Genomic DNA, 54,793 nt, shown 5'->3' on the forward strand with positions numbered 1-54,793 from the left:
ATTTGAAACTCTAGTAACACAGGACTGCAAGGAGCCTGGCTATTGAATCCAGTCCCCTGAATTCACAAACAACCAATTTTTCCAAAATGGTCCACAAGAATATCCTCTCCCACAACTGTCAGATACCACCACCACAACACCCTATTAAAAAACCTCTACTATGTCCCACAGGGGAAGAGTAGGGGAGACGAGGGCACCATGAATGTCTCATCACTGCTGCAAAATCAGTTAGGTTAGAATATGCTCAGATTACCTCAAGGAAAGGACTGTGTCTCACATTAGAGAAGGCAAAACCCCCGTGATCCACACCAGTTCTGACCTAGGTAAAAATTCCTTCCTGACTCCAAATTTAGGAATTGGTTTGAGCGCAAGTGTGCAAGCCTGGCTCACCAGGTAGGTAACTAGGAGGATTTTCGTACCCTTTGGAAAACCACCAAATCCCACCCAATGTCCAAAGGTTTAAGGAAGGCAGTCACTTCCAAAACCAAAGCATCCATGGAGTAGTTGTAAGGGAGCAGAATTATCTCTTACCTCTGTAGGCAATTGACAGAAGCTCTAAATTTGGGATTGCCAAGCACCCGCTACAAAGAGATTAAGTTTGTTTTCAGTAGCTCCACAGGGATACCAAATCACTATTAAAATTCGATTACTGTGTCAATGCTTATTTTATCGCTTTGTTTAGTGCTTGTTTTATTAAAGGGAGATGTTTCTTTAAGAGACACAATTTTGGTTTATCATAAGGGGTGTTTGGGGGAGACGGAGCAGTTTATGGGAGATTTTGCCCACATGCCCAAAGGAAAGGGGAGAGGAGGGACTTGCCTGTATACATTCCAGAAAAGTCAGAATTTCATTCAATAAACTTATTTCCAGAAAGCCAACCTCCATTCCCAATGGTGCAGCATCAGCACTTTTGCAGGATTAGATGTTTCAGGACATGGCTAACAACCCACACCAACAGATGACTTTGAATCCAGCCCAGCTCAATAAAATTAAGAGCTCTTTCCAATTAACGAATGCCTGATGGCTCCTTTATGAGATAAGTTTGGTTGGTACTAATTCCAGATCTCAAGTCTTAAACTCACCACCATGCTTTTCACTAAAATGTAGATACTTTGGTGTGAGGCTGTCTCTTGCTATAATCTTGCACAATGTGTAGCATAATGGCTCCAATTTCAGTTGGATTTTTTAGTGAGAGCCCTAGAAACAGCTGTCTCAGTCATGAGAGACTTGTTATTGATGCGACTGTCACACACCAGTGCCTATATGGTAAAAATCAGAGAACAGATCAAATAACACTATTTCTTCTTTTCTAAATAATCTCTCTGTTTTTAAAAGGCAGTCTCATGGTGCTTCAGAGCCAAACCATGATTTTGGAATTCCTGAGGCTGGTGATGCTGCTGGTGCAGAGAACCAAAGACCCAAAAGACACAGTACATTTTGATATTTCAGAATCCAGTTTTTTATGACTGGTTGAAGAGCCTGTTCTTTGCCAAGGGACAGTATCACAAACTTACTGCCATATATGAGTCCCCTCCCCAACCTAAGCCTATATAACAAAGAATCACTGGGAGAAACATAGCTCCATGAGTTCATCCTTTCCTCTATCCCTCGCTCTCTCCTTTCATCCCTGATTTCTGTATATCCTTGGGAGGCCTTTGGCAGTTATCTACTTCCCCTGTGACAGCTCCACAGCTGCATCCCAGGCACTTGCTCATGCTTCCCTTCAAGCCCAGGCCCAAATGAATCATCTAGATTAGCCAGCAAACCACAGATGGTTCATTGGCTAGGGCTGCTGCCAAAGAGCTTCTCACACTCACCCAGAAGTTAGTTCCCCTCACTTGCCCCTCCCCTCAAACACCCTGGAGGAGAGAAAGTAGTGGGCAAAGGGCAAAGAAGGGCTATGAAGAGTCCAGTTCCCAGCTGCAGTTCTCTGACAACAGCTCCAGCTGGCCAGTTATGTTCACTTTGTTTGCTCAGAAGCTCAGTCTGATGAACCACAGATGGCATCTCAGACCCAGACTTGTGGCAGAAATTAGAGGAACCCATGAACAGGATCTGTGAACAATACTGAGTGTTAAGACTTGTTGCTGTCTACAGTATCTTCAAATTTAAAATTAGAGTAATACTTTCAAACAAAAATGTAATGTTCAGGCATACAAACAGAGTTTCCGGCTTTGATCTCACTGCTGGCCCATCCCTCCAGGCTAATTTTTCCTCTTTTTTTTTTTTATGCAGCAGTTACTCCTCATGAAGGCAAATTGACTAATTCCCCTTCGAGGTCTCCAGTTTCTTTAGATGCTCAGTCTGTTCTTTCTGATGAGGAGCCTGGATGTCTATGGAAGCAGCCTGAATGAGGAAGAAGCACCACTCCATCTGACCAACCATAGTTTGGTAGTGATTGATTCCCTTAGTCCATTTGGGACAGGAACCTGAAATAGATTGAGTGTTGGTCCACTGGAGAGCAGGGAGCACTGGTCCAGTAGGTCTGCCTGGCCACTGAGGGCAGACTTCAGTTTTTAAATGACCATCAAGCTTGAACAAAAGCAAGGTATAATCTGAAATTCTCAGCACTTTCAGTATGTGTATATTAAAAAAATCCAGGCCACAGGCTCCTGACATTTCTGACCACTGCTCCTAACCTGAATCTAGGAAGAACCCTTCCCTGAGATGGCTCACAATATCTATTCACTTCTTTGAATGTTTTCCTCAGTTCGCCAGCATCTTCTCCAGTTTGCCTAGGATCTTGAGTCCCTGTTTCATTCAGGTACTGGGATGGAAAGGATTATTGTCAGATTAGTAACAATATCAGTGTTTGGCCCTTGCTGAGAAGGGGCTGGGCATCACCAGTATGCTTTGGCACTATAGCCTCTGACATCTCACAGTCAACCATGGCTGTCTGACACTATCAGAGGAGTAGCCAGGAAAAGTTTTGCAGGACTTGGCAGCCAGTGGGAGCTTAGTAAGAGATGCAACTGCCCATCAGTCTTAATGTGACCCCCACAATCCTCTGCTCAGCCCTACAAGCAGGTTGCTTAGCTTGGTAGCTTTGGCAGCCAGGTTTGCTTTCTAAAGATTTCCTCAGCCACTCCTTCAAATGAAAACAGTCTTTAAGCTGCAAATAAACAAAGAAGCAAACAAAACCTTATGCCCTGTCCCAGGCACTAGGAGAGGAACCCCTTTGGCTCTGGGGCCCAGTATAGCAACTTAGCCCCTCACTGTGACAAACTGTTCTGCTCACAGCTGGCTTCCTTCCCTACAAACTGTTCCTCACAGTTTCCCCTTTCTGCTCTCTCCTCTGGGTTTTAAGATCCCAGTGGGACACTCCCTTATTAGCAGAATTCCCCAGAGCTGCGGATCTTGAGAAGGGCTGGCAGTCCCTTCTTAAGGGGACAGACTACCCTGTTACAGGCTTAAAGCTGCAGCTGGATCCAGCACTTCCCCAACAGGACATGTTTTTATCAGCATCTCAAACACTGGGTATTATTGAATCATAGGAAAAAAGGGCTGGAAGAGACCTCAGGAAGCCATCTAGTCCAACCCCCTACTTAAGGCAGGATGATTCCTGTCTAAACCATTCCAGTTGTGGGAGTACAACAAAAGCCAGGTTAATTAGAGTAGGGACCAGCCAGTGAAATCTAAAGGTATTCTCATGCTTAATGCCCTGTTTTAAGGTACTTTGAAAGGTTTTGCTTTGGCAGGAGAAGACCTAGGTTTTCACTGGCCCCATGAACATTAAGAAGAGGTATTTCTTCCTTACCACTTTCAGAATCTGTGATGGTGAGTGGCATGAACAAGGGGGGGGGAGGGGAGCACTGTACTTCCATAGAGATTAATAGGCTGGCCCAGAAAGGCACATACAGGAACAAAAGTGGGTTGCCTGGAGTGATTAGATTTGTTAGAACCTTAACTTTGAAATATATGAGTAGCTGGCACTATAGATGGTTCAAATTTGAATTTCTGCACTGACTTCCAGCCTTCTGAACCAAAGCAAGTTGTGGGGATGAAAGCACAACATCATGCCAGTGTTAAAAATGTTCATAGTCGATTTGTTGAGAAGTCCCTGCTCCAAAGTATGAGGTGGCAGAATCTGCAATTTGTCAGGAAGGTTGCCTTGGTGTCAAGAATGCATCTTTGACTGCTCTTGTGAAAACCCACCCGCATTGGGCCAGACTACATGCCTTTGAAAATCTAAGCTCATGCCCCGCAAAGACTTTTAAAAATCTGGCAGCTCAGTTCTTTGAAATATCTGTCTGTACTGAGCATGCTGGGATCCAGGGATCTGGGGGTGAGCACAGCTTTCTGTTGGCAGGCACCTAGATGTGGGGGCAAATGGCAGTGCTATTCAAGCAGCACCCACAAGACAATGAGTTCAGAGAGCTCACTGCACATGTGCCGCACAGCTGAAGGGTGTACGACTGCCTTTTTTCCTGGATCTGCTCGTATCAGCCAGGATTTTGAGGACTTCTGGCTGCAAGTTATTCAGGTCTGATTTTTTTTTTAAATCAACATTCCTAGCTTGTGCTGTTTAACATCTCTTTTAGTCACTAATGGATTGAAAAATACTTTATCCTTTTTACATGACACAACATCTTGTTTCTTTCCAAATACAGACTAGAACTATTTAAATATTTCTCTCTTTTCTGCATTGCTTACCAAAAAAATTTATCATTCTCATCAATATCATTGCTAGGGTTCCTAGTATATTTTTTAAAAATCTCACTGTCAGCTCTAACCAGAAAAAAATCTCACTGTCAGCTCTAACCTTTTGTTTTTCATTTACCAATTTTCTGCTCTTCACAACTTCTAGTTTCTTCTGTCCGCTCTCTCACCCCTTTTCTGTTTTCACAGATTACTCTTTAATTTCTAATTACTGCCTTCATTTTGCCACTAAATTAGGATGAGTCTTCACCCAAACTTTGCTCCTTCTGAGTTGTAGTATCATGGCTTTTTGACCATTTAATAGGCTTTTCTTAAAGAGCTTCTAGTATTCATTCCTAGTCTCATTTTTTCCATCTAAGCTTTTCTTTTCATTCAGTTTTACTTGTAAATTTTCACTACCTTTGGGAAAGTAATCCTTTTGAAGCACTAGATGTGTGTGTGTGTGTTCTGTTTGTTGGGATTTCCCTCTTTTTGCCTGTATAATCAGGTTATGCTCACTGGTCTCTAAATAACTACCAATTTTCAGTCCAGTGATTAATTTGTCTTCATCCAGCCTGATAACATTCAAAATAGAGCTATTATCATGTCTGGTGCGATAATTTTTGTGTTGGAAAATTCTCATTTAATTTTTAGAAAGTCTACCAATACTTTACTACTGATTACGTGAGGACTCTAGCAGTCCCCACATATCAACGATTCCCCCACCCCCATATCTTCCAGACAGGTGTTTCATGAGTAACTTGTGCTATTTTCTGCTCTGGGTCAGTGGTCTGTGACAGAACTACACTGATGCCCCTTCTTTGTCAGCTGGCATATCGATCCATTGGCATTCAAGATCCTTCTGAGTTACTGATCTCTAAAATGCGTGTCAGTGCCTGTAATCGCCATCACTCCTGAGCGGGGTGTAACTGGTTGATTCTAACATTCCAATCAGGCAAATCATCCCAGGACATTTCAGTAATGTTAATTATTTCAAATTTATTCTCATCAATGAGAATTGCTGATTTCTCTTCTTTGCTACTCAGCCTAATATTGACATTCAAGCAACTGAAACACCTCGTCTCTTTATGTTCTCTGTCACCTTGGTTCAACTTTTTTGCAACACTGAGGCTATGCCTCTACTTACCCTGCTGTGCCATCAGTTCTGCCAAAACACAGCAGTCCTCACTGCCAAGTCCTTGGGATGCCTGCACACTCACGCACTTCTGGCAGGTCCTTGCAGCTCCCCTTAGCAGCTGTGCCACCAGAGCATGAAGTGCATTCTGGGAAAGCTCCTGCTGCTGAAGGAAAGGCAACAGCCAGCAGAAGTCACAACAGTGTCAGCACTCAGCAGAGATGAAGTATTGTTGCTAGCAGAAAAGAGAGCCTGCCACCAGAGGAGTGCTCAGTGTAAACTCCCTCAGTTTTGATGGTAGAACTGGAATTCTAAGCCTGAGTCTGAACCATGCTCACCGCCTTAAGTTCCTGTCTAAACTGATCTCTGCCACAGGGTCAGCGTGTGATGATGCGTAAATCATTTAAACCAGGTTATCCACTAATGCGATTCTCACTGTCTGGGTTCTAACTGACACCCTGGGGGTCACATTTGCAAAAGTGCTGAGCACCCACAGTTGCAAATGAAGGTAGTCAAACCTGTGCTATCTATATGTTAAACATTCTAAAGATCAGGTCCTAAGCAGCAAAAATTGGGCAGCCAAAATTCACAGTCACCTTGATCAACTTCTTTATATTAGTTTCCCATCTGTAAAATAGGGATGACACCACTTCACATGGACACTGTAGAGCGTAAGTGCATTAATGTTTGTGATGTGGTCAGATTCTGTAGTGATGAGCACTACAGAAGAACCTGTGAAAATATCAACAATTCTGTGCAGAACAGGGTTTGAGAAATATACAGCAAATAATGCAGGAAGCCGCACATAGAATGAGGAAGAAAGGGGAAAAAAAAGAGAAAAGAGCTGCTTTTTTTCAGACCAGTGTCCATCCTAGTCACTGACCTAGGAAATAGGCTTTTGAAGAAAAAACAATCTGTGAACACAAACTAAAAACTGCATCATATAATGCCTACTGAAAGGGGAGCCATATCAAGATTGTTCAAGAAAACCTTGTTCTGGCGTGTCTTAATTTTTGAATGCTTGGCTTTGTAATCTTCTGTGTGTCATTCTTATCATCACTTATTTCAGTTTATCTTAAGGGTTCCAAACTCTGGGTTTTCCAGTCTTAAAAGTAGACTATGTCCTAAGGACAATGGCTGGAATGAGATATGAGTAAGGTTACTGGGATCTTGCCTGCAGTTCTTTATTCTAGTTTATTTGCTTTGTTCTTCTCTTCTAACCTAAGTGCTTCTGGAGTCCCAAGTTAAGTTTGGTACTCAACTCTTGCCTTCTCAAAACCCTATTTTCTTTCTAAGAGATAGGCACTCTGCTTATTCTTCTACAGCTTCTCTCTTTCAGTCCTCAAGATCCCCACCTTCCCCCCAACCAACATTTTCCCTTTTGCAAGGACTGAGTAGTTTTATGGGAAGCAGGAAAGCTAGATGGGAAGAAAAACCAGTGTCATAGCTAGAATAGTGCAGGACAATAAGCCCTAGTGTGGGAGTGTCAAAGACGTGGCCCATGGGCCAAATCTGGCCCATGAAGCCAAGTCATCCAGCCTGTGAGGCTCCTACAGGGGCTAGGCCCCACCACTGAATTTCCAGCTACAAAATCTGTTGGGAATGGCTTTCAGCAGCATGTGTATATGTATATGGGTGGGGGAAGATATAACTTTCTTAACTCCTACATTACTGCTTGTCCCATGGTCATGGCTGCTTGCCCTGCCACCAGGTCCAGATCTGGCCCACATGGCTCCTCACATTGCAGATCTAGCCCACAAGGAGCCTCCTGGTCTGGATCCAATCCAAAGGCCTGGGTGAGTTTTACACCCAAACCCTAGCGGATCTGAGCCCCTGCAGAAGGATTTGGGGCAGCACCTGAGGGGACTGGATAGTCCACTGGACTCTGTGAATATGGCTCCCCTTTGGAGACTATCAGAGGGTGTCTTCACTGTAGAGTTAGCACAGGTAATCAGTACCTGGCACTTAGCACAACCATTAACTTAGCCCAGGTTTATGGTTACAAAATGTTGAGGGCAATTAAAGATGCTGCAGAAGTGGGACAGGTAATAATAATGAGAGATTCCAACTAACTTCACACTGGCTGCATCTACACGAGCAGTGGACTGCACAGTTGTTACTGGGCAGTCATTTAGTACTTGCATAACCAAGTACTAAATGACTAGCATTACTGCACAGTTTTTTTGACGCTACTGCACAGTAGCAATTAGCTAGTGGCTCTCACCGCTACTGCGCAGTAGCATCTCATATGGATGTGGCCACTGACTAAGTAAATACCTTATTGGGGCAAGATATGGAGACAAAATTTCTGGATGACATATAGGACTGACATGTCTTTTAAAACAGTTTACCTTGGAACCCACAAAAAAAAAAGCTATTCTAGACCTAATCCTGAGCAACATGTAGGACCTTGTTCAAGAGGTAGCTGTAGGTGAGCCACTCTAATAGTGTAATCTATCATAATATAGTAATCAAATTCAACATCTTAGTGGGAGGAAGTATACCAAAAAATCCATCATGCCAATACAAACTTCAGTGTTTAGGAAGGGAAAATATACAAAAAATGAGGACGTTAGTATGAAGTTAAAAGGAGCAGTCAAAATATAAGAGACTTGCAGGCAGGCTGGAAACTGTCTAAAAACACTATATCAGAAGGTCAGAAAAAAGCCTCTTTGTATGACACAAATAAAAAAAAAAGAGTACTAGTAGTCTAATAAACCACCTGCATGGTTTATCACCAGAGCTTAGGAGGCTACCCAAGGCAAAAGCATTGTACAAAAAAAGGAAGACATGCCCAGATGAGGAAATTGGAAAGTGCACAGACTTAGGCAGGACAGATGTACGAGCAAGATACAGCAGGCCAAAAAGGAATTTGAGGGTTGTCTTGCAAAAGATGCTGAAGTTAATAAAAAAACTTATTTAAATACATCAGAAGTAGGAAGTCATCCAGGGAATCAGTGGGACCATTAAGTGATCAAGGTGTGAAAGGTGTACTTCGGGATGATTAGGATGTAGCAAAGAAACTAAATTAAATATTTTCTTCAGTCTTTACTGCAGACAATATTGGAGAAATTTCACACTGGATCAGTTCTTTTTAACTGATAGCTCTGAAGAACTACATCACATTGAAATGACAATAGAAGAGATTTTATCAATCAATAAATATATTAATAAACTCTAAACACTAGTAAGTCACTGGGACCAAATGACATTCACCTGAGAGTTCCACAAGACCTCAGATGCAAAATTGCAGAACTGCTGGTAATAGCATATAATCTAGTGTTACAAATGGCCTTTGTGCCAGAGGACTGGCACGTTGCAAACACCACATCCATCTTCAAAAAGAGCTTCAGAGATGATCCTGGGGACTACAGACCAGTGATCCTCACTTCTATCCCTAAAAAATTAGTAGAATCTAGAATAAAATATAAAATAATCGGTTACATGAATACATATAATATGCTGTGGAAGTGTCAGCATGCTTTTTTTTAAAGGATATCCTGTCTCTCCAATCTGCTGGAGTTCATTGATGGTGTTAACAAGCAGATGGACAAGGGGGATCCAATGAGCATAATATACTTGGATTTTCAAAAACCTTCTGACAAGTTTCCTCACCAGAGGCTCTTAAAGAAACTGAGTTCTCCAGGATTTGAGGGAAGGTTCTTTTGTGGACTGAAAGCTTGTTAAAAGATAGGAAACAAAGAGTAGGGCTAAACAGTCACTTTTCAGGATAGAAGAAAGTCAGTAGTGGAGTCTCCCACAGATCTGTGCTGGGCTTCGTTTGTATGCATATCACCCCTCCCTCGAACCTGTATGGAAAATTCTCAAACGATTGCAACCCATACCAGAAGGAGACCCTACTCTTAAAAAGATCTTCCCAGAGCCACCCATCCTAGCCTTCAAACAAGCACCAAACCTCACTAACATCACCAGAAGCAAACTTCCTCAAGCCCAGAACACACCAAATGGATCCAGACCATGCCATGAGAAGAAATGCAAAACCTGCCAACACATCTCTACCACCCCCACAATTACTACACCCCACAATAGAGCCATCAGCATTCCTGGATCTTACAGCTCCACCTCCAGAAATGTAATATATCTCATCCAATGCACCAAATGCCCTGATGGAAAATACACAAGTGAGACCAAACACCAACTGCGCACCAGAATGAACGCACACCGGAAATCTATCAAAGACAGGAATACCGAATTACCTGTGGGGGCACTTTTCTCACAAGAAAACCACTTTCTCTCCAATCTCTCAGTCCTGATCCTCAAAGGGAACTTACAAAACACTTCCCAGAGACGAGCTTATGACCTCCATTTCATCAACCTCCTGGACACTAAAAATCATGGACCAAATATAGACATTGGATTTATGACACATTATAACCTGCCTGACATCTGACTCCCCAGGTATCTCTCCACTATTCATCCCTCTTCTCTCTTCCCCCCTCCCCAGCCTGTCTCTCACCCTTTGACTCCTCAATCTACATTTTCACCGACTATCTGTCTTGTATGCAGACCAGCTCAGCCTCTGGCTTCTTTACTATTCATTCCATCCAGGAAGAGCACACACCAACTGCAGAAACTTCCATAGCCTGACGAAGGGTTTTTGAACCCAAAAGCTTGCTTGATAATTGTGTTCCAACTATTTAACTTGGTCTAATAAAAGATACCAGATTCACGCAAAGAAACTTGTCTGCATGTGATAAGGTATTCTGCGTGTGTGTGGGATCAGGCATTATGGGTGAGTTGAATACGGCACTGTGTGTCCATGTGTATATGTGTGTGCATGTGTAATCAGGCACTCTGTGTGGTTTGGGGGATCAGGCACTGTGTGTGTGCATGTGAGATTAGGCACTATCTGTGTCTGTGTTTTAGGATGTGGGAACAGGTACTCTGCACATGGTGGGGTCAGGCAGTGTACATGTATCAGATCAGGTACTCTGTGTGTGTGTGGGATCAGGCATTCAGTGAGTGTTTGTGTGGGATCAGGCATTGTGTGTGTGTTAGCGGAATATGGTGCTACATGTGTGGGAGGGATTAGGAACTCTTGGTGTGTTTGTGTGTTCAGGATCAGGCAGTCTGTGTGTGTTTTTGTGGGATCAGGCACTATCTATGCTTGTGTGTCTGTATGGGAACAGGCACGGTGTGTACATGGGATCAGGCACTATGTGTGAGTGTGTGTGTGCATGTCCATGTGCATGTGTGCTGGGGTGATGGTCAGGTCCTCTGTGCATGTATTTATGTTTGTGTGGGATCAGGCACTCTGTGTATCTGCGTGTTAAGTCTGTGAGATCAGGCAGTCTGTGTGTTTGCATGATATCAAGCACTCTGTGTAAGAGAGATCAGCCACTATGTGTGAGATCAAGCAGTGTGTGTGTGTGTGCATGCGTGCGAGAGAGAGAGAGAGAGAGAGAGAGGGATCAGCAGGGATCTGCTTTTTTCATTTGCCATGGAAAAATGTGGATTTTCCCCCTTAAAGGAGAAAAATGTGGGAAACTGCAGGTTTCCCCTTGCAGGCTGGCAGAGTTCCAGCCTGCAAGGGGCTGCTTAGGCACTCTGTGTGTGTGGGATCATGCACCCTGTGTATGTATGTGCGATCATGCACTTGAGTATGTGTGTGTGTCAGAGAGGGAATTGAAATCAGGTGCTTCTTGTGTGTGTAGGGGGAGTGGGGGAATTGGGCATTATATGTGTGAGTAAGTGGCATCCAGAAAATCTGTCCCTAGGGGTGTGCACAGCCCAGGGCATATCAGCCTTTGGGCATATCCCAGGGCTGGAGTTGGGGGGGCGAGCGGGTGGACTGTGGAGCAGGGGTGGGGAGAGCAGCAAGTGTCCAGACTGTGGAGCAGGGGGCGGGGGTGGTGAGTGGCTGGACTGCAGACCCGGCAGCACACAGCGGCTGCGGTGGGGCCTATCTGTGGGGCCACCTAAACCGTGGGTCCCAGGGCAGCCGCCCCACTTGCCCACCCCTAGGGACAGCTCTGGCATCCAGCTCTGTTTGTGTGTGTGAGGAATCAGGCACTCCTTGAGCATTTGTTTGATCAGCAGGGATCTGGGTTTTCCGTTTGCCATGGAAAAACATGGTAAAACACAGATTTTCTCATTTTAAGGAGAAAAATCTGGATTTGCTCCTTTAAAGGAGGAAAACATAGGGAAACAGTGGGTTTCCCCTTGAAGGATGGCAGTTCCAGTCTGCAATGGGCTAGGGGGAGCAGGGAGCAGGCAGTCAGGCAGGGGGCGCCATGTGCATACATACACATGCATGTAGCAGCCTGGAGAGCAGCTCCTGCAGCTTAATCTGTTGGGAGGACCAGATTAACGCATAGGTAAACTAGACACATGCCTAGGGGTCCTGAGCTGTGGAAAGGCCTAGTCTTTCTCTCTGCAGCGGCACGCATGGCCCTGTCTGCCTCCCTTCCCTTCCCAGTGGGGCTGCTGCCACCCCATGGACCTGTGTGCTTTCCCCAGCCTCTAGCTTGCTCCAGGCACCAGGTAGGGATAGGGTGGGTGCTGGGGGGAGGCTGCAGCTGAGCAGGTGCGCAGAGTGCCTTGCCATGGCAGTGTGGGGCACCCTGTGGGAGCATAGGGCTCCCTGTCTGACCCTGCTCTGCCCTGCCACGCCGGGTTCCACCTGCTGGACCCCAGAGGCCCCAGAGAAGGGCAGGAGGACAGGGTACCCAAGCCCACAGTGGGCAGCCTGCATCCCTGCCCCGTGCACCATGGGTTCCACTCTGGCTATGCTGCCTGTGGGGGAGGAGGAGGCATGCTCCACAATCTGCTCTGTTGCAGCAGCTGCTGCCTCCCAGAGGGGGCAGCCAGGGTTCAGGGCACTGATACCCAGGGGCAGGGGCTGCAGACTCTGGCCCCTGGCCCTGTAGCCCTGGCTGAGGGGTGCAGGGGACTGCGAGGCAGGGATGAGGGGCATTTTATTTATCGTTTATTTTGTTATAGTGACTGAAGCACTGGTAGGTTTCTAAATTGCTTTAAACTTGTAAATATAGCAATAAAACATTGTGTTCAGCTGATACCTATATATATAATGGTGTTGCATTTTAATCACAGATTTTGAGGTTTTTAATCAGAGAAGTTGCAATTTATTTTTATCAGTGCACTTGTGATTTTTAAACACAGAAAACCAGGATCCCTGTTGATCAGGTACACTGTGTGTGTGTTTGGGTTAAGCGTCTGTGTGTGTCTGTGAAATCAGACACTAGGTATGCAATGAATGCACTGTGTGAGAACAGGCACTGCGTGTGTGAAATTACACACTGTGTATATGTGTGTTTCAGAGAGGGAGAGAAATCAGGCACGCTGTGTGTGTGGTTTGTGTGTGTGTGTGGCATCAAGCACTCTGCATGTGTGCTTGTAGGATCAGGTATTCTTTGTTTGTTTAAGTGCTTGTGTTTGTACATGGGTGCGCGCATGCACCTGTGTGAGAGATCAGGCCTTCTGTGTGTTTGTATGTGTTGGGCATTGTGTGTGTGTGTGTGTAGGATCAGGTATTGTGTCTGAGTTGACTTCAGTACTGGTTGTGTGTGTGTGATCAGGCCTCTGCAAGTGTGTTTGGGGGAATCAGGTACTCTGTGTGTATGTGGGACAGGCACTTTTCTTGTGTTTGTTCGATGAGGCAGTGTGTGTGTGTTTAAAATCAAACACTATTTGTGCGTATGTGAGATCATGCAATGTGCGTGTTTGTGTGTTTTGCAAGAGTGATTGGGCACTCTGTGTGTGTATAGGATCAGGCATGTGTGTGTGTGTGGGATCTGACACTTTGTCTTTGGGCATTTTTACATGTGCTCTGGGATACCACGCTGGGTACTTTAATTAGTGAGCTGCACTAATTAAAAGCACCCACGTATCATGTGTATCAGTGTTCCTGAGCTGAAAAACGGTGGCAGGGCGCTTTGAACTAAAGCTCATTGAATGTATTTTAGTTCAAAGTGCCCCACTGCCATTTTTCCAGTGCAGGGACACTGATACATGTGAGGCAGGAGGCTGCTGGAGCATGTCTATTTCCATGCTCCAGAGTCTGCTTCGAGGTGCCAAGTTGGCAGTGTGGCAGAGCAGCTCCCCACACTTCTACAGAAGCCCTTTATGTTTACACACTCTGTGTTTGGGTGTCCAATCAGACACTCTGCTTGTGTGTGTTTGTGTGCCCACGCATACCAGGATGCCAGGTGATCACACAGGGAGAGAGAGAGCGCATGTACATGGGTGTGTGTGATGATCACCAGGGAACCTGGGTTAATTTGTTTGAAAATCCCAAATTCTCTGATATAACACCCCCATTCCCCAATCTGTGTTTTTCTGTGATTAAAATGAAATGCCACTATATATCAGGTGAATACAATGTTTTATTGATACATCTACAATTTTAAAGCAATCTGGGAGCCTACCAGCGCCTCAGTCATAATAAAATCACTTTGAAATTCCTATTTTGGCATTTGATCTTGGGGGGGAGGGTTATCATGGAAAATCACCGCTCCCCCTTCACTCACCAGGACACTCACCCGCGCATTCTGGTGCCCTGCCCGTGCCACTGCCTCGTGCCATTGCCTCTCACACCCCAGAAGCGCTCCGGAGGCTGGGACCGGCCTCCAGCAGGAGGCGCAGGGAGCTGGTTTCTAATAAAATATTTAAAAAAAAAAAAGCAAAAAAAAAAAAAAGCACCTCACGCGGAAACGCGGGCGCGGGCCCAGCCCGGCTGCGCCCTCTCCGCTGGAGGCGCGGCTCTGCGAGCACAGCGCGGCTGGCTCCTCCCCTGCCCTGCCTCTCGCCGCCGACCTCCCAGCGCCGCGCGGCGCCTTGCAGGCGGGAAAGCGGCCTGCGTCCCAGCGAAACGCGCCGGGCTCCCGGGTTTTCTCCTTTAAAAGGGAAAATCCGCGGCTTTTTCTCAGTGAACGGAAAACCCGGGTCCCTGGGGATCAGGTTGGGCGGGGTGAGTGTGAGATCAGGCACCCTGCGTGTGTGGTTGGGGGAAGCAGGTGCTGTGTGCACCTGTTTTTCTGTATGTCTGTTGGATCAAGTACTTTGAGTGGCGGGGTGTGTTTGGGATCAGGCATTATGTGTGTGTTTGGGATACAGCAGTGTGTGTGTGTGTGTGTGTGTAAAATTGTGTGCATGGGATCAAGCAGTGTGTATGTGTGTATTTGTGTGTGATCGGGCACTCGTGTGTATTTATGTTTGCAACTGTGTGGAATCAGGCATTCTGTGTTGGTGTGTGTGCAGGGGTGACACATAGGGAGTGCACGTGGGTGTACATGAACCCCGTCTGCGCCTGCAGGCAGTCGCCACTTGCTATCCCACTGCTGACACTGCTGGTGGTGTCTGTGGGTGGTCACAGACCCCTGGTTGCCTGCCCCCCCAGTACCAGCAGCACCTGCAGGTGCTCCCCTGCTTACCACCACTGCACTCCCGCTGCCACCATGCCCTCCCATCCTCCAGGGACACGCTTCATTCATGTCTGTGTTTGATTTGGCAGTCTGTGTATTTGTGTGTGTGTGGGATCTGACACTGTGTGTGGCATTAGGCACTATGTGTTTGGGATCAGGTACTCTGTCAGATCAGGCCTATGTGTGTCTGTGTGTCTGGGATCAGGCAGTCTGTGTTTGTGTTTCAGAGACTCATAGATTGTTATGGGCTGGAAGGGACCTTGCAGATCATCAGGTCCAGCCCCCCCACTGTAGGTAGGAAGGTAACTGGGGTCAAGTGAGATCAGGCACTGTGTGTGTGAGATCAGGCACTGTGTGATCATGTATTCTGTGTGTGCACGTGATTGGGATCTGAGTGTGTGTGAGTGGAAGTAGGCATTGCATGTGTGTGTTTAGAGTAAGGCACTTGGTGTGTATGTACGTTCTGTGGGTTCAGGCTGTGTGTGTGGGGGAGATATCAGGCATTTTGTATTTGGGGTGGAATTACACATATATAGTGCCTATGTGTTTGTATATGGGATCAGGCACTGCACATGGGGAAATCCAGCACTGTGCGCGCATGTGGGGGAAGCGATTAGGCATGGGGTATGTGTGTTTGTGTGTGATCAGGCACTCTGTGCATGTGAGATCAGTCATTGTTTGTGTATGTGTGTGTCTGTAGGATCAGGCAGTTTGTGTGTGTGTGTGTGTGTGTGTGTGTGTTTGTGTGTGTAGGATCATGCACTCTCTACATGTGTATATGCATGTCTGTGTGTGGGTTCAGGCACTCTGTATGTGTGTATGGAATTGGGCACTGTGTGTTTGTGTGTAATCAGATACTCGGCATGTGATATCAGGTCTTTTATGGGGGGTGTTTGTGTGGAATTGGGCAGTGTGTGTGTGTGTGTGTGAATGAGAGAGAGAGACACACACACACACATACGATAGGTCTCTTCATAGGGCATTTTAACGTGTTTGGCTTGCTATGTTCCCTGGTTTCTTCCAGCTTTTTTAGGAAAAGAAACCCCAGCCCACATTCACATCCTAATGAACATTTTTCTTCAAAGGGCTCTCCTGAAGCCTCAGAAGGAAGATTTCAGTGGAAACCTCCACTGGATTTAAGTATGTAGGAGGTAGGGCAGGGCTGGCATCCTAGACACTTACTGGTTCAGAGACTAGGTAGTTTCTAAGGTGCCCCCTCCCCACTACTGCCTTACCTCCCACCTGGCTTCAGGCTAACCTGGTTGATCAGCTCTCTACCCATTTAAGTCCATTTTAGTGGCATGACAATCTACAGAAGTGCTGACATCCTAAAATATCTCCATCTCCCCCACGCCAAGTGCCCATCAAAGGTTGGTACAGTGTGTTCTAGGTTTCACCTGGTGTCAGGGGTTGATCCTCTGTGTTCCTCTGTCACTGGTGTCCATTTTTGAGGCAGTGGCAGGTTGCTGTGCAACATCATGCTGTCTCTCCTGTTCCTGTTTTCCCAGGGTCAGGCAGAGGTTTTCCCCCTTGTGCTATGCTGAGGAGTCTTGATTATATCTGAGAATCTGAGGAAGTAACTTTCTTGCCTCCTTAGTTTAGAGACAGCAGTGCCACAAGTTTTATCTTCCCTAGTGCTGCAGTTTGAAGCATGATTGCAATATGAATAGGCAAACCTGTGCTGCCTTTAATCCTGATAAATCAGGTAACAACAGCAGATGTGGTAGAACGGACTTTAGAATAGGGTAGCTGCCTAAATAAATACTCACTATACCCAAGGGTTTTGTAACCAAGGAACCTGTTAGAACAGGAGAAAGGGAGTGATTTGGAGAATGACACCAGGAAGGCTCCATGTGCTTGGTACAATACATCTCATGGCTGCAAGCAGCAGCACTGAATACCATGCACTTAAAGATCCAAGTTGCTACAGTCCAAATGGAGTCCCATTATCATTGCGCTGAGCTCCTTGCAGGAAAGATTTGTACAACTTTCACTAAAGCCCACCCCCACCACCATATATTAACTGGTGTTGTTATCTAACCGGGGTGGCTCCAGAATTTGACAGAGTGGAGTGTGGAAACAGACACCCATGCTGCAGGCATAGCTGCACCCCACTCCTCATCTCTTCTCCCCACCCACTGATGTGGGCAGACTGTGCCACTGGAACCTCTGGCAACTTTATTTTAAAGTCCTAAAGGCACATAGAGTCCCCCTACTCTCCCTTTGTGCTTAGAGGCACGTTCCCCTTCTCCCCCTTCCCTGTTTGCTGCTACTGCTTCCCTAATTATCCCTGGGCAGGGGAAGCTTCAAAGCCCCTTTTGCCCACTCCAGCAGGGCTACAATGGCTGGGGTTAGCTGGGACAGCAAGAGCAATAGCAGTGAGATAGGCCAGGTGGTGGTTTCCCCCACCCTGTCCAGCCCCTGGGAGCAGATGCAGGAAGGAAGGTTGCCCCCCGTCCATCACTTCCACTGCAGTCACTGTTCCCAACTGAGTGCATCCCTGCACAGCCCAACTGAAATGGGCAGAAATTACTTTGAAGGTTCCCCGGCTCCAGGACAGCAGGAAAAGCAGTGGCAGCAGGTGGGTGAGAGGGGAAGAAGAGGGATTCTTCCTGCTTTGGGGACTTTAAAAAAGTCCCCAGAGGTTCCCATGGTACTGTCCAATTAAAAAGGGAGGTGCAGCTGTCCCACTGCACCCCCTCTGGATCTGCCCCCGTTATCCAAAACAGCTGGATTAAAGCTACTCTGTGCCTGCATACCCATGTTGTAATCACACATCCCAATTTGCAGTGTAGCTTTATGCTCACTTCTCTCTTCTGTCACTTGTTGATGCCACAGCTTCTCCTAATTTGAACTATGTTTTGCATTTGTCTATTTTCATTCCTAGTTTATGGTCATTGTTCCTGTGTAGTTGGTGACAACCTGCCTTACCTTTACACTTCATTGTTCTCCTTCAGATCCTTCCTTCGAACTCTTCTTTGCTTAATTGACTACAGTTTGACTACTCAAACCACTGCCTGTCAGACTGACCACTGTTATCTCATTTTTTCTTTTGTGTGCCTGTCTATCTGTATCCATCAGTTGTTTCTTATCTTTGCTCTGGGACAGGGGTTGTCAACTGGGGATATGCATAGGACTATCCTGGGAAAATCCTAGAAAAAATAATCAAGGAACACATCTGTGGGAGCCCGCTGGCTAATGTGATGCAGAGGGGTAACCAACATGGGTTTATAGCAGGCAGGTCCTGCCTGACTAACCTAGTTTCTTTTTATGACAAGGTCACCAAATGTTTAGAAGCAGGAGTCGAGGTGGATGTTATCTACCTGGACTTCAAGAAGGCCTTTGACATGGTATCCCATACCATCCTTATTAATAAACTGAGGAGATTTGCCTTGGATGATTATATGGTAGACTGAGTAGCAAACTGGCTCAAGGGTCGCACTCAGAGAGTGGTGGTGGATGAGTCAGTGTCAACCTGGAAAGGTGTGTGCAGCGGAGTCCCTCAGGGCTCAGTTCTGGGGCCGATGCTGTTGAACATCTTCATTAGTGATCTGGACGAGGGGGTGGGAAGCACCCTGTCCAAATTCATGGATGACACAAAAATATGGGGTGAAGCTAACACCCTGGAGAGGAGGAACAAGATCCAGGCTGACCATGACAGGTTGGGGAAGTGGGCAGAGAACAAGAGGATGCAATTCAATAAGGACAAGTGCAAGGTGCTACATCTAGGGAGAAAGAACTGCTGTCATACCTATAGGCTGGGGGGCGACCTTCTCAGCACCACTGAGGCAGAAAGAGATCTTGGAGTCACTGTTGACTCCAGGATGAACATGAGTCATCAATGTGATGAAGTAGTCCACAGAACCAGTCACACCTTGTCATGCACCTGTAGGTGCTTCACAAACAGGTCCAGGGAGGTGATTCTCCCTCTCTACATGGCACTGGTCAGGCTGCAGCTGGAATACTGTGTCCAGTTCTGGACACTGCAGTTCAAGTGGTATGCAGACAACCTGGAGAGGGTCCAAAGAAGAGCCACTTGTCTGATTAGAGGCCAGCAGGGAAGGCCCTGTGAGGAAAGGCTAAGTGACCTTAACCTCTTCAGGCTCTCAAAGAGAAGCTGAGAGGGGACCTTGTGGCGGTGTACAAATTCATAAGGGGAGAGCAACATGAAGTATGCGATGATGTGTTTACCAGGGCACCCCCTGGAACAACAAGGAACAATGGCCATAAGCTACTGGAGAGTAGGTTTAGACTGGACATTAGAAAAAGTTCTTCACTGTCAGGGTTGCCAGGATCTGAAATGGGCTCCCATGGGAGGTGGTGCTCACCCCATCCTTGGGGTCTTCAAGAGGAGACTGGACAGGCACCTGGCTGGGTTCACATGACCCCAGGTTTGCTGACCCTTTTCTTGCCTGCCAGGGACAGGGGGTCAGACTAGATGGCCCACTGAGGTCCCTTCCAGCCCTGGAATCTATTAATCTATACCCCCAGGGGTACTTGGAAAAGCCCTAAGGGGTATGCATGGGTGGGCAGGGGACAGAGTGCTGCCACCCACCACCCTGTGCCACCACCTTCCAGGAGCAGGCCAGGGGTGGGGGGGTGAGAGCAGCAGCACCCCTCTGCAGGCCACACAGGTGCTGTCTGGCCAGCTGGACACTGAGGGGGAGGGGGGAACCTTGCACCCTACCCACCACCCCGTGCTGCCGCCGCTCCACATCCAGCGATGTGCCCCCCTCCCCCATGTCCAGCTGTGAGCCACCTGTCCCCCACCCCCCTCCACTCAGTGTCCAGCCACCAGGGGTACACTTATTTAAAAAGGTTGAAAACCCCTGCTCTAGGGGTTCTTTTTGTCTTTACAGCACATAGCAGTGTGGGATCCTGCTCTGTGACTAGGCCTTCTAAGTGCTATGGTAAGACAGTAGTAGTAATTATAATAATAATAATAAACTATTCAATGTCCCAAGGAATTTGTTTTCATGATAGTACTGTGCAGGAATCCACATCCATCAAAGTTGTTCTATTTTTTTTATAGACTTCATTCCTCCCAGTGACTTCTACTTGTGTTTTTGGTCCAGTCTGCAGCCTTGCTCATTTCTCTGTTTTACACTATATTGTTTGCTTTTGAAGATGAGAAAAGTTGAGCCTGGGAAATGAAGGCATGTAGAAGAACATCCTGCTTTTATTTGAATTTTCTAACCGTTTGCAACAGAGGAGGTGTTAGCTGCTTTTGCACAGCTGACACCAGAAGATAAGTGGTCTATATTAATTAGAAGGGGGAACTATCCCCTGCTGAGGTTCTTGAACAACAGTATTTGAAAAACTACAGATGTAGAAGATCTGTAATGGATTTGTGCAGATCAGTATAATTGACTCTTAAAGAGAGGCTCTGCTTTTCACATCTGCAAAATATGCTGAAGCAGTAGGGACCAACCTTTTAGTCAGGTGTGTCACAAATTAAACCCTAGGTCCTCAAAAAGTGCTATTCAACTCCTCTTTGCCTGCTTAATCTTCTGCTCTGCTTTCTGCTTCCTGCCATGTGCCCTTTTCTTGCTCTGCTGCCCTTTCTGCTCCATGTACTTTCTGCTGCCATGGTGCCTGTCCCCTCCCTGATCTACTGCATGCCATACACAGAGGTTACTTGTGGCACTTGTGCCACAGATTGGCAACCTCTTGGCTGAAGAACTGAAATACCTAGTTTGTATGGGAGGTTTTGTTTTTGAAATACTGTGATTTTAGTTTTTTCCAGATTGGCATAGGGTCCATATTGGAGTAGGTGTCATCACCATTGGTGACAGAGGGTAATATTTTCAAAAGTATCTGAGTGAATTAGGAAAAAAAAATCCCATTTTTTAAAGTGATGTAGGGACTTAGGAACATAAAGAGGGCTTTGCTCCTGAAACACTTAAATGCTTTTAATATTTTTTAATCACTATGACTGGAGTGTTATCAGACTAGAGATCATAGCTTCATAGTAGGATAGGAAGGGACCTGAGCAGATCATCAAGTCTGACCCCCTGCCATGGCGGGAAAGAGTACTGGGGTCAAACGACCCCAGCAAGGTGTACATCTAGCCTTGTCTTAAAGATCCCCAGGGTAGGAGCCTGCACCACTTCTCTTGGAAGTGGTTTCAGATCCTAGCCGCCCTGACAGTGAAGTAGCGCCTCCTGGTGTCTAGTCTGAATCTACACTCTGCCAGCTTGTGACCGTAATTTCTAGTCACTCCTGGTAGTGCTCAGGGGAACAGGGACTCCCCCAGTGCCTGCTGGTCCCCCGTGACTAGTTTGTAACAGGCCACGAGATCCCCTCTCAGCCTTCTCTTGTGGAGGCTGAACAGGTTCAGGTCCCGTAGCCTGTCCTCGTAGGGCCTGCCCTGCTGCTCCCTGATCATCCGAGTGGCCTCCTCTGGCCCCTCTCCATGTTGTCCACATCTCTCCTGAAGTGCAGCACCCAGAACTGGATTCAGTACTCCAGCTACAGCCTGACCAGTGTTGTATAGAGGAGGAAGATCACCTCCTTGGATCTGCTTGAGATGCATCTGGGGATGCATGACAAGGTGCAGTTGGCCTTCCTAACTGTCTCCCCACACTGCCGGCCCATGTTCAACTTGGCATCAGTAATGACTCCAAGATCCTTTTCTGCCTCTGCACTGACAAGAAGGGAGTTCCCAGCCTGTAGGAATGGTGCTGGTTCTTCCTCCCCAGGTGCATCACCTTGCACTTGTTGGTGTTGAAACCCATCCTATTCTCATCCGCCCACCCCTGTAACCTGTCTAGGTCCGATTGCAGCCTATTCCTCCTTCTAGCATGCCCACGTCCCCCCACATCTTAGTGTCATCAGCAAATTTGAGCAGGGTGCTTTTTACCCCCTCGTCCAAGTCACTGATGAAGATGTTGAACAGTGCGGGCCCGAGGACCGAGCCCTGGGGGACCCCACTGCCCACAGCCCTCCAGGTCGAAAATGACCCATCCGCCACCACTCTCTGGGTACGGCCCTCCAGCCAGTTGGCGACCCATTTGACTGTGTGGGTGTCGACACCACAGCCCCCCAGTTTCTTAATGAGAATGGGGTGAGAGACAGTGTTGAAGGCCTTCTGAAAGTCCAGAAAGACTATGTCCACTGCTACCCCTGCATCTAAGGATTTTGTGACCTGGTCGTAGAAGGCACCAGGTTGGTCTGACAGGACCTGCCTCTGATGAACCCGTGTTGTTGCCCCTAAGCATAATCTCCCCTGCTGGCCCCTCATGGACATGTACCAGGATAATTTTCTCAAAAAGCTTACCCAGGATCAAGGTAAGACTGACTGGCCTATAGTTTCCTGGGTCCTCCTTCCTCCCTTTTTTGAAGCTGGGAACCACATTGGCCCTCTTCCAGTCCTCTGGCACCACACCAGAGCACCATGAGTGCTTGTAAAGCCGTGCCAGGGGTCCTGCAATGACCTCTGCTAATTCACTCAGCACTCTGGGGTGGAAATCCTTCGGACCTGCTGATTTAAATACATCCAGTCCCTCCAGAAGTTCCCTGACTAGATCCTCACTGACCCTAGGCCTGAGTCTGCTTCCCCTAGGGCCTACAGCAGTCCCGGTCGGGGGGGTGTGACGTGGTCCCTTCTCAGGAAAATAGAGGCAAAGAAATCATTAAATAAGTTAGCTTTGTCATCTGCTGTGATGACCAAATTTCCTAGCGTGTCCTGCAGGGGCCCCACATTACCCAGTACCTTCTTTTTGCCCCCTTTGTATTTAAAAAAGGACTTCTTCTTGTCCTTGATCCGGGAAGCCAGTCCCAGTTCCATGTCCACCTTGGCCTTCCTGACTCCCCCTGCAGCCCTGAGCAACCGCAGTATAATCCTCCCTGGTGATGGCCCCTCCCTGCCATTGGGTGTACACCTCCCTTTTAGCTAGGAGACATTCCTGGATGCTTTTGGTGAGCGATGGGGGCTTTTGCACCCTCCTGATCCCTTTGATCTGTGTTGGGATTACCTCCCTTTGGGCTTGGAGGATCATCTCCTTAAGGAGTGACCACTCTTCTGGGACACCTGGCTCCCCTCCCCTCCCCTCCGGGACCTTAGTGCTTCCCTGACTATTCTCCTTAGCTCATTGAAGTCTGCCCTTCTGAAATCTAGGGCTGCTGCCTTGCTGCAGGCCTTTGCCACCTTGCGCTGGATGGTGAATTCCAGCAGGCGATGATCGCTGTCGCCCAGGTGGTCGAGCACCCGCAGCCCCCTCACCAGGTCATCACCTGTGGCCAGCACCAGGTCCAACAAGACATCTCCCCTGGCGGGGCTGTGCACCTCCTGGGTTAGATGGAGGCGGTGCATTTGGGTTAGGAACCTACGTGAGCGGTCAGACCTGGCTGACTGCTCTTCCCAGCAGATGTCTGGAAAATTCAGGTCCCCCATGACGACCACGTCCTTTGACCTAACTACCTCCATGAGCTGACTTAAGAATTCCTGGTCTAGCTCTTCCCCTTGGTTGGGAGGTCTGTAGTAGACCCCCACGGTTAAGTCTCTTTCCCCACAACTGCCCTGTATTCTAACCCAGAGCACTTCAGAGTGCCCCTCCCCTGACTCTTTGCTAATTGGCGAGGATGTGTATTCCTTCTTAAATGTAGAGCGCCACACCCCCCCGCCTTTCCTCCCTGTCCTGTCCCTCCTGTACAGCCTACAGCCTTTGATATTCACCGCCCAGTCATGCGTTGAGTCCCACCACGTTTCAGTGAGCTCCACTATGTCTGGGTTGGTGTCAGCTAGCAGGAGGGTAAGTTCCTCTTGCTTGTTTCCCATACTACGACCCTTTGTGTAGAGGCATTTGAGGCCTCCTGTGGATGTAAACACTCAGTCAGACACTCGGGGCTCAGTTCTCCATTCCCTTACACTTTGTTCCGTTGCTTCCACTGGTGCAAAGTAAATATAAAACCCTTCACTAGGTCAGAACTGTATTTGTTTATGTCCAATTTTCAAATCTGTAAATGACACAATTTGTAAGTGGTATTATCTCTGAAATATTTATTGGAATTTTGGTTCTAAAGATTTTTACAACAGGGCAAATTGATGCATATGTTGAAAATGCAGAGGCTTAGGTTACATCCCAATTTTATTCTTTTTTTTGCTGGAAGGCTTCTGTTTACGTTGTTTTCTCCTATAGTGGAAGGACTGGCACATGGATTTAATGAGGCCAGATATTTTTCTACCAATTCCATTTTGTTGTAATTTAGGTTGACCTGTATACCAGATTGTGTTAAGTATTTTTTGAAAAATCCATGAGGTGGACAATATTTTTCCCTATTTTACACATGTCTACTTGTTAATTGGCAACTGTAGGACAAAAATGTGGTCAGCAGGTCATTCCTCAGGGTGGAGACAGCACATGCATGCTGTTTATCACAAATGCACTGTGGAACTACAAATCGATGTTCCTAAAGGAAAAATTGATGCCGTTTCTTTTCCTGACAAAACTGGGACGAATGTAAACCCAATAAACAGAAAATCAAAAGCTCAGCAATCCCAGATGGTAACTTTTAGACAGAAAACTTCCAAGAGCTAACAAAAGAATCCAGCTGGACAGTCTAACTTGAGAACAGAAGAGCAACACCATTTTAACTTATCTAACCCCGTTAGGGGCCCCATTAACAACCCACAAATTAATGCGAAACCTTCAAAAGTTCAGGAAATGTGTCTCGTATTAATAGGTGGCACAGGCAGTGGCAGCAGTGGTAAATACAGTCACCAGTTTCCATGATGAAATTATATTTCCTGTTGTTTATAATACCAGTCCTACGCTGGCACTCTGTCAAAGGCTAAATGCTTATTAAATGTTTCAGGTAAAATTGTTCAGCCATTTTCAAAAATGAGGCTGGGAAAAATATGCTGTTCTATCCTGTTAAAACCAAACAGATAAAACTTACTGCTGTTGTATTGAGATGTTCTGGTGTTTTCATGTTTTAAGCAAATATTTGAAATTTGGCAGGCAATGACCTTTGTCTCAGCAATGTACCATTTGCCATGAGCAAATTTATGCAATTTGTCCAAGTTATAAGTCTCTGAAAAATCTCAGTTCATACATGGTCAGCAGAAATTCATTACCCCCAAAACGCCTATTGGTCCTACTCTGAGATAAGCGTCTTTCATTCTCTGCTGTTGAACCCTTTCCAGTTTGGGTCAATAAATAAAGGTTCCTGGGACCAAAGAGCAACAGACTCTCTGCTCTATTAGCTAGGGAACCAGCTGGTTGTGACCTGAGGGGCCCCAACCTTGGTCTCCCATGACCCATCACAATACTAACTTGTCTGAAGAGTCCACCTGTGCTGAGTATGTTTGTCCCCTCACAGCTCCTGAGTGCGACTGGAGTATTCAGTCCCTACTAGGGGCAGGGGAGGCACTGAACACAGGAAGTGAAAGCAAGGGTATTGTCTCTTCTTACTCAGCATTGGCTTTACAGTTGGCAATGTGAGGGAGAAGGAAGCAATATAAGACTGAGAGGGGCCTCTCACGCAATCAAGCCCAGTTCCCTACATTTGCAGGCAACCATTTATCCAAGGAATACATTCTCTCCCCCAGACCCGACAACCACAAAGCCCTTTATGAAAACAAAATCAGAGACACACTACAACCTGCCACAGATAAAAAGGAGTGAAGACAAGGGTGACTACAATGGTAAACAAGCATACCACCCCAACCCCCAAGCCATGTATATTGTCCCCCTGCCCACCCCCAAGGCCCCAAGCAGCAGGAGCACCCTAGCCAAAATGCCATCTTTTAGGTGTGACCAATTTCCAGTGCTTCAGAAGAAATGGAGAGTGGAACCCAGAATCCAATAAACATTGATGAGGGGAAAAAAATCCTTCCTGGCCCCTGCAGGAAACCAGCAGAAGTTCTGAAGTGTGGGATTGCAGACGTGACTGGCCCAGCTGGAATGCAGAGGAGCAGAGGAATGAGGGGGTAAAGGTGCAGACAAAGCTAGATTAATGCTTAAGCAAACTAGGCACTTGCCTAAGGCCCTGAGCTGTGTGGGGTCTCCGTCTTTTCTTCTGCAGTGACAGGACAAAGGGCCCTATCTGCTTCCCTTCCCTCCCCCTCCTCTCCCCTTCCCTCTGCTGCTGCAGTGTCTGCTTCCTAGTGGCAGCTCTGAGCCACACTCCTCACTGGCGCCAGCTGGAGCCAGGGGGGAGGTCTCCCCTACATTTGTTTGCCTAGGGCCTACTAAAGGGTTAACCCGGCCCTGGGTGCAGAGCTGACAACAGGGTGCTCATGCTTGTGTGAACAGTTTGGAGCAGAGGAAGTGGGACAGGGTGTTAGTGGTGAAGACTGGTGATAGTGGCTCAGCAAGGGGTTCTTGCATTGCTAGTGTGGAGCTGGTCCCTCAGTTCAAGATTTACAGAGCTCTGGTACAGAGTGCAGATCACAGAATATGTACACATAGTAAACGCATTACTGCATTACTATATTCTGCACCACCCATTTCTAACAATGACATCTGGCCTGCTGCACTTGTGACGTACTACAGGTGAACCACATCTGACTAGAGGACCCCTGTGGTCCCTTCCAACCCTACCACTGTATAAGTCACTGACCATGTCTACACAAGACACTGCCTGCACAGTTTTATTGTGCAGTCATGTAGTACTTGTATATGACAGGGAACACAGGGACAGATATGACAGGGAAAAGGAAGCAGAGAAGTAGATCAGACAAGGGAAGGGGTTTGGAGTGACACTTGGGAAGGCTATGGGTCTTTCTTCACACAAATAAGAAGAGATGGAAGGCTGTAGTTAAGGCCATTACAGGCCTCGAAGCCAAAAAGTTTGGCCGTTGCTGATCTAGTCCAACTGTCTACATAAATGCAAGATTTATTGTTTTAAACTAACCCAAATGCAGAAGATTGTACTTTTTCAGACACGTCACCACTATTCCTCTTTTTGTTCTAAAATACTTTATCATAATTTAATTGCAGTTCAACAGATTTTGGTCCTCTGGCTTCGTATATGTGCTTACCATCGTGCTGCACTCACCTCTGTGCAGTTTGAGCACAGCACTTTACAGCAAATTCTCACAATCTCCCTGTTATCATTTTATGACTCCTCCCCTCCCCCCTCCCAACTCAGCAGTCCCATAATTCCAGGATTATATTTCTGAGTCTTCAATGGGGCTGTTCAAAAATATCTTGGTGGGAGGTGATGGCAAGTCTCTATTGGAGTAGACAGTTCTCTGGCTGGGGATCCACTTTGTTTTTGAAGTAGAGTGCACTTCCCCAGTCTGAGTCTTGCCTGTTCCAAACTCAGAGTCCCAGGGTTGCCTCCGCCGCAATTTCTTGAAGGTGTTATGGAAACCCTCAGTGCTGAAGTAGTAGATAAGGGGGTCCAGAACACAATTCACGCTGGCCAACAGCACTGTGACAATAAGAACTTGGCGCACTGAGGTCTGCCTGGATAGCTCGGCCTGGATCACATTGGCCTTCATCAGTCCATAGACAGCCAGAGTTGTGTTGTAGGGGACAAAGCAGATAACAAAGATTATGAGATTGACCACAAGCAGGCGGATGGTTTTCTGCTGCCGCAGACTGTTTGTCTGGCTGACCCGGCACAGCTTCAGAAAGATCCGGAATGAGCAGTATATCACAGTCATCAGTGGCAAGAGAAAGCCCAGGACTTCAGCCAGGACAACCAACGGGAAGATGCCATTCTTCCATTGGTCATTGCTGAAGCTCTCAAAACACAGATCAGTTGTCTGATTCCTTGTCAAGCAGGAGCTTGATTTGTGGACACCTGCAACTGGAACAGAGCCCATGAGGATGAGCACCCAGACCACCAGGCAGAGCAGCCGGGCCACTTTGGGGCGCCGCAGATGGCGCCAGCGGAGTGGGTGGACAATGGCAACATAGCGGTCTAGGTTGATGCACATGAGGAAGAGGCAGCTGCCATACATGTTGATCTGGAAGAGGGAGCCAGAGACCTGGCAAAGAAAGTTGCCAAAGAGCCAGCGTTGGTTGGAGTAATAGTAGAGCCGCAGTGGCAGGGATAATGTAAAGAGCAAGTCACTTATTGCCAAGTTGAACATGTAGATACTCACTACAGATTTGAGGCGCAGGTAGCGCAAGAAGATCCAGAGTGCCGCGACATTGAGTATCATGCCTGCCACAAAGATCAGGCTGTACCCAACCAGGTGCAGCCGGTGGTTGGCACTGTAATCCTTGCACAACTGCATTGCCATTGCCTCCTGGGCAACGGACATGCTCAGGAGAGCACCAGCAAAAGGTCTCAGTGATGTGGTTGGTGTAGGCAGCTGATAGACAAAGGTGGCACAATGAGGACTGCAGAGGGAGATTATTCTTCTCAGGCATGCAGGAGGCAGGTCATTTCCTTGGTCCACTACTGGGAAGTATGGGTGTGTTTCTTTTCAGCCTGTGGTTCAGTGGATCACTTGGTATGGGTGATCAGGAAGTTGCTCATTACTGGCTGTCTTACCAATCCTTTCTAGCAGGTACAGTGATGTAGTTGGGTTGCTGAATCCTTGCTAGATGTGGAATTCCTGATCAGAACAGAAGATCAATAAGGGTGAGTTTAGTTTACAGGGGAACTCTACAGTGCAGGGATGTCAAATATATGGCCTGCATCCAGCCTATGGAGCCTCTCTACCTGGCCTGCCTTATGGCTGGCAAGAGTGGCTTGCCACAGAATCCAAGGCCCTTGGGCCCCAGCGGACATGGCAAACAGTGGCAGGAGGGTGAGCGAGGGCAGACACAACCCCAGTTACCCTCTGGTCCTTTCACCTGTCTGCATGGCTGCCGCCCTACCTCCCTGGCTACTGGTTTCCAACACATGCCCTGTTGCTGCCATAACATAGGGCATGTGGCAGTGGCAGTCGTTCTAGCAACTCTAGTATGGGACATGTGGTGATGGTGGCAGCTTGAGCTCCAGCATAGGGCACATGGCAGGGATTGGAACCACTGCTGCATGACCTGGGTTGGAGATAGAGCTGCTGCTGCTGCTGCCACAAGATTCAGATCTTAGCTGAAGATTGCTGCTGCCACAGCTTTCTTATAACCCAGGCTTTCAAGGAGATGTGCAGTCTGAATACAGCCCACAAGAAGACTCACAGTTCAGATCCAGCCTGGAGCACAAGGCAAGTTTGACACCCCTTTTATAGGGGTAAACATTCTAGGGTGGTGGCCTCTCTCCTTAGAGCTCATTTAGAGAAACAGAAGAAATGTTAAATATATACAGTGGGAAAGAAAGAGGGATGGACGAGCTGACAGGACAAAAAGGTAATGGAGAAGAGGTTAAATGATTCCCAGTGCCTGGGATGAATGCCCTGCTAACTCACCCCTAGTTACACTACTGGACCCTAGATATGACCTAAGTGGTTGGTAAAAATCTGTAATAACACAAGTGCCTGGAGTGGTACAATAGACGGTTTGAAGCTCTCGGAAGCCTTTACTATAGGAAAACCCATGTGCTTCTGTCCTCGTTGCTCCAAATGTTTCGGAAAGAACATAAAAGGTGCAGAGCACAATACACATTTCTGTGATACAGCGGCTGGGGCAGAAGCATGTGCTAGGTGGGGAGCTGAGGGCCTCAGGCACTGCTGAAAGAAAAACAGAACTCCTCTCTGCCCCAGCCACACATGCTGCTGCCCACGCAGCCCTCAAAGCAACACTGCCTCTCTGGGAGCTTGTAAATACTGCCTCTCCCTGTACATCATGGACAAGTTTGCATGGTGTTTTCACTATAGTCCCCGCTTGGATATTTATTCCCTTTCTGCCTGTGTCAGTTCTGTAATACTGTTGTGGGAGGAGGGCTTCTGTTGTACATCTGTGTGTGACAGTCTGTGTGTTAGTGCAATACAAACAAGGGCCATGAGGGACTGGTTGTGTCAGTGCCCAACTAGTGTCTGACTCTGATAGGGAAGCTGTCACTTGGCTGGAAACTGCTTTAACTTTTTCTTCTGATTGGCCTGGTTCCCCATTTCCCTCCTAACACTATAATTAAAACATATATATATAAAATAAAACAAGAACAAAGTGTTGGGAAGAGACTGGCCTGAGTGTTGAAATATATTTTAAAAAGATAAAAAAATCCTTCTAATTGTGAGGGTGGTCAAGCATTGGAACAGACTACCTAGAGAAGCTGTTCATCCTTAGAAACTGGAGAAATTTCTATCCTTAGAAACTTTTAAAAGCAAGACAGAGAGTTGCCTGGGATGATCCTGCCTTGACCAGGGGGCTGGATTACATGACCTTATGAGATCCCTTCCAGTCATAATTTCCTATGATCCTTTGAGCTCAGTAACTTCTCTCTGAAGCTCATAATCTGCAATAGATAGGGTGACCATATATCCTGCATTGGCTGGGACAGTCCTGGATTTCGGAGGCCTGTCCCAGCTGCCTGGTGAAAATTAAAACAAGTGTCCTGGGTGCAGGGCTTTGGACCTGGAGGCAGAGCAGTAGGAGCTGTGAAATAAGAACAGCTGGAATTCTTCAAGGTGCTTGCATGGTGCTCACATGTGCACACAGCTCCCACTGTAGGTCAGTGTGTCCACCAATGTACATGACCTTGAAATCTTTTAACCCTCAGTATCTGTAGAGACAGCCTGCCTACAGTCACCATTCCATTCCTTCACCAGTGCAGGACATCCAGGGTAAGGGCTATAGTCACATTAGTAGAGAAGTAAGTCAGGTCACAGGATCTCTGTGGAGGAAAGCATGTCTCCAGCTACTGTATGGTAAGTACCCCCTCTTGCTTCAGTCAGCCCCCAACTTGTGAGTTCACTGCATTCTGCTACCTTAGGTGACCTGTCAAGTTGTTCAAGGCACCTGGCAAAGAAAGGCTGTGAGGTTTAATCAAGGAACAATGGTCAATTCCCACAGAAGAATCACTTCCTAGGGGAAAAATTGTGACCTCCTCACTTTGCACAGTGTACTGCTGTTGTGTTGTCTGGCAGGTGGTGCCCCAAGTAAGGGCTAGGGACATTTAAAACTCACAGCTGCTTGCCCCACCTACCAATACCTTTAGTGTTAGTTTTGTGACACAGCCCAAGATCACAGATCCTGTGTCCAGAGATTATCCAAATGAGTGACCTGGCCCTGTTACAAGAGCCTGGGGATGGGGAGAGGGAGAAAGGAAATAAATAAAATACTAAAACACCTTTATGGGCATTTGGAGGATCTGTTCTCTAACAGAAGATACCAGTACTCAGAGCTGGCCTCAGGGGTGGGCAGCATGGGCAACAGCTCAGGATGCAGTGGTCAGGGGGTGCTGGCAGCATGGTACAGGTCTGTAGGTAGAGGCGGGGTCAGGGTGGCACAGTGCAACTCTGGTATTACTGTTCAGACAGCTAAAGGAGCTAAGGGAGATGATTGTTAGCCCCTGTGAAGTAAAGAATAATGGGTCATTAGCAGCCTGAGTAGTAAAATACACCAGAGCTGCACTACCCAGCAGGAGCTGGGCCAGAGCAGGGATGCTTGTTTTAATCTTCCCTAGTCATGACCCTTGCAAGTGTGTGCCAGGGTATGCAAGTGAGTGCAAACATGTGCAAGAATATGCAAGCATGTGGTGGCCTGCTTGTTTTAATTTTACTGGCTGTGAAACTTGGAAGGAAACAAAATGTGTCACGTAGCTAAAAAGAGGATATCCATGGTGCAGAACAGGAAACAAAAAGCTCAGTTAATGACCGCAATGAAAAAAGATGCAGGTGCAAGAAGAAATTTGTTAACAACAACCTGTTCAGTAGTAGCAAGATAGTCACAGTAAAGACATCAGACAAAAAATGATTAGGTGATCCACAGTTCAACTTTCAAGAATTATGGCAAAGAAATGAAGAGACCCAAACAAAACAAATTCTTCATCCAGACCAAAATAATGACAATGGCTCTAGGGATAGAGATAAAACAATTCCTGTTACAGGCATTAGCAATGCCATTTCTGATCTAATCTAGCACTGAAAATTCAAGATCTGCTAGTGACCAATGGTCCACCAAGAGGATATGGCTTTTCTTCTGGATGAGCAGAATCACCATGTTTCTATAAAATATTTATACAGAAATCTTGAAAACGGCAAAGGTCTGAAGTGGCACTTGCTGCTTCACTCAGAGTCCACTGATAAGCTTTTCTGTTTTTGCTGAACTCTCTTCAACTTGAATCCAAAATCCCCATTGGAAGGGCTCAAAAGACTGGAAGCATGTCTCAGATTCTTGTGCATCATGAAAAGTTGACTAGTCATTTCAATTCCTCCCGAACATAGGTCAAAGCAGAGCAAACTGTACAACAGGATAATTGCATACATGGAGCTTCAACATGTGATTAAACAAGAGACAAAACACTGAGAAAAAATTCTAGAGAGGGTCATGACAATAACACTTTATCTTTCTAATAGTAATATGACTTTTCAAGGCTCATCTGATGGGGCTCTTCATGGCAAACAATGGGAACTTCCTGGGTTTGATGGAATTACTAGGAACGTAAGACGTATATTTGTGATGAATACTTTCCAGGAAGGTGATGGGTTGCTACTCTGGAAAAACAATCCAGAATGAGATCATTGAATTATTGGCGAAGAAATTGATGCAAGACATTTTTAAAGGGTTGAGGAGTACCAAGTACTACTCCATAATATTGGACTGCACTCCAGATGTGAGCTGTTTGGAAAAGATGTCTTTCACCGTTAGGTTGCTTGACACTTCAGATGGCAAAGTGACCATTCAGGAGCACTTTATTTGTTTTAAAACAGTGGATGAATGAGTCTACGGGGGTGGGGAGGGCATGGCAGGGGAGACTAACTGATACTATACTTACTACTCTGAAGGAATGTGACATAAATATCTGAGACTGCTGGGGCCAGGGTTATGACAATGTTGCAAAAGTGAAGGGCAAAACAAGGTTGTACAGATAAGATCCTCAATCAAAACCCAGGAGTGTTTTTCATTCCATATGGATGACATTCACTTAATCTCGTGGTGGTGGATGCTGCAATATCTTCAGTGGAGTCCAAGTCTCTCTTCAGCATTCTGCCAAGAATCTATGTTCTGTTCATTGTTGGATGATTATCACAGATTATATCAATGTCACTGCTAAGCCAGTATGCAAAAGTCGCTGGGAGTGCAGAATTGACATTATTAAAGCTGTTCAATTCCAAATAGCCGAAATCCATGATGCTCTCATCACATTGGCTGAATCAGAGCAAGTTCACCTGGGGCCAGTTCTGCCAGTACTCTTGGGGAAACTTCTGGTAAGTTCTTACTGTGTCTAATTTCATAGATTTCATAGATTCATAGACATTAGGGCTGGAAGGGACCTCGGGAGATCATCAAGTCCAGCCCCCCACCCAAAGGGCAGGAAGTCAGCTGAGGTCATAGGATCCCAGCAAGATAAGCATCCAATTTACTCTTGAAGATGTTCAGTGTAGGTGCTTGAACCACCTCCAATGGCAGATTGTTCCAGACCTTGGGGTACAGTAAAGAAATTCTTCCTTATGTCCACCCTGAAACGGTCTTGTAGTAGTTTATGACAATTCATAAATGGTTAGTTTATAATTAACTGATAAACCTATCTAAACCGGATGGAGGTACAGGTTTCTGTTTAGAGTTATGAAAGTGCATAGTGTCATTTGGCATAACAAGTGGAGCCAGCCTCAAACAGAGATTCCTAGTTGAGAAAAGAGTTTTAAAATGAGATTTTTCATTGCATAAAACTTCTCATGAGGGACTGTCATATGACTCAGAGTCCAACCTCTATTACTTCAACTGACTGAGGAAAGGTAAGAATGGACTTATTTTAATTGATCTTGAACCCTGCTTGAGAAAACAGCTGAAGAACTGCATGAACATAAATGGAGATGTATTACTGTGTGTGCTACAAATCAACTGAGTACTGAGATGTCAGTACAGGTGAAAAGGGCTCCATGTCTTCAGGTGGGCCAGTACCACTGAGACACAGTTGGTAAACATTCATGGAGATGTGAGTGACTGAACAGTAAGACTAAATTATTAATGAAGCCCATTGACCATGCAAAATAGATACTACTGTGGGCTGCGAATGGACAAGCATCCAAATGCTAAAAAAAAGAATGAATCTGTTGAGACATTTGAGACATAATGATGGATACCCACCTCCTTTCTTGCTCAGAATGAGGAAGTAGTGGAGATAGAATCCATTGCCACACAACTCTTGAGGCATCATCTCAACTACATCTCACCAAAGAACAAAGTCTACTGCCACATCCAGCAGGATATTTTGAGAAGGGCAACTGAAAATGGATGAGGCAAGGTTGGCATAAACTAAAAGTTACCCTCTTTGCTGGATAACTTCCAAGACCCATAGTCCACTCATTGTTCCTGGATGATCTCTTGAGGATTCTCCAAATTACCCATTGAGGTTTTTTTTAAAGTTCTGGAAGGGCCTAAAATCATCAGCAATAGAAGGAACAGATAGTGTCACAGTTTTCTCTGGTGATAATGATGAACTAGTTAAACAGGTTGACACTTATTTTCCTTCAGACTATCATCTTCCTCAGTGTGAATGTCTTGTCAGAATTCCTGAGGAAACTCTTGAGCTAGTGGCTGAGCTATCTTAGACAGCCCATTAGGTGGAAGTAACTTTTCTCCTAGATGGGGGTATAAATGAATAGGAAGTCTCTGCTCCTGAAACCAAGGATTCTATATCAACCAGTAAGATCAAGATTGCATCGTTAAGAAGAGGGCATATAATGGACACTAAGATACTTGAAACTTCTTGGAAGCTTGGACTCTGTAAAAAGAAGTACACATCTCTGATCAGTTAAAAACAGACTGCAAAGATGCTGACTCCCATTTTAAGAGAAATATTGGTGCTATAAAGGACAGCTGCAGAGAGGTTTTGGTACCAGTACTAGAAGGGATTTGGATAACATACAGAATGGAGAGATGTCCAAGAGGAGTTTCTGATTTCAGACAAATTATGTCTGTAGATGCTGTAAAGGCAGCCTGCACTAAAGAAGATGGTACTGTGTGCATGACTGCACTGAAGGAAATATCTCAGTAGATGTGAAGTTCCTATGGGGATGCAATCCTAAAGATTTTTAAGCAGACTGCCTTTGTGGAGGATCCTCAGACGGGATACTTTTCATTCACCTTTTCATCAAAAATAGTTTCAGACAGGGATCAAAATCTTTTTACATGTGCCTGAAGGGAGTTTTACAAACTAAATGTTCATCTGATATACGCACTTTCTCTAGCTGAAAAAAAGGAATGCATGAGCTTATCATTCATTGACAAAGCTGCCTCACAGATCAGGTGGTGCTTAGAACCTGGATACTGAGTCTCAGCCATAGGACAAGCTCCACAATGTTGTTCAAAAAAAAAAAAAGAAAAGAAAAAAAAAGAATCCTCTTTGCTCAGTCCTCCCCCACTTTTTTATCACTCCAGTGAAACTTATGAAGTATAAAACTATGAAGAACTCTTTTCAAAGATCAGTGGAACAGAGAACACTATCCTGCAGATTTCAAATGATGTTCCACTGCCCATATGAAAACTACATTGAAGTTGTTGAGACCTTCACCAAAAGGAATCTATTTCCCAGTCCTGTCATAACTACACAGTATACATGCTCTTGCTAACCATTTTAGATGATGGGCTGAGAAGGCTAGTAGCTGCAATTCTGTTGAGGATCTGGACACTCCCAGTAACCTGACATAGAGTAGTGTTTTTCAGCCTGTGATACGCATACCCTTGGGAGGCCGCGAGACATGGGCAGGGGGTATGTGGGTGCTGCGTTTTGGTCTTTGCCTGCTTGGGACAGAAGTTCCAGGTGCCGCCCCTCCCGCCCTGTGTAGTGCACCGGGGCTTTCACTCCCCAGCATCAGTGTGCCAGGGGATAGGGAGGGAGGCTGCTTTGCCATGGGCTGTGGTGGAAAAAAACGGGACTTGGCTTGTGGCAGCAAAACCTAAAGTGCTATGGTGGGACTTCTGGTTTCGCTTTTGCCACGTTGATCAGCAGGGTGTAAGTAATGTACCAAAGGTTGAGAACCACTGACATAGAATAAGTATTCAGAGATTTCTGATATTGAGCCTACTGTTGGAGAGGTATTATTGCTGGTCACCTATAGCAAACACCTTCTCTGGTTGTAAGAGTAGATGGTTTTTATGGGTTTTAGTAGAGATCTCTTGTACTTGGACTGGACAATAAAGTTCTGAAGCAAGCCAAGTTCCACGGCCCAAGTACATAAGATGGAAAGGTTCTTAGGAGGTTGAATCTCTCCCTTGTTTTGTGATTAGTAGAAGAAAGGATTTCCACAAGTTTTCAGCAGCAAGTCAGAAGGCCATTGTGACATGGCCCATGCTAGTGCAGCAGACATGCTCTGATGTTGTTCTGTGTGATTTTTTCATTGCACCCTTTGGTGTTAGAGGAACTAGTGAAAGGCACAGGGAGCCCTGTTACCAGCTCCTGGAGGACAGTATCCAATATCAATTGTCCATACTTGTTCTGAGGCAGAATTTATTGGATTTGGTGCTCTGAGTGCTACCAAAGAGATCTGGGTCTGCTGCCCCTATTTGTGAAGACTCCAGTGTCACAATGTTGTAAGTGAAATGTTAGTTCTGAGGTTTTTGGTTGTAGATGTTTGTACAAGTGGTTTCCTGAATTTGAAGGAGCTTACTGATTGGTAGGAGGAGTCATAGTTTCATAGTTGGTAGGGTTGGAAGGGACCTGAGCAGATCATCAAGTCCAATCCCCTGCTATGGCAGGAAAGAGTACTGGGGTCAAAAGACCCCAGCAAGGTGTAAATCCAGCCTCCTCTTAAAGACCCCCAGGGTAGGAGCCAGCACCACTTCTCTTGGAAGTTGGTTCCAGATCCTAGCCGCCCTGACAGTGAAGTAGCACCTCCTGATGTCTAGGCTGAATCTACCCTCTGCCAGTGTGTGACCGTTATTTCTTGTCACTCCTGGTAGTGCTTGGGGAAACAGGGACTCCCCCAGTGCCTGCTGGTCCCCCCTGGCCAGTTTGTAAACGGCCTGAGTTATGCTGCTACTCTACTCAGAAGGACCATCAGAAGCAGTAAAACAGAAGCAATTACTGGATCTAAACCAACCTGGTTTGCTCTGTATTCATATCTATGAGTTTATAGGGGATGCCACACCTAGTGTCTTACAACATGAAACAGGGCACACACAGTGCTCTTTGGACGATGATTAGAGCCCAAAGACTCCAAACTTAGCTGCTGGTAAATTCTGCCAAAGGAGGGCCTGGAGACTGTTCTGTTTCAGTTACATGTCCATGAGGTGAAAAACTGATACCCAGAAAATTAAGATGGGTGCGTGCCTCATCAAGACATGCCAAACACCAAACATATATCATAGCTGGGAAGGACCCTGGAACAGGGTACATGCCATTAGACCCTCACCATGGGCTCTATTATGATGGATCCTTTCATCTGTGGAACGGAAGCACCTTGACACTAGAGAGCTTCACAACCCAAAAGTTGTCTAAAATGTTAAAAACAACAGTCTAACTTAAAATAGTTAACAACAACAACTAAGGACAAAAGTGTTTTCAGTAAATTCATCAATTAATGAAAAATGGGACAGGAACTGCAGGTCTAAACAGCATCCCTGCTGAAAGGTACTGAGGCAGCCCAGACCTGTGTCATAACCTTGCCTTATCTGAGCTGCGAGGAAGGGTACACAGGGAGGTTCCCCAAAGGCCTAGTTCCTGGAAGTTCCACTGGACTCTTGCACTCAGCGGGAATCTAGGTTGGCAGGAGCAGAAACCACTCAGAGGAATGCTAATTATCAACAATCTAATTGAATTGGCTGTTTCCACTTGAGGTTCCCAAAGCATTTTACAGATATTTTGTTAATAAGGCCTCAGAGCCCCCACCCCAGTGGTCACCTCCCAACCCATGCCATGCAACCAGGATTCAAATTACACTTTGACTCTTGGGGAAGTCTGCAAAAAAATTGGGCTGCCCATCACGATGTCCTAATAAAATCAGAGATATTCTCCAGCCCAGGTTATGATTTTCAAATCTTACTGGGGGGGGCAGCTCTTGTTTCTTTGGCAGGGGGAGGTACTCATCCCCCCTGAGCTCCCCCATAATTCAAACCCTGAATGGAACTATATTTAGGGTATGTCCAACCATCTATGTAATGGCAGTGCCACACATCTAAAACAGAAAGTAAAGGTGTACTCTTAACCAAATCAATGAGCAAGGGCAGTTTAGGAAGACAAAATAGAATCATCCAGAGTGCAAGTAAGACCAAAACGCCAGGAAATAATTAATGGCCACCTGAGTTGAAGATGTCTTTTTATGCTATATCTTAAAGAAAGGTATTGCCAGCAGCAAAGTAATCCTTGGGACCATAATGAAGCACTGGGGTCAGCACTAGCTCTTGGGAAAGAGTACACTCTTGTGTGTGACTTTCAACAATCAGTGCTGATCCTGGGGCGTGTGTTCCTTAGAGGCCTCCCATCCAAGTACTAACTAACAGAATGCTGCTTGACTTAGGAGAACAGATAAAACTCCCCACATGCACTGTACAGAGCAAGATGTACACATATGGACATGGGGGTTTGTATCTCTAAACATGTGGCACTAGCTGGAAGATATTCTCGGGGGAGATCAGTGGGGTGATCTCTTGGGCTACATTTCTTTTAGATTAAAAGAAATAAAAGATGAAATCAAAGATACAAAGAAATAAAAGAACCCAAGCCTCCTGGACAAAGCACAAACACAATTTTCTCCACTTAGCACAGGCTGCAGCAGTTCAGGATCTGGGGGAGAGTTACTCAAGGGTCCTTTATACCAGTGTTTTTCTGGTATCTACCAGGACCCATTTTTAAACATCGATGGCCAGTCCCGACCCAGTGCCCCTCACTCCCAACCCACTGCCCACTGGCTCACAGTGTGAGGGCCAGGGGTTGGGTGTGGGGGCAGAGGGGTGTGCGTGGGGCATGGGGGGGCCCCAAGCAGCTCCTCACAGGCCAGAGCTCTGCCATCCTGCAAGGGTAAAGCCACGGTTTCCCATGTTTACTCCTTTAAAGTAAAATACATTTTTAAAGTTCGTTGATCCATTTTTTAAAGTTTGTTCACGACCCTTTCATATATTCTTGTGACCCACAGGTTGAGAAACACTGCTTTATACCACTATGGCAGCATCAAAGGCTGTAAAGTTATGCCTTGAGAAGGTCCTTGGTACAGCAAGCAGTGGATCTGATTTCACAGACCCCAGAGGCTGGACTAGGATTTCTGAACACAGGCATTAAAATTCATTAATCCAGGCCTTCAAAAACAAAACCAAACAACCTCCCCCACCCCATCCCACCAAACCAAACTGAACCCCCACCCCCGCCCCCGCCACCACCACCACAAGACTGACTTTAAAATAATGAGGGACATTTTTTTTGCTTGTATTTTTTTTTTTTAGCATATTACTTGTAAGTGATTGTATTTGCTCTCTGAATGCTTAGGGTTTTTTTAGTTGAATTTTCTACCCTTCTTCTGTCACCACCAAGACTGGAGATCTACATGTTTTCTTAATTTAAGATTAACTTTTTACCCAATTGCTTGACTCAAGGAGATGGGGCTTTAAGACAAGCACCAAATAGCAAGACCCTCAACATAAAATGGTGAAAGTGAGTAAAACTGCCACTCCTGGTGTCCTGAAGTGGGCTGTGAATCATCTGCTGTCCTGCGGGATGCTTAGCAATGAACCTTCCCCGCTGGCACCCTGACCTATGCATCAGTTACATACTTCAGCTTCTTTTTCAAAGACTGATGTTTTTAGGCCCCTGAGCTTAAACAAAAAGCTTTGATTTCCAGGCCCCCAACCAACCTGAGAGAGGCTCATGGTATTCACAGGCCTCAAAAACAAGGTCTGGTTATATATACATACAAGCTCCTATTCAGCAGCTTACCATCCAGTATTTCCTTTCCCCCACCTCTCTAGCTGCTTTCTGTCTCCTTACCTCTCTCCTTGCAAGGAGCTGGGGCGTGGAAGTGCTCTTGACCACACCACTAGTGAGCCTTCAACTCAGAAATAAATACAGGCATGGATTGGAGGGTTGCCCCCTACACCTGCCTGTCCAAGTCATAACAGACCACAGACTCGCATCTTTCTGGGTGGCTGTTTTTTCCGTCACCATTTAATCTTTCCTCCTCATTCGCTTTCTTCCTGATGTTCCTCTGGGTTGGTTACTGCATGTGAACTTTGCTGTCAGAAGCTGATACGCTGAGCTAAGATTTTATGAAAGCAAACACAGTTGTGAAAGGGAAGTAAAACTCAGTCAAGATTGCAAGTGGATTGTGCACTGTGAGAACGAACAGAAGAGTACCTGTGCATCTGCTCCCCACTTTGCTGTACTCACACCCCCCATGCCACATGTGACCAATAGAAAGAAATCACCTGACTGAATATTTTCAGCTGGGGGGAGGGGAGGAGATTAAATTGAAGAATGAAAGGGGAATAAGAAATAGAGATGATATTAATTATTAGCAGCAACAGTGGTACAAGAGTTCTCCCCTCCAGAGAGTCTGGTCAGCCCCTCAGACACTAGTGATTGAATGCCGTAGGAATGAAAGTCACAAGTGCCTCCCTGGAGGAAGAAGGGCCTGAAGAGGAGAATGTAAAACATGACACATGGGGGCAGAGAGGAAAGCCATGACTTGGGACAGAGTGGATCAGAGCTGAAGAGGGAAGAGCAAAAGCAAATCAGTTTCAGAATGCAGGTGGAGCAAAATATGGTGCTGGAGGGCTGAGTTAGCAGGAACTAGCAATGCAAAGGAGCACGGGGAGGTCTCTGCCCCTGTGTCTCTGGCTATCCTGATCCTTTTTTACCACTCTGACCTTATTTTTGACATGGCCAATGTCCCTCCTCCCCTGTGTCCCACTTCAGAGGGATGTTTGCTGTCAGCAAGACATTCTCATGCTGCACTATCAGCCCTGTGCTGTTATTCTCCTCGCTGAGCACTTGCTACCTCCTGTCCTGGTGATAGCACCCTCTGGTGGGGCTGGGCAGAAGTTCCCATCACCTACACTTTGCCCTGAAGGCTCCTCACCACCTGGCCTCTCTCTCTGCAACCCCTCTCCAGCTCCTCTGCCTGTTAGACGTTCCTCCTCATGTTTGTCTTTCTCACTCTGTATGTCCCTTGTTCTATCGTCACTGCCTCTTCATTCAGTGGGTGACATGCCAGGGAATATATGTCTCTGCTGCTCATAAATCCTGAGAGGATACAATGGCACCCGGGCCACTGATCTCATCCAACTTCATTTTAGTACTTGTCTTTCTGAGCCAAACCCCTTTCCTGTTTCCTTGTTGCTGGGATCTTTGTTCTTACAACTTTTAGTGCCTGTTGAATTCCCACTGAGACTCCAGCCCTATTAAAATTTTACTGAAACACTTCTCCCATTACAGAGCACAGAGTTGTCTCTCCCTTGATGGGAACCAACATCCCTTATCACAGCTCAGCCCAGCCCAGCATCTCTGGTTCTGCCATGGGTACTCTAGGCCAGGGGGTTCTGTGGGGCTCTCATTCTGGCACCTAAGGGGTTCCCTGTGGTCTTCAGGTGTCCCATCTCAGACCAGTTTTACCCACCTCTCTGGATTCCTGGCACTGTAGCCCACAAGCTGTCATTCGCCATCCCAGATTGGGGCAGAAAGCCCCAAGGTTTGCTGCTAAGCTGTATCATCTCATCTCAGCCAGCCAGGAAGAAGCAGCTGCCTGCATTTCCTCGCCCCCCTGCCTGAGTCGACAGCAGGTAATACCAGATTGCTGGGGGCGTGTCCGTGGTTACACCCTGGTGCTGCAGATCCCAACACGTCTCCTGCCTAGGAGTTCAGTCTCCACAAAAAGTAGGTAATAAAATCAAGTATGGATAGATAGGGAGGGAGAGGGAGACTACAAGACAAGCAGAGAAATGGGCCAACAACTGGAGCCAAGAGGGAGCAGGAGGAAGAGCCCATCATGCAGAAGCTACAGAAAGAATTCATACTGAAGGCAAAATCTGTAAAGCCCGTGACAAAAGGGCTAACTCACACAAGTCATGAAATAAACATAGCAAAGACCATGTGGCAGCACTTTCTCTTCTATGTGATTTGTACCCTGCACACGTGTGAGGGTCCATGTGTTGTCTGTTGGGATCAACTAGACAAGGAGGCTCTCCAGTCCTCCAGGAGGGTCAGGGTTTCCCAGTCCTGTTCAGAGGAAATCCTTTTGCTCCAGATCTCCTGGCCCCAGCACACAAGAATTAAACTTGCCTGTACTCCTGGGAGCTCCCCAAGGCTGTTTTTTGGGGGGGAGACAGCATATCTACCCATATCTACACAAATTGCCACCCAGATTAAGATGCAGTTCCTGTGCCTGGAGCTGTCCCTTCACCAGCAGACATTGGGGTGGGAGTGAGCTGCCGGGGAAAGAGTTAAGGGATCCTGGAAGCAGCAGCTTGGGCTGTGTCTGTTTGCTGTAGCTATGTGGGTTGCAGGCTAGAAAAGAGGAATCTGTATCACAGAGGAGCCAGACAAGAGAGTCACCAAGGAAGGCGTCTGGGGATAAGGGCAGCCCAGGCAGACACTTGCTCCCTTCAGTTCTCTACTCCTGGGAACCAGCCCTGGGACACTCCTTGCTTTCCCAAAGTGACTGGTGGGAGGAAGAATCAATGGGAAACTGAATCATCACCTGACAGTGGGCTGGCACCACGAGGGTCTTGCTGCACAGTGGAGCCTGTTTGCTACCAACCAGTGCTGGTTGGCTTTGCTTCCTGCTGCCTTGTGGGCAGTACAATTTATTGGGAGAGTCAAGAAGCACTGACTGCCTGGAGGGAAAAGCAGAAAGAGAGGGAGGCTGAAAGCATCTGCCCCAGCTGTGGAGATAACAAATCTGTACACGGAGCTGAAGGGGCAGTGCCTGCCAGTCATTTATGCTGCACTCTGCCCTGTGAACCCCTTGGTGGGGCCTTTGCCCTGGATCTGCCTGCTATGCCTGACAAGGGGATGCCCATGCAGTACTAACTGGAAGATTTCTTCATGTCCTGGGGGTCCTGTGCTGACAGGCACCCAGCAGCAGCTCATGACGGTTGTGAAGAACTGGGGTACTTCCTCTCCTCCGTGCTGGACGAGGGTTGCCCTGGGAGTGACTTTCTGGAGTTGCCAGGGGAGGGAAAGGGATCTGAACAGCCCAGCAGAAGGGCTGTGGGTAAGATTCCTTCGGTGACAAGATGGAGATTGTCCAGCTGTATACGTTGCTGATTCCAGTACAGCATGTCTTTGCTGTGACCTGGCTGTAAGTATCCTGTGGTCTGGAATGGTCCCATCTGAAGGAGCCCCTAGGGAGGGGTCAGGGCCCCTTTCCCCAACCAAGTGGCTATGGCAGGTCCCACAGGGAAGCGAGTGTGGGGGACACATTCCAAAGAAGGTACTTAGAGCGGTTCTTGAATACGTAAGTAGGAGAGCTCACCACCCCAAAGGGGTCAGTTTGGGGTGTCTGTTAGGGGTCCCAAGGAGAGGGAGTCAGGAAAAGACACAGAGAGAGAAGTTGCTCAATCCTTGGGGAGGGTCAGAAATCTTATTCCACAAAGAAAAGTAGGTCTCCGGGCATTTCAATAGTTTCTCCCATGACAGAAATGAGGTAACAAAGGTGGCTCCCACTGCATGGGCTATTCACCCAATCTTTCCCCACCTCTGAGCACAGTTCTACCCTGCTCCACAGGTACCTGGCAAAGCAACCCTCCTTGCGTGGGGTCCTACGAGATCCTAGTGCCTGTGGGGGTTTGAAGGGCCTTACAGAGGAACAGGTACGGATATGCCAGCTGCAAGCAGAGGCCATGGACTCAGTGAAGCGGGGAGCAGAGCTGGCTGTGGAGGAGTGTCAACACCAGTTCCAGAACCGCCGCTGGAACTGCTCTACTCTCCAGGGCCTGCAGGTCTTTGGCAAGGTCGCCATGCAAGGTCAGAAGTCAAGAAAGAAGCTGATGAGGAGCAGTAAATATTGAATATTTGGCTGCTCTGCCCAACTGCTTGCCTAACATCAAACACAGCCCTAATGAGCACATTAAGGCTAACTCTTACATCTCAACTCTCACCTTAACACATTTACCCTAGTTCTACTTATATGCAAAACTAAATCAGTGTGTGTACTAACAGTAACTGTTGGGCTAAACCCATGTCAAAATTGAGCCCCAATGCTCACCAGGGCTATTGTTGCTATTGCCCATGCAACCCAGTAACCCTTCTGCTCTCCAAGACATTCAGCCAAACTCATGGGGAGCATCCTTGTGTTAGTAGAGTAAGATGTGAAAGCATGCTAGACACCTTGGAAATTGAATAGGTAGTACCTAGTCAGCTCCTAGGTGTTTTCCTTTTCCAGAAGTTAAAGCTCTTCTTTATTCAACATCAGAAAGGAATCTGCCTGTGTTCCCACAATAACACAGAAGTCCCATACTTCTTTCCTGGGACCCAGAATAGGATTGTACTCTCTGGTGCTTAGCTCCCAGAACCCTGCATGCTGGGGCTTCAGGCCTTTCCCCTGTGGTGGAGTGTTCCCAGAATCACTGGGGAGCCTGACCTATAGCTCCTTCCCCTTGGGTCAGCTGCACTCCCTTCTCCACCAGTGAGGTTGCACCCCACAAAAATTTCCCTCTCCAACAAGTGCCAAGTGTTCCCTCCCTGTCAGGAGTGGCGGGGCCCAGAGGGCAGTGCAGCCGACAGACAGAGCCTCCTGAATACCCAACCCAGAGGGCCCATCCTCCTTATCTCCAGAACTTGAGACTTCTAGGGATGCAGCAAAACACCATTTAATGGCTTGCCCAGTTCAATTCCCCTTTGAATGACTTGTTCTTGTACCTGCAGGGAGACACAGCAATGTTACACAGCCTGTGTTGCACACTGCCTCTGGGTATCTAACTCCAATAGCAGTGCAGCATTTCCTCCACTAGTAAAGGATCTGAAGGGGAAAAAAATCATTAAAAAAACCTGGAGAAACCCCTGCCTTTAAAAGCCTGCTTCTCTCCCTGCTGCAGGGACAAGAGAATCTGCTTTTGTTCATGCCATCTCCTCTGCGGGAGTAGCATTTGCCATCACTCGGGCCTGCAGTCGTGGGGAGCTGGAGAAGTGTGGATGTGACCGCAGGATCCGAGGGATCAGCCCTGAAGGTAACGGAGGAAGAAGGGCTGTGGCTGGAGGAGGAAACTCCCCCATTAGCAGGAGAGCAATGCATAAGACAGTAATTCCCAGTGGGCATGCCATGGTGCACTACTGTGCTGTGACAGCAACAGAAGTGTGCTGCCAAAAATTATGCTTTTCTTTCTTCTTTTTTTCTGTATTTTAAACTGGGGGGCACCAGCTGTGTGCAGAGTGGTGTGTGTGTAGAGCAGCATGTGTATATGCAGAGCAACATGTGTGCAAAGCAGTGCGTGTGCAGAGCAGTGTATGTACAGGGCAGAATGAGCGCGGGACAATCTGTGTGTGCAGAGCAGCTTGTGTGCAAAGCAGTGCATGTGTGTGCAGGGTAGTGTGTGTGCAAGACAAGCAGCACAGCAGGCTGCAGCAGAATGCAGCACAGCTGTGTTCCTGGGTACAGGCAAGGTGAGTTGCAGTAGTGTGCAGACATCCATCCCAATACTTGTGCAGACATCCAGTCCCGTGCATCCCAAAGCGTGCAGCTCCCTAGTAGCTGGAAGCTGCATGCATGCTGCAGCTGCAGAGCAGGGTCTGGCTGAAGTGGCAGTGGCACTGGAACCAAACATCAGCCAACTTCTGCTGTCGTGTCCTGCCTGTACATTGGGGGATATGGCTGTGCTGTGCACCTGGGGACTCAGTGCTGCACCCTGCTCTGCATGCATACCATGTCTCCCACCCACGCTGGGCAGGTAGGTGTGGATCTCCCCCTCCCTTCCACTCCCAGGTCCAGCCAATCAAGCCTGCAGTAGCAGCTTTAGGGGAGGGCAAACTGGGTGACTGCCCAGGGCACACACTTTAGGGGGCCAAATTACACATCAATATTGTATTAAGATACTTTCATTGCAGTTGAATGGATAGGGCCAAGTGAAACTGAAATTTAAAATGTCTGACGCGCTTATAGGTCATCAAAATTAAGCCTCTAAGGGGCCCCAAATGACTCTTTTGCCCAGGGCCCCAACTTGTTTGCCCAAGGCCACCACTGCACTCAGCCCTCACTCCCACTGTACAGAATTTCAGGGAGACCTTGCCAGAAACTGTCCCTTTGCACCCCATGCTGCCTCAGCCATGCCTGTGACCTACAGCTTCCCAGAACAACACAGAATTTTTTACAACTCCCCACCTGCTGCCCCAGCTTGGCCTGATACCACGTTCTCCAAGGAGGGCTTTCCCTGTGCCTGTACTGCTGCCACTTATCCCAACTTCTGCTCCCTGGCTGCAGCACTAGGACTGGACAACTGTAAATTGTGTTTGTGCCGCCACTGCCTCCCTTTTCCCTGCTTCCCTTTTTGGGTGTAAGAGTGAAGTGTGGTGTCAGTGCTAATACAGAAAAAGGTGTGCCCTGGGTATCAGAAGTTTGGGAAACACTGATATAAGGAGAGAAGGGCAGAATGCCAGAGGCTGCAAGAGAGAGAGCAAAAGTGGAAAAACACTTAGTTGTCATCACCTGTTCAAATCTCTCTTCTAGTATCCACTCTATGACCCTGAGAGATGCAAGAGTCTGGGCAAGATGGACTTCTGGTCTGACCCAGTCAATGGCAGTTTTTATGTTCAGAACACATCTCCCTACCCACCTCTGCAAAGGGGACAATGCCAGAGAGGAAAATGAACAGGGGTGGAAAATAATGCCTCTGCATACCCCCAGGATGGTCCAATACAAGGAGACTGGTGACGGGCAGACCAGCAGATTGTATAATCTTTTCCCTGCTTTAAGGGAATGAATGTCCTTTTCTGCATCCCTTCCTTCATCCCCACTCCCTCAGTCTGGAGTACCTCCATATCTCTATTTTAGGGCTGCCCAACTGGCAACCTGCAGGCTGTGTATGGCCAGCAAGTGGCCCACAGGGCTTGTTGGCATGGTTCTGGAACCCAGGGGAATCCATCACTCCCACCCCTTCCCCACTGCCAAATTCAGGGCCTTTAGTAACTGGTGGTGATGCAAATCAGTGGGATGGGAAAAGAAGGGGTGAGCAGTGGTATTGGCCACCTCCTCTTTCCAGCACTGTGCCAACAGAGGTAGGCTATCTAGCCTGTGAGGAGCCTTGCAGTCTGGATCCAGCCCACAGGGCCAAATGAATGAGCCACTGCTGCCCTACCTCATCAACATGTCTCTCTGCCCTAGGGTTCCAGTGGTCAGGCTGTTCTGATAACTTGTCCTATGGAATTGCCTTTTCTCAAGCCTTCGTGGATAACCCAGAGCGGAGCCGTGGCATCTCCTCCAGTAGAGCTCTCATGAATCTGCACAACAATGAGGCTGGTAGGAAGGTGAGGCCAACATTAAGTGCTAGAGAAAACATCCATATGTTGAGGACCTTCTCCCAATACCAGACCCAAGCTCTATCCCCACTCCCTTTGTCCACCAACTGCCCCAGGAGAGCCCAACCCCTCTGAGCAGATCCACTTCTCTGGGCTTTTCCCCCAGGGTGTTCCTCAACTTCCAAGAAAAGCATGTTCTGTATAGACTTTGGGGTGATCTCCAGTTCCCCACTCACTGCAGAATAGTTTCTTTGCCCTGCTACAAGCGGATCAGCTTCTGTAACATGAAACATTTTCCCTCACTCTGCTCTCAGTGGCTCCCCATCCCTCTGTCTGTTTCTGAATAAACATACGACTTTCGTTAGCCACAGCCTTGAGGGTGGGTCCTGCACACCCCATCTCACTGAATGACTCCCGCTCTGTTCCTTCATGTCAGAGTGGATCCCCTTTCCTCTCCCACTTGAGTACAGTAGATCCCTTTGACAAATCAGAGCCCGCCTGTTTCCTTCAGGGTGGATCCCTTTCCCCTTTGCACACAACTTTCTGTGAATAGATCTTTATTATACCTTGCAGCACCTCCCCTCTCACCTGGCTGAGGATGGATCCCTTTCATCCGTTAATGTGAAGGGAACCCTTCAGCCGATGAGTGGAGCAATTACCTCTGCAGCAAGTATTTTTCTCATCCCTGAGTGAAGGGTCTCTCCTGACACACATAGCTGGCAGGCTGTTTTCCTTGGCCTTTGTGTCACATCTCCTTCCCACAAGCTGTGGCCCTGGGAAGGGGGAAGGTCCACTGTGACTCAGGTCCTCTTCTCCATGCCTGGGCAGGCGGTGTGGGGCAGAGAGAAGCTTAGCAAGACCTCCTGCCTTTTCTGAAAATTGCCATCCTTTTGTCAGGCCATCCTGTCCCACATGAAGGTGGAGTGCAAGTGTCATGGGGTATCAGGCTCCTGTGAAGTGCGTACCTGCTGGAAAGTGATGCCCCCATTTCGCAAGGTGGGCAATGTCTTGAAGGAGAAATTTGAGGGGGCAACTGAGGTACACCCAAAACGAGTTGGTTCACGCAAGCTCCTGGTGCCCAAGAGCTCCCGTTTCAAACCCTACACAGCTCATGACCTGGTCTACTTGGTGGCCAGCCCAGACTTCTGCAACTGGGATCCCCGCCGCGGGGTTTTTGGCACCTCTGGACGCCAGTGTAACCGAACATCCCATGCCATGGATGGCTGTGAGTTGCTGTGCTGTGGGCGAGGCTTCCGCACAGCCCAGGCTGAGGTGGTGGAGAGGTGCAGCTGCAAGTTTCGCTGGTGCTGCTCTGTGAAGTGCAAGCAGTGTCGGCACCTGGTGGAAGTGCACAGCTGCCGCTGAATGGGAGCAGTCAAGTGGGGCAGGGCAAGTGGCATAGGGGAGAAAAGGAGGAGAGTGCCACCCTGCTAAGCATGGGCAACTCTGGGGAGAAAGTGGGAGGGCATGGCTCAGAGAGAAGGGCCAAGCACTCCCCTGAGGAAAACATCTGTGGGATAATGCAAATGTGGAAAGGAAAAGACACCCTTTGCCAGCTTGAGAGAGAGGGGAACTGAAGGCTCCAGAGGGTGGCATCTCTTGGGGAGACACACATGGGCTGCTCCTCTCAAAGACAGGTCTGTGTGGGGATGCACTGGATATTAGGGGTTATGGTTTTACATGTTTTTATTGGCTCGTTATTTTATATACTCATTATTTTTTGGACGTGGGGTTGAACGCAGAGTCAAGTAAACCCTTAAAATATTAAGAATAAAATGATAATATTAGAAAGAGACACATGTGTGAGCTTCTTCTGTACATGAAATCTCAGGTGCTGTCCTGGCCGTCTGCCACAAGAGACTGGGGTGGGACAGACAGATGCTGTACCCAGAGCCCAGGGCCACTTGGGTGCAATTAAATGAGGAGCACCAGTGAATATATAGAGAAACAGCACATGTATGAGGGACACCAGTGAAGAAGTCAGCGTGGGGGAAATGGCACCAGTGGGAGGATTCAGTTGATTCCTGAACACGAAGCTAAGGACACAAAATAAGAAAAGCATGTAGGCTAAAGAGGCTCTTTATAAAACAAGATTCAAAATAAAGAAACCTGCTAAGGAGTGGCACCCTGGGCAAAGGGGTATCTCTTGGGAAGACACACATGGGCAGCTCCTCTCAAAGAGAGGTCTATGTGGGGATGCAAGAGATACTGGGGGCTCTAAGCAAAGCTCAGGAGGTAGGAACCAGAAAATGGATAGTGACTCAAACCAAATGTGCCCAGGGCAGAAGCCTCCTTCATCCCCTGTTATTGAATAACTTCTCCCAACTGCTAGGTCTCAAAGGCACCACAGGGACACTTGTTCAAATCAGCAATGCCCAGGCTGGTGCCAAATGAAACTCTGGGGTCAGGGATTCCCCACTGTGGGGGCAACACAGAGACCATATCAAAAGCCTTGCTAAAGTCAAGATATGCCTTGCATTCACAGAATCAGCCATCTTGTCATAGAAGGCAATGAGGTTGGTCAGGCATGACTTGCCCTTGGTAAATCCACATCATTCATGCTGTGTGGAGTCTGGAGAAGACTATGGCAGTGGTGACTCAGTGGTGCCTCTTCTGGCTCTGTGTATAGGTGGCTCCAGGCATGGGCCAGCCCCAGGCACAGGCCATCTTGGAGCCATCCATAGGCTGGCCCTAGGTCCTTGTGGGGACAGGCTTCCCAGCAGAGGTTCATCAGACTGGTAGCTGTTGTTTTGAGTGATAGTGGTGCCTCTGATTCTTCCCTAGTTCCTTTTTCTAAACTCTTAGATTCAGACAATCGTGACAAAATGACACTCATCTTAATGTCCTGAAGGTGCTCTGAGTGGAAATTGACAAACTCCTGACTGAAGTATGCAACTTATCATTGAAAACTTCCTCAGTACCAGAGGACTGGAGTGTTGCCAATGTGACTCCCATATTTAAAAAAGGCTAGGAAACCCAGGAAACTACAGGACGGTAAGTCTAACTTCTGTTCCTGGAAAACTGGAGAAACAACAGTAAAAAATTAGGTAGTCGTGGGATTGCAGGGAAGGTCCACTCATAGATTAGAAATTGGTGTAAAATAGGGCTGTTAATTAATCACAGTTAATGTGCCCGATTAATGCGGTAATCAGATCTTGCATTATTTTTTTTAATCACAGTTAATTACATATGTGGTTCCGGAGCCTGGGCCCAGGCTTCACTCCACTGCTTCTGAGCTGCCCTGCAGACAGCAGTGGCAGCACAGGGGACTGCAGGGCAGCTTGGGTACAGGCCCCCGGTAGCTACAGCGGGGGGGGAGCGGGGTGAGGTGATATGTCCGCACACAGACACACATGAGCAGCCACAGCTTGCAGGCTGCATATAGAGCAGCCCCAAGCCGGTAAGTCTGTGGAGAAGGAGTGGCAGGGGGAAAGGGAAAGGGCAGATTAAGACCCTCATAGTGAGGGAGGGAGGGAGGCAGAGGCAGGGGTAGGGCTGGGGTGAATGGGACCCTGGGGCTGGGGCTGGGGCAGGTCATGAGACAGAGCCACGTGATGATCATAGAATCACAGAATCAATGAGTCGGAAGGGACCTAGACAGATCATCGAGTCAGACCCCCTGCCATGGGCAGGAAGGAGCACTGGGGGTGGCAGGGGTCATAAGACCCCAGCCAGGTGCCTGTCCAGTCTCCTCTTGAAGATTTCCAGGGAAGGTGAGAGCACCACCTCTCTGGGAAGCCTATTCCAGGCTCTAGCCACCCTTACAGTGAAGTAGTTCTTCCTAATATCTAACCTAAACCTATCCTCCCTCAGCTTGTGGCCATTGTTCCTAGTGACTCCAAGGGGGGCCCTGGTGAACAGACTTTCCCTGAGTCCCTGCTGGTGGCCCCTGATAGCGTTGTAGGCAGCCACAAGATCTCCCTCAGTCTCCTCTTGTGGAGACTGAAGAGATTCAGGTTCCTCAGCCTCTCCTCATAGGGCTGGCCACAGAGGCCCCCAACCATATGAGTGGCCTCTTCTGGACCCTCTCCAGGTTCTCCACGTCCCTCTTGAAGTGCGGCGCCCAGAACTGGACGCAGTACTCCAGCTGCGGCCTGACCAGCGCCACATAGAGGGGGGCAGGACCTCTCTGGACCTGTTAGTGATGCCCCTGTTGATGCATGACAGGGTGTGATTGGTTCTGCCTATTGCTTCATCACATTGGTGACTCATTTTCATCCTGGAGTCAATCATGACTCCAAGATCCCTCTCTGCCTCTGTGCTGCCGAGAGGGTCAGCCCCTAACCTATAACCATAATGCTGGTTCCCTCTCCCCAGGTGCAGCACCCTGCACTTGCCCTTGTTGAACCGCATCCTGTTAAGATCCGCCCACTTCTCTAACCTATCCAGGTCTGCCTGGATGCAGTCCCTGCCTGCCAGTGTATTCACTTTACCCCACAGCTTGGTGTCATCAGTGAACTTGAACAGGGTGCTCTCCACACCCTCGTCCAGGTTACTAATGAAGATGTTGAACAGCACTGGCCCAAGGACTGAGCTCTAGGGGACTCCGCTGCCCACACCCTCCCAGGTCAACATCGACCCGTCCACCACCACCCTCTGGGTACACCCCTGAAGCCAGTTTGCCACCCATGTGACGGTGCATTCATCAATCATCCATCATCCAGGGGTGCAGGTGTGTGTTACTCCCTGTTACTGCATGGGGGGCATGTGCACCCTGATTTGTGCATGGGGCAGAGTTAGGCTGCATGCTGTGGGCTGGGGCTCTGTGCCCTGCTGCCTTTGCCCCAGGAGCGACACACTGGCTGTGCTGCGTGTCCCCTGCCTGCCCAGCTGTGGGAGGCATACCGTGGCTCCTGGAGCAAAGGCAGCAGGATGCAGAGTCCCAGCCTGCAGTGGGCAGCCTGCCTCTGGCCTGCCCTCCCACAGCCCCCCCAACTCTGCTGCTGCCCTCATTCATGACCCACAGTACCCTGCATCCTGCCAGGCAGTGTGGACCCTCCCTCTCCTTGGGCTTCAACTTCCCTCCCACACCCTCCATTGCCCCCCACACTTTCACAAATTCACCCCTCACACACATACTCCACCCCCACCCCCACCCCCAAACCATACAAAGTACCTGCATACATTTGCACAATTTGCAGTTTTTCTGCTCATAATCTTGAGTTTTTAGCTGTGCGGTTAAAAATTGCAATTAATTGCAACTATTTTTTAAAAATCATGCAACTAATCTCAATCAAATTTTTAAATCATTTGACAGCCCTAGTTTAAAGATAGGGGGAAAAAAGAGTGAGTATACATGGTCAGTTTTGGGGATGGAAAGCAGGGTCCTCCAAGAGTTTGTGGTGCAAACACTGCTAGTCAACACGTTCATAAAGAATCTGGAAAAGGGGGCGAGTAGAGAGGGGACCAGATCTGCAGATGACACAAAAGTATTCAAAGAGGTAAAGACCAAGGTTGACTGCAAGGAAATACAGAAGGATTTGGCAAGATTGAATGCATGGGCAATTAAATGGCAGATAAAATTCAATATAGATAAGTGTAAAGTGATACAAATGGGTAAAAATAATTCAGACTTTACCTACACTATGATGGGCTCCACATTTCATTGATTTCATAGACATCAGGGCTGGAAGGGACCTCGGGAGATCATCGAGTCCAGCCCCCTGCTCAAAGGGCAGGAAGTCAGCTGGGGTCATAGGATCCCAGCAAGATAAGCATCCAATTTACTCTTGAAGGTGTTCAATGTAGGTGCTTGAACCACCTCCGCTGGCAGGCTGTTCCAGACCTTGGGGGCTCGGACAGTAAAGAAATTCTTCCTTATGTCCAGCCTGAAACGGTCTTGCAGGAGTTTGTGACCATTTGACCTCGTCATCCCTTGGGGCGCTCTGGTGAACAGACGTTCCCCCAGATCCTGGTGGTCACCCCTGATAAACTTATAGGTGGCCAATCAGATCACCCCTGAGCCTACGCTTTTCCAGGCTAAAGAGTCCCATGGCTCTCAGACTGTCATCGTAAGATCTGTTTTCCTGACCTCTGATCATGCGCATGGCTCTCCTCTGGACTCTCTCAAGCTTCTCCACATCCTTTTTGAATTGTGGAGCCCAAAACTGGACGCAGTACTCCAGCTGTGGCCTCACCAAGGCCGAGTACAAGGGGAGAATGACGTCCCAGGATTTGCTCGAGAAGCATCTATGGATGCTATGGATGCATTCTGGTCGCTTTACTAGCCGCAGCATCACATTGCAGGCTCATGTTCATCTTGTGGTCAATGATGACCCCCAAGTCTTTTTCTTCTGTAGTGCTAACCAACGTAGCACTGCCGAGCCTATAAGGGTGCTGCAGGTTTTTCCTCCCAAGGTGGAGAACCTTGCATTTTTCGGTGTTAAACACCATCAGGTTCTCGTCTGCCCATTTGCTGAGCTTGTCCAGGTCAGCCTAGATCACCCGCCTATCTTCTGGCGTGGATGCTTTGCCCCAAAGTTTGGTGTCATCTGCGAACTTGGCCAGTCCACTCCTGACTCCAATGTCCACATCATTAATGAAGATGTTGAACAGTATGGGTCCCAGGACAGAGCCTTGAGGGACCCCACTGGTCACAGGGCACCATGATGAGTGACTGCCATCAATCACAACCCTCTGGGTCTGACCATGAAGCCAATTTCCCAGCCAGCGGATCATGGTGGAGCCAAGGCCACAACTGGGCAGTTTGGCCAAGAGGTGATCATGGGATACCAGATCAAAAGCTTTTTTGAAGTCAAGATATATGACATCAATCTCTTCTCCCTTGTCCAGGTGATAGGTCACCTGGTCATAGAAGGAAATGAGATTGGTCAAACAAGACCTACCCGCAACAAACCCATGCTGGCTATCCCTTAGGATGTTAGCCTGGGCCAGTCCCTCAAGGATGGCCTCCTTAATAAACTTTTCTAAGATCTTCCCCAGGATAGAAGTCAGGCTAATGGGCCTGTAGTTAGCCGGATCCACTCTCCTCCCTTTCTTGAAGATCGGCACCATGTTGGCCTTCTTCCAGTCTTCGGGCACTACACCAGAGCGCCAGGAGTTTTCAAAGATCCGTGCCAGGGGCTGGGCTATGACGCTCGCCAGCTCCTTGAGTACCCTGGGGTGCAGATTGTCAGGGCCAGCTGACTTGAAGGTATCCAGCTTCTCAAGGTGTTCCTTCACGAGGTCAGCATTGGTGGAGGGTAGGGGATCCCCCTCACCCAGATTTCTCTGT

The 54,793-nt window shown here is 47.6% G+C and overlaps 2 protein-coding genes across 3 annotated transcripts; one reads left to right on the forward strand and one right to left on the reverse strand.

Moving 5' to 3' along the window:
• Positions 1-24,173: 24,173 nt before the first annotated feature.
• Positions 24,174-41,896, reverse strand: LPAR5 (lysophosphatidic acid receptor 5). 2 transcript variants are annotated; one of them, XM_090054812.1, is made up of 2 exons: positions 41,729-41,896; positions 24,174-28,696 (listed from the first exon to the last, which is right to left on the reverse strand). In XM_090054812.1, the coding sequence occupies exon 2, from the start codon at positions 28,397-28,399 to the stop codon at positions 27,293-27,295; it is 1,107 nt and encodes a 368-aa protein (XP_089910938.1). In that variant the 5' UTR covers positions 28,400-28,696; positions 41,729-41,896; the 3' UTR covers positions 24,174-27,292. The 2 variants fall into 2 exon arrangements, with proteins under 2 accessions (XP_089910938.1, XP_089910947.1); XM_090054821.1 differs by lacking the exon at positions 41,729-41,896 and adding an exon at positions 40,102-40,435.
• A 1,450-nt stretch (positions 41,897-43,346) lies between these two features.
• Positions 43,347-49,171, forward strand: LOC149874018 (protein Wnt-4-like). Its single transcript, XM_090054834.1, has 5 exons — positions 43,347-43,411; positions 43,838-44,076; positions 45,147-45,278; positions 47,426-47,568; positions 48,457-49,171. The coding sequence occupies exons 1-5, from the start codon at positions 43,347-43,349 to the stop codon at positions 48,922-48,924; spliced, it is 1,047 nt and encodes a 348-aa protein (XP_089910960.1). The 3' UTR covers positions 48,925-49,171.
• Positions 49,172-54,793: the final 5,622 nt, after the last annotated feature.

The sequence above is a fragment of the Crocodylus siamensis genome, chromosome 1, assembly GCF_052110815.1.
Source record: "Crocodylus siamensis isolate JL-2025a chromosome 1, ASM5211081v1, whole genome shotgun sequence".
NCBI lineage: Eukaryota > Metazoa > Chordata > Crocodylia > Crocodylidae > Crocodylus > Crocodylus siamensis.

What these genes read in the sequence shown, in the direction of transcription:
- LPAR5 (XM_090054812.1), bottom strand. Translation starts at nt 28,399, where the DNA reads ATGTCCGTTGCCCAGGAGGCAATGGCAATGCAGTTGTGCAAGGATTAC.
- LOC149874018 (XM_090054834.1), top strand. Translation starts at nt 43,347, where the DNA reads ATGGAGATTGTCCAGCTGTATACGTTGCTGATTCCAGTACAGCATGTC. An exon ending in TGGCAAGGTCGCCATGCAAG is followed by an intron (nt 44,077 to 45,146) that starts GTCAGAAGTCAA and finishes TCCCTGCTGCAG; the next exon opens with GGACAAGAGAATCTGCTTTT. An exon ending in CCGAGGGATCAGCCCTGAAG is followed by an intron (nt 45,279 to 47,425) that starts GTAACGGAGGAA and finishes TCTCTGCCCTAG; the next exon opens with GGTTCCAGTGGTCAGGCTGT.